At 42.9% G+C, this 72,089-nt stretch overlaps 2 long non-coding RNA genes across 2 annotated transcripts; both read right to left on the reverse strand.

The window, feature by feature from the left end:
• Positions 1-20,074: 20,074 nt before the first annotated feature.
• On the reverse strand, positions 20,075-31,233 carry LOC112546009 (uncharacterized). Its single transcript, XR_012901542.1, has 2 exons — positions 31,097-31,233; positions 20,075-21,146 (listed from the first exon to the last, which is right to left on the reverse strand). It is a non-coding gene; the product is annotated as an uncharacterized LOC112546009 (long non-coding RNA).
• LOC142827114 (uncharacterized) lies at positions 24,992-30,036 on the reverse strand. Its single transcript, XR_012901544.1, has 3 exons — positions 29,936-30,036; positions 27,605-27,812; positions 24,992-25,752 (listed from the first exon to the last, which is right to left on the reverse strand). It is a non-coding gene; the product is annotated as an uncharacterized LOC142827114 (long non-coding RNA).
• Positions 31,234-72,089: the final 40,856 nt, after the last annotated feature.

Genomic DNA, 72,089 nt, shown 5'->3' on the forward strand with positions numbered 1-72,089 from the left:
TAACCATCGTGAGGCGGGCTCTGCCAATTAATGAATCAGAAGCAATCCCTTGTGGCTTATGTCACAATCACCAATTAGTTCTATGTGACCACACCAAACAACCCATCCCAAACTTGGAAAATGAAAAAAAATTCAGTGATATTTTCCCCATCATCTTAACACAACTAACACCACCAAAAATCACACAGAATTTTATTGAGAGTCTTACAAATGTTGACAAACTGCTTTTAATTTTGTAGTTGTGAAAACAGGCAGTTATTTTTGACCACCTCGAATAACGAACTCCCTTTCTGAACTTATTTCAGTGGTTGATAAGGAAACAGAATGAAAGGCACACTTATATTCTATACATTAAAATGATGAGTGTTGTGTTTACCACACAAATTGGTATTTTTAATGAGTGACATCACATAAATACAATGCCAGTGGTTTTTATATTTATGGGATTGAAACTGGTCAGTGTTTTATATTTAGTTCTTGTCAGTTCAGCCCTTTGCAAATTTATGGCGATAATGGGGTGATTCCACTGTCAAGCAGCAGGATGAAACAGAAGAGGTCTTCATATTCTGCATTCATATGGCCCTTGCACAGTTAGAGCATGTAACCTCCATGACTTGCAACTTCAAATAAGAAAAGCCAAAGCTTATTCTTTCAATTTTGAGCTCTCAGCACTTTGAAACAACAATGAAGTCAGTTCTGAACATCTGGTCTTTTTAACCTCCTTATACTCAGAGGTCATTTTATCTTGCAGAGGATCAAGCTTTATTCATTTTTGTATTTGTTAGGACCAGGGGTCAGGTTGTCATATGAGAAATGTACTACGGTGTTTTACAATCACTCCCATACTTACAGTTTTATGTGGATAATGTAAAATAAAAATTATAATTCCAACATTTATGGGATGCCTCTTAAGGCTAGTGGGCAATCTGATAAGTGATACATGACAGTGTATGAGATTGAGCCAGTCTTCTATCTTGTCTTTGTTTTGTTTCAGTTTGCTTTTGGATGTAGGAATCAGTGTTTTGTTTTGGTTGATGCTATAATTATTCTGCGACTCAGTTAGGCTGTAAAGGTAACAGAAATATCACCTTTGTCATGTTGATTTTTGTTTTCTTGTTAAGAATATTAAAATAAGAGACACTAGAAAACATATCACCATTAGACAAATACATTGATTGTAAAACCAGTAATTGATAATTGTGGCATGATCTTGATCCAACTGAAGTCAATGGCAAAGCACTTAAGATCAGATCTTCTGCTGATTTAATGCACTGGATTCATTAAGCTGGTGCTGGCCAGCAAACTAATGTGCTTTAAAAATATATGGCCAAATTTTACTCTCCGTTACATCAATTCTTCTCCCACTTAAGTCTGGGGGAAATGCACTGGTCTATTTGAAATCTGAATCTGGCTAATTGCATGTGACTGTTTCTGAAAACAGCTTTTTTTCTGCAATTGTCATTTACAATATATAAGTAAGTTTAAATCTTTGCTTCTGTATTTATATTTGCATTTGTCATTAGTATGAAATCCTTCCTTTTACCAACTACAACAAAGTGATCCACAAGCGTTTTAATCTGGAGAGCTGCATCCAAAGTCAATTAGGTCACAAGTTCAATGATAAGAATACTCTGGACTTAAATGAATCTTCACCCTATTCCCAAGTGGAAATACGATTGGGACACAAAACTATCTCACCTTTGGCTGCTACTGGTAATCTCTACTCAAAAGAAATAGACCTCGAGGGAAAATCCTGGCCCCATTGATACCAATTGCAAAGCTCTCATTGAGTTAATGGGTCCAGGATTTCACTTTTGGAACCCAGACCTGCTCCCTTTGAAGACAGTGAGCAGTTTTCTTTGATTCTTTGGAATACATTCAATCTTGTCATAGGACACATGTTGCAGCCTCAAGATTTAAGATGTACTGCCAGATGGGTCTAGAGAAACCTACACAGAGCCTGCCTTTATTCTTTCTGCCTCCATTCTAGACTGTTTTATCAGACCTTTGCTTTTATAAACACCAATTATCCACTCCTATTTTTTACATTTTAAACAGAAAAAAAACTCAACTACATGGTGGTGCTGCTCTTAAATATCCTTTAGACTGTACTGGAAAGGATGAACCTTAATTTCAATCTAAACATTATGTTTTTCTGGACCAAACCTCCCCCAGTTTTAAATAGTTAAATACTGTGTATATGAGTGTTCTGTGCAGAGATAAGCACATCTCAAAGTTCAGACCCAGATTCAAATTTCCCAACATTCAGTGGAATCTGGTTCTGTGATTTTGGTTGGCCCTATGCTCATGATAAGGACCAGCTGTAAATTTCCAGTGTCTAAATTTCCCCAAATCCAATATTTCTCTGAGTTGCCACTCTTAACTAGCCTGGAAACAAAAAACCACGTTCTTCCACTTAAATGGTCAACCTGGTCATGAATTAAACTTTACCCTGGTGTCGTTATAATTCAGCTAGACACAAAATAAACCCTCCGTAACACTTAGCATGTACTTAACTAACTCATTGAAAGCCGTGAGACTTCTCACTGTTATAAAGTTAAACACATGTACGTGTGGACAGAGTAAGGCCCCTGGTCATTTAAATTAGCTTGAAATGACATCTTGCCATCAATCTTCCTCTTTGGTTTCCAGTGGGGAGTCCCATGTGAATAAATGTCAGAGTGTGGGTCTAAATAAGCTGACATATGCAAAAACAAGTTCAGGAATGTTACATTATGCATACACACTTGATCTACAATCCACTCTGCCATACTTAGGTACTGTAATTATTCAGCTTTCACCTGTTTTTACAGAAACCAGCTGCAAATTTTTCCTTCATTATACTCCTTTATCAAGAGCCTCAAAAGTTAGGATTAGCTCAACAAGGCACTGAAGGGGAAGTTAATAGAATAAAAATCTTTATTTTGCATGTCCTTGCTTTGATCACATTAAATGGGACCTTGGATAATATTTTACCCTTTTCAGCCATAGCATTTTATTCCTGTTAGTATAACTAACACATGTTTTTATAGCGTAAACATCCGAATGACTTCTTTGGGGATGTTTTAATAGCAATAGGATGCAATTTCCTTACTGTAATATCTTCTCAACAAAAACTGACATTATCAATAATAAAAAAATGTTCTAAAAAGAAAATAGCTTCCAATGAGAAACACCTGTTCCACAAATTAAATACAGACATTTCAGAACTGTTAAAACTGGAAAAAAAAGAAAAAGCACTAAAATATTCAAGGGCTTATGTCCTGAGAAATGGATTTTTATTAAAGTTAATCCCAATTTTAATATTGAAACATACTTGCAACTCTTCAATTTAAACATGTCTGTTACTAATTTAGACCATTTTTTCCAACAGAAATTTGCATCCAGATTTATTATCAAGTTCCAGGCTGATGTGATATGAAATGGCTGCAATAAGATGTTTGACCTCTTTAACTGGAAGTTAGCATGGTACATCTCAAAGATGCCTAGTAGTCTAAACTGTTCAGGTCTACCTCTCTCTGGGATGGTCTAGACCAGGCCTGGGCAAAATAAGGCCTGCAGGCCAGATCCAGACTGCCAAGCCACTGGATCCGGCCCACAGAGGCAGCGGGGGACCCCAGGCAGGCTCTCTTGCTTGCCTCACAGTCCCACGCACTGGACAGAAATGCGGCTGCAGGGCTCCATTTCCGTTTTTAAACTGGAAAGGAGGGGGGAAGTTTTAGGAGCCACCCCGCCCCCAGCACATTCCCATTGGTCAGTTTCTGACAGAAACTGGCCAATGGGAGCTGTTTGTTAAAATAAAAGTCAGCTAAGAAGAACCACACCCCCTCTCCTCTGCTCAGTTATTCATGAAACACAAGGCCAGGCAAGCAGGCAGACTGGGCACCATTTTAAGCTCTGCAGGCAGGTAGGCTAGTTTGGCAGCTGACAAGTAAGTCTCTTGGCCACAGCCTGCTTCTGGCACCTCAGCCCTCTCCTGCCCCAACTCTCTGTGCCCCTCCCACCCCCACTCAACATACCCAAATCCTCTGTCCCCCTCTTACACCTATACCCCCTCCCAGATCTGGCACCCCTATCTCTTGCCCCAGATCACAATCCCCTCCTAACCTAGGTCACATCCCAAACCCCTGCATTCCAGTCCCCTGCCCTAGGTCACAACCACCTGCTTCATCCTAACTCCCTCCCAGACTCCCTTCTGCACCCCAGTCCCTTACCCCAAGCTCCCTTCTGCACCCAATCTCCATTCCAGACCCCACATCTCCTCCATTAATATCATGAAAGAGTGCAGCCCTCGACCACTTTCCAAAATCTTGGAGTGGACCCCAAAAATTATTGCCCACCCCTCGTCTAGACGGGTACTGGGTCCTGCCATGAGGGCAGGGGACTGGACTTGATGATCTCTCAAGGTCCCTTCCAGTTCTAGTGTTCTATGATTCTATGAAAGTTACGACCCACATGCACAATATATTACTACCTGATCCATAACTAATACCAACATTAGGGATGTAAAATCCCATTTAACTGGTTAACTGGTTAAACATATTGTTTAACCGGTTAACCAATTAAAGCAGGGGGCAGGGACCATAGATGTTGCCGGACCAGAGAGTCCCAGATTTTAGAGGTTCAACCTGTAACTTTAATACAATACTAACACACAAGTGATCCAGATTAATTCCATTTATGTGTTTGTCAGTATTCAACTGAGGCATGGATACCTTGGCAGGAGCAGACCCCTGGTCCACAAGTGTCACAGGAGTAATCTGTTTAGTTGCTTCTTGATTGCTATCAATTCAAGAATTAGCATGTCAAGATCAGATTCCTTTGTCCTGGGAAGTACATGAATATTTATCATTTCCATCTGTCATATTGTAGAATTTCAAAGAAATAGATAGTAGTTAGTTAGGTAGATAGGTGATATGAACATAGCTAATTAACCTCTTTGAGTTAAATTTGCATAGTATAGTTAATTTTCTCATAATTTCCAAGAAGTGAGGAATTATTTCAATGAGAGGACACAGAAATAGTCAGTGATGCTGGAAAATGTTTAATAGTGGGGGAGCTGAAAGCCAGTCACATTACCCCTGTCTGCTTCTACCCCCTTCCCCCAGTTTGGAGCTGGGAGCAGGATCAAGTTTCTGGGATGGGGGTGGGACTCAGACGGGGTAAGAGAGCCACGTCTGGGGCCAGAAGCTGGGGTTCCCAACACCACACCAGGAGCTGGGACCTTGGATGTGGTGGCAGATGGGACACTAGGCAAAGGACCAGAAGCCAGGACCCCATGTGTGGGACTAGCAACTGAGCCCAACGTACAGGGCCAGGAACTGACACCACATCTGGGGCTGGGAACAGAGCTCAATGTAAAACCTGGAAGTGCTGCGACATCACCACACTCACAGTTCCTGCACCCATGGAATAATAATAAAAATCATCCTAATCTGTTACGTCTGAAATATGCAACAATTCGTGCAGTTTTGAAAATAGAAGTATATTAACTATAAAAAGCAGAACAGCTGAATCTGACTGAATCACAGCTCATCAGAAAAACTGTGCTGCTTTACAGGGGAGGCACAGAGTCTGCAAGAAAGCTTCTACCCACATCTGTCCTGACGTTTTCAGCCTTGGACCAGAATTTTCCCAAAGAAAGGTTAAATGCTTAATAAATTTTTAAGGCCAGACGGGATCACTATGATCACCTAGTCTGATCTCCTGGGTAACATGGTATATAGAATTTCATCAAGTGATTCCTGCTTCAAGCTCAGTAACTTGTGGATGAACTCCAATGATTCATTTGGGAGAAAGGAAGGAAAGGCAAGCCTTAGAAATATATATATTGTTGTTTAAGATGAGTAACTGCTCACTCACAGGCCCTCAACAATCCACCACAATGGAAAAGCTGGAAATGCTTCTCAAAGTCTCGGACGGGTTTTTTGTGAACTCAAAAATGGTACATTTGTAGTCTCACCCACACATAGGCTATGTCTAGACTTCAGGCTTCTTTCAGAAGAACCTTTTCCAGAAGATATCTTCCAAAAAAGCTTCTTCCAAAAGAGAGCGTCCACACAGATAAAGAACATTTTGAAAAAGTGATCTGCTTTTTCGAGAGATAGCGTCCACACTGAATGGATGCTGTCTCGCATTTAAGCTGTGATTACTATGGACGGAGTGGCCACCAGGGCACCTGTGCTTTTTCCTCTTTCCTCTTCTTTCGAAAGAACTCCCTCTTCCCCGTCCACACATACCTTTTTCCGAAAGACCTCTTTCGGAAAAAGGCTTCTTCCTCATAGAAAGAGGTTTAGTAATGTCAGAAAAACCCCTCTGTTCTTTCAATTGTTTTTCAAAAGAACGCGATTGCAATGTGGATGTAAATGAAGTTTTTTTAAAAAAAAAACAGCTGTTTTCCAAAAAAAACTCTGTAGCATAGACATATCCATATAAAATTAATATCCTGTATTTCACTTTTAAGTATCAGTAGTGTATAAAAGTTTTATTGTTAATATGGCTTCAAGAAAGCTACAAACCTCAGTTTAGGAACCCCCACATAAAACGGTTATGAAAGGCATTTCTCTTAATCACTTTAGCAAACCCTCTCCTGGATATCCCTTCTCCCATTAAAAGACTTAAATATTTTACAGCTGTTGTGTGCAGGCTTCTGTCCAGATTATCCTTCATTAAATGATTTCTATAGTAACTGGGTACAAGCATTTCTATTATTACACCACTGCTAATTATGTCTCCATTGTTTTCATTTCATCCTTTGAAACAAAGCTCTTAGGGACTCAACCACTCTGTAAGAGGTGTTGCCAGACCAAATACATTTCTAGCAAATCCCAGCTGGGCTGCACTAGTGACAAGGCTTAACACGAAGGAGCTCTTCTTTGAAAAAAAAAATAACACACAAGCTGTGCAGTGTATACACAGGGACCCCATTTCACTGCATACCAGTCTAGCAGTGGATCAGCTAGATGTGAAAATGGGATGAATAATCATTTCAGAAGTCACTGATAAGCTCTGTGCATTAACAGACGCATCAGCCTTGCTGTTTTCAGATTACCCTGATAGTGTTTCTAAGGTATATTATTACATTAGTGGCAAGAAGGGAGAGTAATAGAGGTGTAGCTATGTTAGTCTGGTCTTGCTGAAACAAAAAACAGGACTATTCAGCACTTTAAAGACTAACAAGATAGTTTATTAGGTGATGAGCTTTTGTGGGCCAGACCCACTTCCTCAGATCAAATAGTGGAAGAAAATTGGCACGACCATATATACCAAAGGGATACAATCAAAGAAAGTGAATTGCAAATTGCTTCACTCCTGGTGCTGGATTGTTATTAGGATCCTACATTGTGTCAGTTCTTTACATTGCTTAGGAAGCCAAAGGAGCTGACACAGTGAGGTGATTTTCCCAGAGGGAGGGCCAGGGCAAATGATTAGATATGCACCGCCATGCAAAGACTTTGCCAAGAAGTGCAATTTTTCACTTCAGACAAAATCCAGACAAAATTTTATTTCACTCTCAGTTGATCCCATGTAGGACACATTGAAAAATTATTGTTAGTCACTCAGAAGTATGCAAAGCACTTCCCAGACATACAAGATGATTGGGATAGTGAGGAATCCTTTCTCCCAAAGACCGTTACAGTCTGAAGAGTCAACAAGGCAAAGAACAGTTACGAAGGTGAGAGAGAAAGAGAAGGTATCACGTGATAAGATATTCATTTCTTTTCTTTTACTCGGGTACAATTCTTAATCCTTACTTACGAGATGTGAGAAGTTAATATGGGCCTGAGAGGCCAATTAACCCAACCAACTAAACCTGGAGGGTATACTAGGCTTAATGAAAGATGAAGCCCAGATGGGGAAGGAGTTAGGCGGTGACTATAAAGAAAGGAAGCACAGATTTGAAGGAGGCTATAAGGAGAGATGGAAAGAATGCTGCAGTCTTTGCGTTGGTGTTAAAGAGGTGAGTGCCTAGCAGGGCAAAGAGGAAAACTTCTGGAACAGTTGGCCCTGGGATCCTCTCCTGAGTAGCTGCAATGGGCAGGATACCAAAAGAGAAACAGAACCGCCCAGCCAGCAAGGGGGAGCAAGTTGCTGTGGTGAGCCCAGGTGACAGGGCTCTAAAGAGAGTGAGTGAGCTGTGGGAAGGGTTCCGCTGAGGAACAGTGAGGGATGAAAGCTCATTTCTGAGGGAAGATTAGCAGGATTAAGTGTACTTTTAATCTGGGATTTTGGGGAAGGGGGAGACTTCCAAGAGAGAGCCCTCCAAGTCCTGTCCCTGAAAGAAGAGTGGATCTAGAAAAGCTACAGGAAGTAGGGTTGCCAGATGATTTAACCAAAAATGTCAAACATCTTCCTCCCACCCCCACCCCCCGAAAAAAAGCACCCGGAAAAAAATTCTGTTGAGACAAAAAAAAGGGGTGAGAGACCAAAGTTGTTGAGCAAAAAAAAAAAAAGGACTCTGGCAGCAGTTACTAAGTGCAAAAAAAAAAAAAAAACCAGCATGGCCCCTTTAAGAAGAGGCTTTTTTTTGCCAGCGGCATCTTGTTTTTCTGTTCCAGCCACAAGACAAGCCCCTGCGGAACCAGGTAAGCGGAAGGGTAGGGGCATTTGGGGGGGGGGGCTTGGCGGGAGGTTGGGAGGCCTGGCAGGAGATCCGGGGGGGTCCTGGGGCTGGGCCCGGTTGCTGAGTGTGTCGTAAGGTTGCCAGGTGTCTGGTATTTTCACCTCCTGGCAGGGGAAAAAATAGAAAATACTGGACATTTTAGGTGTCCGGTATTTTCTGAATTTTTTTACCAGACAGGAGGCAAAAATACCAGACTGTCCAGGTCAATACTGGACACCTGACAACCCTAACAGAAAGAAGGATTGAAAAATAGACTATGGGAGAAAGAAGCCTGCAAGATGTCTGAGGGACTCATATGCTAATAAGGGACTCATTAGCATAAATTGCACTCTCTTTAGCATATTTTCTGCCCTTTCTTTTTGCACAGGGGGTTTTTGCACAAAAAGGAGCAGTGGAGCCAGGCATAAGGATCTTGCACAAAAGGGTTTTTTGCACAAAACAGAAGCAGCTACACTGCTTCTTTTTGTGCAAAAACCCCTTGTGCAAAAAGAAAGGACAGGAAATATGCTAATGAGATTGACATGCTAATGAGTTTTTGCAGCTATATTTTCTGCTGCAAAAACTTGCAGCATAGATACAGCCTGAGAGAACATATTTTGGCTGCTGGTTATAGGGCCCCTGGATACTGTGTAGTGTAAGGACCTGGGTTCCCCTACCAGCCACTGAGGAGGGCCGCAAAAGGTCCCTGAGAACAGGATAAGGATGACTGGGCATGCCTAAGAGAAGCGTGTGGGGACCTGGAGACCAGAATAGGGGCCAAAGGCCTTTTGTAAAGGTGTTCAGCATTTGCTGTTACCCTGGAAGGTGTGGGATCAGAAAGGGACCTGGCCAAGAACCTATGGGTTGGGGCCCAAATATGGGTCACCATTACATTTCAAAAGGGTCTCCAAGCGTCTCCCCAGGTGGTTCTGCTCCCTCTGTCTCTGAGTTTCCTTGGGTCACCAAGTCCTCCTGAATTGTTAAAATGGGTCCCCATCTGGAAAAGGTTGGAAACCGCTGCCCTAAGGGTAGAGAGCTGCTATACCATGCTCAGCCACAGGAGGTATGTCTGTGGTGAGTCCTCTTCTATGTTTGCTTTTAACCTCTTTAATGATTTAGATGTGCCTTTTGGGTGTTCTTTAACTCTTTATACTTGGTTGTTTAGCTATTTTCCCTTTGTTCAGCATAATGTAAGATAAGTAAACACAAGCCTACTTGGCCCCAGGGTAGGCTCGTCATTCCCTTCCTTGCTGCAGTCCAGGAGCTGGGCACCTGTGGATACCTCTTCCTTTCTTTCCATGCCTACCTTTCCCATAGCCAGAAGCCCTACGGGAGGATAAACCAAGGGCCTGTAAAGTTTTAGGAATGTCTATACACATAAAAAGAGTTACAGGATTTTAAGAAAACATTGTAACCTTTGTGTAGTGATTTGAACCATCCTATAGAATTTAATCAAGAATTTATCAGTTATAGAATTTGAGATGGTTAAAAGGCCTTTAAAATGGCTCTCATTTTTCAATAAATTACATAGGATGGTTCATCTATTAAATTCTATAGGGCTTTTCCTTAGTTATAACCTAATTGCATATGTACTAGAGGAAACAAATTTCTTCTTTATGCTTTTCTGTGGCTGTTCCTAAGGAAGTATGAGATGGCAAAGAGTCCCAGAAAAAATGTTCTTCCTTCAGCCTTTTTAGCCTGAAGGGATGCATATGTTCCATGACCAACTCCTGCAAGAACCTGGTAAGAACTAAACTAATACATACCTCTCCATAAGAAATCACACTGGTAAAAGTTTCTCACTCTGTTCTTCTTCAGACACTGCCACAACATTTAATGCATTAAACTAATTTTAACAAAATCTCAAAAGCTATGTCTACACCACAAGATTTTTGTGCAAAAACCGGCAGAGCGTCCACACCTCAAGCGTGTTTTTGCACACAAAAAATACAGTAAATTGACAGGACAAAGGGCTTTTTCTGGTAGAATTATTCCTCTCCCCACGAGGACTAGCTCCGTTTTGTGCTACAGCTCTTGTGCAAAAAGGCATGTGTGGATGCTCCGCAGGGGTTTCTTGTGCAAAAAGAGCCTATCAGTAAAGCACAAGTGCTCTGGTGGCCATTCTGTTAATGGCAATCAGAGCCTTCTTGCACAAGAGCATCCAGGTAGTGTGGACACTCTCTTGTGCAAAAGCGATGCGCTTTTGCGATGTGCTTTTGAGGTGTGGACGCTCAAAACCCTGCAGTGTAGACAAAACCTAAGGGCAACTAACCAGATGCATATGTAGCAAACACAGCTCATACTCTCCACTGCTAGCTTTCACCTGCCTATTCCATCTCACCAAGCATTTGCTTTCTATCCTAGCTTTGAAGTCCTGACAGGCGATGAGAACTTTCAATACTCAGTGCATCAACTGGGAATCTGATTGGTTTTGTTTAGAATACGTCATACACACATCAGGCAGGCTTAATAAATAATCACCACCCTCATTACCAGGTCTCAGATAGCCTGGCTATGGAATGAAATAGAAGAAGGAAGAAATACACTGTCAGAAGATTGTCCATTAGTTCTGCTAAATTAATCTTTGCAAATATAATTTTATCAAATGTATTCAGACAATATGCTCAGAAAAATAATAAAAGTCCTGTATTTCTGTATGTCTGGTTGCCTGCCTACACATACATTTATTTTTAAGCATTTTTATACTCCTGTATGCTGAGCGAAATCTAGCTAGTTAATTGAATTTTGATAACAGAATCTGCTCTTGCACTTGTACAGCAGGGGTCGCCATAGCTGTTGGAGATTCTGAACTTTTCACACTGCTTTTTCCTCTGATCGTTGTATATTTCCACTCCATATGCAGTATAGATCCTAAAAAAAAAAGGAAAAAACCCATCAAGCAATGCATTTCCTATTATTTGGAAATTAGCAACTTCTGGACTGTTTCTAAAACAAATTGTTTCCATTATCAGGCCGTTAAGATGCTATATGCATCCACAAGTAATCACTGTACAAATATATGGTTGGTTTTAATATGCTGATTGATTCTGCATATGCATGTGTACATAATTTAATAACTTGACTCAGCTTCTCCAAAATTCAGCTTGCAAAAACGAATTCACTGCTTGTATTTATTTTCTCCATCCTAGAGTACAAGCAGAATATTTTGAATTCTTTAATTTTAAAAGAGCATTGTGATTAATTATACTAATAAGAACTGCAGAAAATGAGAAGGAACAGCATTTTAAAGGACTTCTGACTTGCAGAAAATATTTGTTGTTTTAGGGCCTGATCCTGTAAACATGAACACATGCTTATCTTTACTTTCATATTTGATCCTAGTAAATCAATTGGGCTGCTTGTGCTTAAATGTATATTTGCAGAATCAGAGCCTTAGTAAATAGGAGGTTTAAACTTAAGATCTGTCCTCTCAGGGGAGGTGGTTTTCGATGTAAGCCTTAGTTTGTGAAATTGAATGTTAAGGGAGGACAGTATAACCAACCCAGGGACTCCAAGTTGCGGTGTGTGTGTGTCACAAGCATTGGCTCTTGCTTTCCTGCTGAGAAGGTGTGCGTTTTATGGGGCCAGATTGTCCCCTTAGCCAAAAAATACCCGCAAAAAGAAAGAACTCCATAAAAACGCACAAACAGAAAAATGCTTCTTGCAGCTGATTTGCCCCCAACCATGCTTCTTGGATGATATATGGAGGCTGCCATGGGCCTGTCAAAGAACAAGTCTCTGTGGCCTGAAAAGAGTGAAGGCAAGTGTCAGTATTGCCATGTAATCAATTTACAGTGGCTCCCAGGATAACTAGAAGTACCAGTGACGCAAGTTTGGACATTGCAGTGCTGAGGGCTCACCCTTAACAACTACCAACCAGAGCTCCGGCTGCAGGGTCAGCCACAGCATTGATACTGGTCTGGCCAGCCTCCCACTCCTGACAGTGATACTTGTTGCGTACTATGGAGAGTGTTACTGAACAGAAAAATACAGCTTAGGCGCTATCATATTGACTATCCAATCCCTGTGAATCTGTTGTACCTCATGTCTGCCTCTGAAAGTTGACTCATGTCCTGACCGCACAGTCTCATAAGCTGTCTTGCATGTGCCACCACAGCATAATATTTGACTGATGGTTTTGTACTGCGGCTCCTGTTGGCTCACTGTCTGCTGGCTTGGACTGGAAAAGATGCATTTTGCAAAGGCTTGTGCTTGACTAATGGCAATTCTTTATACATCATTGAGGATTTGTCTACATATAGAATGTGTATCAGTTTAACTTGTGATCTTAGTCACTCAGTATTCACACCCTACCCACTACTGCAATGTTATTCGTACAAAATACACCCTGTAAGGCATCATTTGGAAACTAACAACATGCTGGTCAATAATCTCATTGTGAAATGTATGTGGTGATGCTATGTGTGGAACTATGGATTCTCACTGATATGCTTTAAAGTCTGTGACCAAAAAGTGTTTGAACCAGGTACATCATGAGAGGTGGCAAACAAGTTTTCTCAAGACAAAGAGCAGATTTTAAACTAAGAGATGGGGGGAAAAGCCGATTGGTGCAGAGATGCATGTAAATCGGAGGGAGACTTCTCTTAGAGGAGAATCCATTGATAGAGATTCTCTAAGCTGTAGTCAGAAAGAGAGGAGGAAAGAGAACAAACCATGGGCCAGAGCAGACAAACAACCTCATATAAAGGAATCCAATGTATCAGGGAAGGGCAGACAAATAAGTAGTGGCAAATTTTTAAAGTGCTTCTACACAAATGGTAGGAGTCTGACTAATAAGATGGGTAAACTAGAGTACCTCGTATTAAAGGAGGAGATTGACATAATAGGCATCACTGAAACCTGGTGGAATGAGGAAAATCTGTGGGACACAATCATACCAGGATATAAAATATATCGGAAGGATAGAGCAGGCTGTGTGGGTGGTGGAATGGCACTGTATGTGAAAGATAATGTAGAATCAAATGAAATAAAAATATTAAATGAATCAACATGCTCAACAGAATTGCTATGGATAGAAATTCCATGCTCCAATAATAAGAAATTAGCAGTAGGGATATATTACCGATCTCCTGACCAGGACAGCGATACTGACATTGAAATGCTGAGGGAGATTGGAGAGGCTACCAAAATAAAGAACTCTATAATAATGGGGGATTTTAATTACCCCCATATTGACTGGATACATGTCACCTCAGGAAAAGAAGCAGAGATAAAATTTCTCAATGGCTTAAATGACTGCTTCTTGGAGCAGCTGGTGCAGGACCCCACATGGGGAGAGGCAATTCTCGATTTAGTCCTGAGTGGAGTGCAGGATCAGGTCCAGGAGATAACCGTTACAAGACCATTTGGGAATAGCGACCATAATATAATAACATTTAACATTCCTGTGGGAAGAACACCTCACCAGTCCAGCACTCTGGCATTTAATTTCAAAAAGGGGAATTACACAAAAATGAGGAGGTTCGTTAAACAGAAATTAAAGGGCACAATGACTAGAGCCAAATCCCTGCAAGCTGCATGGAAACTTTTTAAAGACATCACAATAGAGGCCCAACTTAAATGTATACCCCAAATTAAAAAACATAGCAAGAGACCTAAAAAAGAGTCACCGTGGCTTAACCACCATGTAAAAGAAGCCATTAGGGACAAAAAGGCATCTTTTAAGAAGTGCAAGTCCAATCCTAGTGAGATAAATAGAAAGGAACATAAACACTGTCAAATCGAGTGTAAAAATGTAATAAGAAAAGCAAAAAAAGATTTTGAGGAACAACTAGCCAAAAACTCAAAAAGAAATAACAAAATCTGTTTTAAATACACTAGAAGCAGAAAGCCTGCTAAAAAACCTGTGGGTTCCCTAGACGATCGAGATATAAAAGGAGCAATCAAGGATGATAAAGCCATTGCGAATAAACTAAATGATTTCTTTGCTTCAGTCTTCACAGCTGAGGACATTAGGGAGATTCCCAAGTCTGCACCATCCTTTGTGGGTGATGAATCTGAGGAACTGTCCCGGATTGAAGTGTCGTTAGAGGAGGTTTTGGAACAAATAGAAAAACTTCATGTTAACAAATCTCCGGGACTGGATGGCATTCATCCAAGGGTTCTAAAGGAACTCAGATGGGAAAATGCTGAACTATTATCTGTGGTTTATAACCTATCCTTTAAATCAGCTTCTGTACCTAATGACTGGAAGGTAGCCAACATGACACCAATATTTTAAAAGGGCTCTAGAGGCAATCCTGGCAATTACAGATTGGTAAATCTAACTTCATTACCGGGCAAATTAGTCAAAACAATAGTAAATAATAAAATTGTGAGGCACGTAGAAGAACATAATTTGTTGAACAAAAATCAACATGGTTTCCGTAAAGGGAAATCATGTCTTACTAATCTATTAGAGTTCTCTGAAGGGGTTAACAAACATGTGGACAAGGGGGATCCAGTAGATATAGTATACTTAGATTTTCAGAAAGCCTTTGACAAGGTCCCTCACCAAAGGCTCTTGTGTAAATTACATTGCCGTGGGATAAGAGGGAAGGTCCTTTCTTGGATCGAGAACTGGTTAAAAGACAGGAAACAAAGGGTAGGAATAAATGGTAAATTTTCAGAATGGAGAGAGTTAACTAGTGGTGTCCCCCAAGGGTCAGTCCTGGGACCAATCCTTTTCAACTTATTCATAAATGATCTGGAGAAAAGGGTAATCAGTGAGGTGGTAAAGTTTGCTGATGATACCAAACTGTTTAGGATAGTCAAGACAGAAGCAGACTGTGAGGGACTCCAAAAAGATCTCACCAAACTTGAGTGATTGGGCAACAAAATGGCAAATGAAATTTAATGTGGATAAGTGTAAAGTAATGCACATCGGGAAAAATAACCCCAACTATACGTACAGTATGATGGGGGCTAATTTGGCTATGACAAATCAGGAAAGAGATCTTGGAGTTATCATGGATAGTTCTCTGAAAACTTCCACACAGTGTGTAGCGGCGGTCAAAAAGGCAAATAGGATGCTAGGAGTTATTAAGAAAGGGATAGAAAATAAGACATAGAATATCTTACTGCTCCTGTATAAAACTATGGTACGCCCACATCTTGAATACTGTGTACAGATGTGGTCTCCTCACCTCAAAAAAGATATTTTGGCCTTGGAAAGAGTTTAGAAAAGGGCAACTAAAATGATTAGGGGTTTGAAATGGGTCCCATATGAAGAAAGGTTAAAGCGACTGGGACTTTTCAGTTTAGAAAAGAGGAGACTGAGGGGGGAATATGATAGAGGTATATAAAATCATGAGTGGTGTGGAGAGGGTGAATAAAGAAAAGTTATGTATTAGTTCCCATAATAGAAGAACTAGGGTATGTCTACACTACCCTCCTAATTCGAAATAGGAGGGTAATGTAGGCATACCGCAATTGCAAATGAAGCCCGGGATTTGAATTTCCCGGGCTTCATTTGCATAAGCGGGGCTCCGCCATTTTTAAATCCCCGCTCGTTCGAACCCCGTGCCGCACGGCTACACGGGGCATGAACTAGGTAGTTCGAACTAGGCTTCCTAGTTCGAACTACCGTTACTCCTTGTTACCCCATTCCATGAGGAGTAGCGGTAGTTCGAACTAGGAAGCCTAGTTCGAACTACCTAGTTTATGCCCCATGTAGCCATGCGGCACGGGGTTCGAACGAGCGGGGATTTAAAAATGGCGGAGCCCCGCTTATGGAAATGAAGCCCGGGAAATTCAAATCCCGGACTTCATTTGCAATTGCGGTATGACTACATTTCCCTCCTATTTCGAATTAGGAGGGTAGTGTACACATACCCCTAGAGGACACCAAATGAAATTAATGGGTAGCAGGTTTAAAACTAATAAAAGAAAGTTCTTCTTCACACAGCATGTAGTCAACCTGTAGAACTCCTTGCCAGAGGAGGCTGTGAAGGCTAGGACTATAACAGAGTTTAAAGATAAGCTAGAGAATTTCATGGAGGTTAGGTTCATAAAAGGCTATTAGCCAGGAGATAGAAATGGTGTCCCCAGCCTCTGTCTGTCAGAGGCTGAAGAAGGATGGCAGGAGACAAATCGCTTGATCATTGTCTTTGGTCCACCCTCTCTGGGGCATCTGGTGCTGGCCACTGTCAGCAGACAGGCTACTGGGCTAGATGGACCTTTGGTCTGACCCAGTACTGCCATTCTTATGTAAAGGAAAAAGGCCAACAAATCAGGTGTGGCCACATTCAATGGGATATTCATTCTGTGGTTGCAGGAATAGAACATGTATATTGTGAAATTAAATTAGGAGACATCACGGTGGAATATGTTGCATAAAAAACTTTCGCGTGAGCTATTACTTGATTTTACACATGCATTTTCTGGAAATACACTAAACTGTAAGGTCCTGCCAACACTTGACTTAGAGACTGACATAAACCTCCTGCTGACTGCATTGCTGGAGGGCAGGGGGGCAATTGTCTTCTAAATCACTTCATTGTTGGTGGTTTGTCTGCATTGCCTTTTTAACTCTGTAATTCATTGTAATCTTTGTAAAATCTTACAACTTTGTAACTCTCAGCAACTTTGCTTTATAAATTCAGAAACTTACTGTAAGCTGCAACTTTGTAACCCTCAGCCACTTTGCTTTATAATTTCAGAAACTTACTGTAAGCTGCAACTTTGTAACCCTCAGCCACTTTGCTTTATAAATTCAGAAACTTACTGTAAGCTGCAACTTTGTAACTCTCAGCCACATTGCTTATAACTTGCTCTAAACTCTGTTCTCCGGAGTGAATGAAAAGTGTGTGTGTGTGTGTGTGTGTGTGTGTGTGTGTGTGTGTGTGTGTGTGTGTGTGTGTGTGTTTAAAGTTGCAAGGTTGGGCACATGGTGATGAGTCATTAGACTGCTGCTCTGCTGGACCAAGGGAAGTCAGGGCATGCTCTCTGGTAACAAAGGAGGATGAGTCACAGGAGCTATACAGAGACAATAAAAGGAGAGAGCACCTGTCAGAAGACTCTTTACCCCCCCCCCCCCTCCGAAGCTCCGCTTTCTACAACCTAGTTTCTTTCCTGACCAGCTCCCCAGGCATGATGAGCAGACACACCCTCCAGAGTACATGCCTTGGCTCCTTCTGCAACACATATTTGCCTGTGTGAGTGCCTGAGGGCAGGAATGAATGTGTGTGAATGAGTGAATGAAGGTGTGTGTGCTTGTTTGTGTGTGAGAGAGAGATAGCTGGTTCCCTCTTTAGTTTAAACTTATGGTGGCAGCTCTATCTTCTTTAGTTTATCAATAAACCCATGCTACTGTAACCCTGGGTGGTCTCAAATTGGAATTTTTGGGGGTAACAGAATACACTAGTGTAGAGTCATCCCCCTGATTTCCAACCAAGAGGAGACAGAATTCAGAAGTTCAATGTCTACCTTGAAATAATGGTTGGTTTTGAGACAGAAAACACACATACTGACTTTGAATGATCCTTCACCAGAAGATACAAGGAAAACCAGTTCCTTGTACTCGAGGGATATCAGCTAAGAGTTAGCCAACTAATGCTGGAAAAGGAAGATTGGTGAACAAATAAAGTATCTGGTTAAGTTAGATTTTATCCATAGAAAGCATATTTATACTTCTGAGTGTTTGCAACCATTTCTATCTTTATTCCTTCTACCTGGTGTCACTTAACCTATGTCCTTTTGTGAATAAACTGGCTTTATTATTATTGTAAAGCACCTAGGGCTGGGTTTGAAGGGAATAGTGTTTACCCCATCGAGTAAAAAAGCTGTGATGTGCTGACTTTTTAAAAAGAGAAGCACAGATAGCATCTCTGCAGAATGTACAGCAGTAAGTGCTGTGCATTGTGAAGAGGCATCTCTGAGCTGCTCCAAGAAGGCAGATCACAGATAAAATCTTGCAGTTTGCTGGTGTCCTCACTCTGCATTTGTAAGCAACAAGTAGCCAGAGGCAGTTTTATTACGAGCTGCAGCAAGGGAAAAACTGGTTCAAACGGGGGGGGGGGGGGGGTAGGGGGGGAAGCCCCCCTCCCCAGGCAGATCTTCAAATACAAGCAGTTATGAAGCAGTTTATATACTGTCCATTAGATATAATAATAATAACAATTAGTCTCCTTCCCATTACAAACATCAATGGCTAACAGTTATTTAGTTCCACCCAGATGCTCCTTATCTCAAGGTCCCTGCCAGAGTCAGCATTCTATCTTTATCTCCATATGGAGGTGAGAGGCAAAGGCAGCGTCTAATTACAGATCTCGTGTTGTCAGGCCACAGACTTAGCCTGACTCTTGCTCTCTTGTTAACAAGACCAAGATGGCTGCACACAAATTCCCTTATTTCCTTTTCTTGCCTCCACACTGGTGAGGAAGTCAGACTGGTATGACCGCGAGCTGACATGCAATCAAACTTCCAGCAAAACTCATTCTTGCTAAATCAGAGGTAATAGAGTGACTCACAGCAGCATGTAACATAACTCAAGTTGGCTTTTAAATTGATTTAGCTCTAAGCCTGGGTGCTGGAACTAGGAGTGCTGGGGGTGGAGGGAGGCAGTCTGCAGCACCCTCTGACTTGCAGTGGTTTCCATCACATCCCCAGAGTTTACAGTTTGGTTTAATGGCTCTCAGCAGTTCGGCTGTACAAACTATTCCAGCACCCCTGATTCTAAGATTGTACAGCCCCCCTGTATGGACACATGAGTTAGTTAACAAGTGGCTTATATCAATATAGCTTCCCTTGATAACTAAATCAATATAAGCCAGTTGTTAATTGATTAAGGGGTGTCTATACAAGGTGTGTCACCAACGTTAACCAAATTAGTTTTAGTTAGACCCGTCCTGAAAGAGCAAAATGCAGGATAGACCATTTCCCCCTGACTATGTGCCTTTCATAACCATGCCCAACTTCCGGAGTAGGCACAACACATCAGTACATGCCATGTATAACAGAGTATTCAACCTTGCTCACAAAGGGAGCATAACACTCCCACTCAGCTTACTTTTTATTGTTTTGCCTAGCATTTGATGCAACTTAAATGCTTTTCCTCTCCAGTGCTCTCTGCAATGGACCTGAAAATCAGGCCCATGACTAATATCAATGGCTATAAGGCTGAATAGGAATTCTAATTATGGACTGGCATGCCGTGAATGGGCTAATTTCACTGCACTCCCTGAAGCATTTCAGTAGAAGGTGAATGAGAGCAAGAGAAGGGAGAAAATGCTCCAATTATTTAGTGCCTCCAAACTGAGAAATCGTGAAATGACTTCTTTTTTGCTTTGTATTCTGCTGCCCTCCACTAAAGGGACAGTGATGGGAGCAAAGGAAATAGGGCAAAAGTGCTTCTATATTTCCTTTTCATTGCAGAGAAAAAAGGGAAAGCATTATATTTTTTCACTTTGCCAAAGACTTTAGGGGTTTCTGATCTGAAGTCAAATCACAACCCCGTCTAGCCACTCCACCAAAATTATTCAGAAATGTCTTTATTTTCTATGTTTGCGATGTTTTTTACCTTTTTGTTCTCAAAGGATGTGGTAAGCAACATGACAAGAACTACAGAAAGGCAGAAATATTCTTGAGCTACAAAACCCATCTAATAAACAAAAGTGTAAATTACTGATGTTAATATGCTACAGTTGGGATCTTAATAAATTAGTCAATGTCAAACAAAAACTCATTGTACAAAGCCAGAACTAGCTATAGAAATAACTAAAGACCAGATCCGGTAAACATTTAACAAGGTGCATAAGTTTTTTCATGTGAGTACAGGAGATCCCAGTATACATCTCCCCCTTATTCATTATTTAAGATGTCCATCACACATCAACAATAAAGAAATATATTTTGTTTCATGTTTCTGAACTGCATTTCCATCATTTGCATGGATTGAGACCAATGTGAATTGGAACATGTTCCCCTGTTGTACAATAGTTACGTTCGCCTGTCACCTCCCAAGCTTATTACCTATGGAGGACATTCTACGTGCTGATTAATGAGATGGCAGGTGAAGGAAAGTCCAGTATAGAGGAGTCTTGGAAGTCCTACAACAGCTTGAATAATGTGGAAAACATTGACCAGTTTGTGGGAAGAAGTCACGTTTCAATGTATGAATGGCCAGATGATGTCCACAGTTTCATGGGATTTGAGGCAATTCCTGCTCTCAAGCAAGAAATTTAAGTTGGTAAAGGATGTTGGCTTTGAGGAGATGGGTGAAGAGGCTGTGCAAGTCATTGGGATCTCACAATGATCAACTGACAAATGAGGGACTGATCGAGTTGAACCAACAATGAATATCCAAAGAAAGCAAAGATGATGATGACACAGGGCAGGAAGCCAGGAGTTTGATATCAACAAATCTCTCCCATTTCTTCAGATTGCTGGATGAGATGATGGGAATCATACAGAGCAGTGATCCAGTTTGTAAACCGTCTGCCAAAGCCTCCAGGGCTCTCCATAATTCAATGGCTTGCTACAGGGAGATCTGTTGTTCAAAGATTCATGCAGGAGAGCCGACGTTGATAAAAATCCTTTAGGATGTCTGAAATCAAAAAGCCAGCCATGAAAAAAGCCAGTCCAAGAAAATCCATCTACCACACTACCTAAACTTAGCATAATTGACACTGCATTACACTGTATTAAACTGGTCTATGTGTTTGCAGGATGTCAGTAGGGTTCTACATTATTTTATTCAAGGTTTTCTATGTAAAATCTGCACTATATAAACTGTCAATGTAAAAAGGAACATTGTGTAGGCAAAAAAGAGCATTGTCATAGGTGACTGTGGAGAAGTTTTAAACTCATATGCCACCTTATTCTATTATTTCTAAAAATTATTCTAAAAATTTCCCACTCCACGTCGCTTTGGTATCCATTGCCATTTTCAATAACTTAGGCTTCAGAAAGAAGGATTAAGATAAAAAAAATGGAGAACCATGGCCCCTGGCCATCTCTTTCTTACCACATCTCTGGACTGGTAAATTCTGGCAGGGGAAATTTTCAACAGAAGGGCTGAGGTTCCCAAAAAGCTATTTGTGCAACCCAGAAAGGCACTTAGAAAACTAGCAGATTTAACATCCCTGCTATCATTTTGGACTGAAAAAATCTAGTTCACCTGAAACATATTTTACCTGCTTTAATTGCTCTCTCATTTCTTCCTCTTATCTAACAAATCATTAGTTAGTTTACCAAGGAAATTTGCTGTCAGCCTTGTCTTTGGCATGAGATCCAGAGTATCCACTCACCTGGGATGCAGCGCCTGACCCTTTGGGACTGACTGGAAGACTCTAATGTGTGGTGATTTTTGGTTTTATTAACTTTTCACCGTAGAAGTCCAAATTGTCTGGGTGGTAGTATCGGCTAGAGTATCTAAGGGCCTGTCTCTGGCTCCACGTAAGTTAGTATAGTGTTCCAGGCAGGGCCATCCTGAGGCATAGGCAGCTGCATAGGGCACAGTAAAAAAAATATGGTTTCCTAGGCAGCTGCATGCTGTACATACCTTGGGCCATCACTGGGACAAGACAGCAAGGGGCGGCTGCAGCAGCCAACCCCATGCCCTGGACTGCCTATGGGTTGTGCCCAGCCACCACTCATTAGCACTTTTCCCTTTCTGCTGGAAGCGGAAACCACATCCAGTCTCCTACTGACTGCTGGCTGCCTCCTGCTCTGCCTCCAACCTACAGCCTGGCATCTCCTCTCTGCTTTCCCATCAACCTCCCTACCCTGCTCCTGACCTCTGTGGCCCTGAAACCTTCTCCCCACAGCTCCTGCCTACACAGCTCCCCTGTGGACTGGCCAGGCCCTCCCCTGTGGACTGGCCAGGCCCTCCCCTGTGGGAGAGGTGGAGGTGCTCGGGCTGGGTAGGTTACCAGCAATCATAAGGACGGCCCTGAAATCTCAGTGAATTTACCAGGAGGATGGGAGTGTCTACCCAGTTTTTCAACAGTCTGCCCTGCCACTGGCCTTCTCAGTTGTGACTCATGCCAGACACAGACATGTCTGTTTTGCTTTTTTCCCCATACATTCAATTAATGTTTTAATCGGATGTATGTAACTGTCACAGATTTTTGCTCACTGTTGTGTCCTGTTCAGTTTGAATATACTTACCATTGAGCCAAATTGACTTCTGAAAGTCCTATGTCAATTTGGAAGTTTATGGCTGAAGGACAGACTGCAACAAAAGAGGTGAACTTTTTGTGCCCATCTAAGGTGGCAGACCTCTTACACATCCCCAGGTTGTGGGAAACTATTGCAAAACAAATCTCTCTCTGCTTTCTGAAAGATGTGGGTTATGGATCAGTGAAAGTAAATTACTAGTGACCTTTCTCAAATTCTGCCCCCCAGTTACATGCATGCAATCTCATTGAAGCAAATGGAATTGCATACATGTAACTCGGAGCAGAAAATACCACTGAGCTCTTGAATCTTTTCAGATCTGTACTCCTTAAGGCCTGTACCAAAAGCCCACCAAAGTGACTAGAAAGCTCCCTACTGACTTCAGCGGCATTCTTCCTGGCTGTGTCTAGACTGGCAAGTTTTTCCGCAAAAGCACTTGCTTTTGCGGAAAAACTTGCCAGCTGTCTATACTGGCCACTTGAATTTCCACAAGAACACTGACTTCCTACTGTCTGAAATCAGTGCTTCTTGCAGAAATACTATGCTGCTCCCTTTCGGGCAAAAGTCCTTTTGCGCAAAGCTTTTGCACAAAAGGGCCAGTGTAGACAGCTCAGATTTGTTTTGCGCAAAAAAACCCTGATAGCAAAAATGGCGATCAGGGCTTTTTTGCGGAAAAGCGTCCGTGCCAATCTAGACGCTCTTTTCCGCAAATGCTCTTTTCCATTAAAAGCATTTGCAGAAAATCATTTCAGTCTAGACGTAGCCCCTTTGAGCAATCTCTCTGGGTCACATCCAAGATGGTGAACTGCATAGCCAAAGATTTGCTCTCGGTACATAAGTCCTAGTTCAGCAAAGGACTTAAGCACAAGCTTAACTGTAAGCACCATAGTAGCCCTATTGAAACTAATACGCTTAATTTTAAACAGTACATAATTCCCAATTATGAGCTTAACTATGCTCATAAGCAAGAACTATGCTTGAGTCCTGAATCATCACTATCTACTGCCAGACAATGAAAATCACTAGTGTTAACAACAACAGAAAGCTGGAATAATGCAGTGGTTCATCAGACCCACCATCCTACAGGAGTTCTTGAACACCTTTCAGCTTATCTGTGAAGGATCTAACACTCAAATCATCCTGCAACACTCCCTGAAGGGCTCTTGGTACCGAAACCAAGGAATAGCTTATACAGAATGGCCCTTACATGTAGTTTTTCATCTGTGACAAATAAAATATTGATAGCAGTCTTCATTTTGCGTTACCCTTCCAAAACATACTGTGTAGTAAGCCATAACAGAATGGAAATTGCTTATAAAAATGTGAGAGTGGATGGCAGAATTTCATAGTGTGAGCAACAGTGATTTTTCACTTCACATGCTATTTACCATGAAATGCGGCAATATGAACTGCAAGATGCAGCAATAAATGTTGGTCAGATTTTTAGTATTGTTGGGCTATATGTAGTTTGCATTTATAACATTTATAATTAGTTCATTATGCTACCATCTATATCTGATTATTCACTTACCTGGCCCACCTACCCCATAATTGTAGCTGAGCATCCCATTAAGATATTATGTATCATTATCTTCATTTTACAGATAGGAAAATGAGGACTAAATACCTTTATAAATCTGGCCCTACGTGACTTAACCAAGGTCTCTAGGAAATCTGAGGCAGAACCTTGAATTGAAGCCAGATTCCTAAGGGTCAGTCCAGTAAGTCCATCCTCATATCTTTTGAGTATAAATAGGCTTCATGAACACTGTTGTGTCCAACAGGCATTGTCTTTTCTCCATACAAACCTAATCACAATCCCTATGCTGTTCTACATTATGTCCACCAAAGAAATAATTAGGAAACTGCTCTGGATTGAATAGCCAGGTCAAGGCAGCAGTTGGATAGAATAACGCTTAAGCACAGACCATATATGGACATTGGAATGGGTTAAACAGGGACATCTGGCAGAGATGGATTTGGACACAACTCCCAGGGTCAGATCCACAACTGTCCTTTCAGGGCAATCATATTATAGCAGCAAGAGGGGTAAGTTCCACTGCCTGGGTCACTAGGAGAAATCTAGTGACATTTGCAAGTTAACAAGGCACATCTTCAAAAGAGCAAAACCTTTTGTTCTGAATGACTGAGTTATTTTACAAAATTACAGCTGTGATTCATTAATCCCTCTTTTAAAGCTGCTCCAGGCTGGAATAGTCATCATGGTTAGGGGCATTAGGATAAAACAATAATGAGGATATAAAACAGATTTTGATTGATAAATTCAATATATTCTTAACCCTAACATGTATAACAAAGTTTCATCAGGGTCTCTGCACACCATAAAAGGAAATGGCAGCCATGCAGGAACATATGTAAATTGGCCAAACAGTGGAAAGGATGTGTGTTCTGAGCTGCTATTATTTTATCTATTTGGATCTTTTTGAATTAGCTTTCCAAATATCTCAGTGGAAGATAGACAAGAAGGCAGCCACCAGGACTGAGAGCAGAGAAATGAGCTTTTTGGGCCCCCTTTTTTACTTGCCTGGGTTTAAACTGAACAGTTTGCAGCACCATATGGCAAAGGTTGAGGTCAGACAGATAAAACGTTTCATTGCGCTGAAGAATGGTTAACAACACGGGAATGTAAATTCTAACACATCGTAAAACTGTTGCAAAGCAGGCTGAAAGGAGACTTTAGTTATGGCAGGAAATCTGTTTCCCAGCTCCACCCTATTTCTTCCAGTTCATTACAGGTATTGTGGGAGGCAAAAGGAGGCTTGAGTCATCCCTTGGCAATCTGTGCCCTGCTCCTACAACAGATTTCTAACGACTTTTCAATGATGATTTAAGAGGGTCTGTGTCTTGCAGTTGTAAAGGATTTCATCTCTGCCCCCTCCTCACATACAGACCCAGGGAGCTGCACACACACAATCTCTCAACAGCAGCATTAGTATTGGCCACTTTTGTCCCATTTTCGCTTCAGCGCTCTCTCTCTGCTGCACAATTCTCCCGAAGGTCACTGGATCAACCTAGTGGAAAGAGAAACCCCCAAAACCTGAATGGGTTACATCGGCATAGGATTCATGGCAATTTGTAGCCGTGTTGGTGGCAGGACCACCCCACCACCCAAATGAAACTCGCAATAACCCTGCAAGGAACTGGAGCTGAAAAATGTGGTGTAGAAATCTGCCCCTCCCCCACACTTTGCCTTATCAGTCATCACTCACTGAGATGTGCACTAAACCTGCCTCAATCTCCTTCATGTCCATTCAGCTCCCCAGGGGAGCACTGCCTTGTGAATTGGAGTGGATGGTGAGGGAACCCCAGGCTGTGTGAGAGGAAATGGAGCCTGAAGAGATGCCTGCAGCTGAGTCCTTGAGCAGGAGCAAAGCAAAGCCAGAGACAGACCGAGAGATGAACTAAGGGAGAAAAACCTTTTCTGGTTTGCATCAATATTTTCCTAGGTGCTAGATTTCCTTTACCTTCCTGCTCACACAATGCAGTGTCTGCTGTGCTCTTCAGAATGTCTCTCTGATCCTTCTGGGGCCTTCTTCCACTGCTGCTTTAGCTGTCCTATCTCTGTTAGGGGATGTCTACACTACCCTCCTAGTTCGAACTAGGAGGGTAATGTAGGCATACCGCACTTGCAAATGAAGCCCAGGAATTGAATTTCCCGGGCTTCATTTGCATAAGCGGGGCGCCGCCATTTTTAAAACCCCGCTAGTTCGAACCCCGTGCAGCGCGGCTACATGGGGCACGAACTAGGTAGTTCGAACTAGGCTTCCTAGTTCAAACTACCGTTACTCCTCATTTCACAAGGAGTAACGGTAGTTCGAACTAGGAAGCCTAGTTCGAATTACCTAGTTCGTGCCCCGTGTAGCCGCGCTGCACGGGGTTCGAACTAGCGGGGTTTTAAAAATGGCGGCGCCCCGCTTATGCAAATGAAGCCCGGGAAATTCAAATCCCGGGCTTCATTTGCAAGTGCGGTATGCCTACATTACCCTCCTAGTTCGAACTAGCGGGGTAGTGTAGACATACCCTACGTGTTCAGGATGAATCTTAATATATGGAGATATACCTATCTATCTTGTAGAATTAGAAAGGACCTTCAGAGGTCATTAAGTCCAGTCCCCTGCCCTCATAGCAGGGACAAATACCATCCCTGATAGATTTGCCCCATATCCCTAAACAGCTCCCACAAGGAGTGAGCTCATAACCCTGGATTTAGCAGGGCAATGCTCAAACCACAGTTATTTCTCTCCCCCCCATATGAAAGTCTTGGTTCAGTCCATTGACTTTAATGCCAGTTTTGTGGGCTCTAGCCCAGAAAGGCCAAGGTAAGCTGCACATAGAAGAAATATAAAATGATCGCTGTCAAAAACAACATCACCATCATTGTTTTCTTGGCTATTCACCTACCATAAATATGTCATCATTGATGTCTTTCAGATCTGCCCCTGTACATGCAGCAGGAAGTGTCTTGCTAACCGTGTGCTCAGAGAAACGTGCATTTGCTTCCCATGTTATTTAGCAGGGAAATGGAGGATTTAGTTTCTGTCACCACCTCAAGACATTGCTCAGTGCTGCTAGAGCTTGCACTGAATGACAGGATTTCACTGGTTTCATGTGGCCCCATTTCTTAAGACACTGTAGTTACACGGACTAATCATGCCATTAGCCGTGAACCATCTAGAAATAACTAATCATCACTGCCCTGGCATTAATAGCCTCTTTCATAATATTTCATTGCTTGTACAAAGAGACCTTCCCTGGGCAAGCCCCACAGGTCCTCAGGTACAGGAATGAATGGAGACCACCCAAAGACACAGCCAGCTGGGCATCACTGTCACTATTCTAGGAGGTCTGCCTAATGTTTAATACTTTGCCAAGATGTCCAAGAACAGGCCCATCTCCTCTCTGGTGCAGGAAGCAAGCCTGAAACACGGGAGTTTTTGGTTGGTGTTGATTTCTTTTCATACAATCATAGACCTGGAAGGAACTTGGAGAGATCATCAAGTCTTCTCCCCTGCACTCATGGCAGGACCAAGCACTGTCTAGACCATCCCTGACAGGTGCTCCACAATGTTCCCTGTAGATTGTAAAAGAAAATAGAAGGAGAGGCAGAATTAATCCAGAGTTTGATCTGTGACCTGCACGTGGGGAGGATCAGAGTGAGGGGCACCTAGCTTCAGCAATTAAAATCTAGGGCAACATGTGACTCCTCATGTCCTCCTCACGTGTCATCTCTGATCTGAAGTCTTTTCCAGCTGGAATTACACTGTTGAATCTTATGCCACAGAGAGGTGTCTGGAAAGGCTAAGTGTACTCCTTTGAGATGACAGCTAGTGGCTGGCATGCTCCAAATCTCCAGACACCTTGGGAAGCTCTGGAAGGAATCCTTTTATATTGGTTGCAATAATCCTAGGTCTCCAGGTTTGGCAGAGCCAGGCTGCTTAATCAAGGGTGGCTGTAGAGAGATGGGGCCAGAGCTGCCTCATGACACAGTATATGGAGAGGCTTGTGCAGTGGCCCTTTTCCATGGCACTCAGGCTAGCTGAGCAGGCGAGGGGAATTGGCTGGCTTCAGAGGGCAGCCCCAGGCCCAGATCCCTGCTGACTGGGGATTTGTCTTCTCTGACCTGGCGTTCTCTGCTTGAGCTCCTGCTGCCATCCCCCCAGCTCCTAAGGGATATCAGGGGATGGGGGGTACTTTGTTTTCAACTTGGAGCTGTGGAGAGGAGCTTTCTCTACAGGGCTCTTCAGAAAGGGCCTTTGTCTCGACCACTGTCACTGGGTTACTGGCTCCTTGTCTTCCAGACCCAGCAAGGGGAAAGGCCTCATGGACGCCTGCTCCTTCCCCACACACACAGCAGGAAAAGGAAACAGGCATGTGGGGGATAGGATTGCCCTTCTCTGCTCCTTGCCAGGATCTGGCTTTCTGCTTCCTTCTTCCCTGTCCCCACTCCTGCCCAAGCAAGGAGAGCAGGCCACGGATAGCCAGGCAGTAGCTGGATTAATTTTGACTCACAATCCTCATGGGCCATCCTAAGGCTTGATGCCACCACTGTCCCCAAGAATGAAATCCAAGGGCCAAGGTCAGCATCCAATATTGCCCTAGGGATAAGGCCTGCCATGCCACTGGGAGCATCTCCCTTCCACCCTGAGTCCCACCCCCATACCAGGGGGTGCTGAAAGGTGAGAGGACCTGCTGTCACATTGGTGTTAATGAGGAAACTGATAAACACCCATCCAGGGTGTCTTGAACCCCTCAACACAGTTGTCTTTAAAATCACACACACAGCCACTCAAAAACCAGCAGCCATTTCTCTCAATGTTGGTGCTTCTTTGGCTGCATTTTTTTCCCATTCTTACATTTTGCCATTGTTACAATAAATACAAAGATTTAGCGCACAATAGCAACTACAAAAATATACGCACATACATAAATACATAAGTAGCAAGGGACATGTTTATGTCACCTATTTGTGCAGCTCTTAGCTGCTTCTTGTGCTTATAATTCATTCCTCGGTGCTGTATCCAAAAATATGGAAGCCTTTCTAGTCAATAAGCAAGACAAGCATGCATAAATAATAAGCCAGCACCCTGCTAAACAGCAGCTGATTTCACGTCTTTAGGGATAAATTGCAAAAGTGTGATAGTCGGAAATGTTCCGCAATCTCTCAGCCTGTTTTAATGAGGCAATGGGAGACTACATACATTTGTGAGATGTTTGAACATTGGTGCCTGTGGGTTATTCCCTCCCCCTTCCTTTCCCTTTCCTAGGCATTTACCGCCTAGTTCAGCTAGGCCTGCTAGGATCTGTGAATTGTGTCCTCTCGCCCCTTTTCAGCACCGCTGTGAGGCGAGGGTGATTAATGTCCTTTTTTTAATCTAGGAAGATGTTAAAAGCGTGGAGAACATCGAGTTCAATTATGAAATATGAAGTGCTGCAAGGTCAAGTCCATTGGAGCCCCACAAAGGAAGAAATGCTCCCAGGAGACTCGGATTGCTCGTCAGATGAGTGATCGTCATGTCCTCGGAAAGAATTAGATTTTATTACCGGCTTTTTGGCAGCATTTATAGTTTAACGTGGCTGGAATTAGAGAGCACTTTCTGAGTCTGATTTCCCCTCCCCCGTCCTCTTTCTTCAAAAGCTGCTCCAATTACTCATTGAGTTGGAGGTGCCCGCCAGAGTATGCAGGTGGTAACGTACCTTTGGAGGGCTGTCTTGCAAGGGTGCTATTCACAGCCTCCGTTTGCATAATCTCTGATTTCTTCTTAAATCCTCTCTCTCTCTCTCTCTCTCTCTTTCTCTCTTTCCTGCTCCCCTCAAGATACCTCAAAAAGTCTTGCCTGTTTTTTCTCTGTGTGCCTTGCTAATGCTGATTGTTTTTATCAAGTGGGTGCAAAGCAGAGATTCGTCACACCTTCCTCCCCTACCAAGACTAATGTGTTTACTTTTCACATCTGCCAAGACTTTTAACATCACAGCACGAGGAAAGCCCCAAAGACAAATCGAGAAATGAGCAAATTAATAATGGCTGGCAACTGGTATCCTGCAGCAACTCAGTCCTTTACCTTTTGGTGCTGTTTGCCCTTCCTTAAAGTTCTCCCATGTCCTACATTACAAAGTGACTTCTTCTGGGCAAAGAAGAAACTAACTGGTGTCATTAGGATCCATTGTAGTAAATCTTAAAACTCCCAGTTTACTCTGCTTGGAAGGTTAATACAAACCAGAGGAGGCATCAGAGCCTTAAGCTATGGATTTGCAGGCAGAATGTACATACAAGTGTGTGTTTTTGGGAAGGGAAGTTAACATTATTTAAATTTGCTTTGGTTTTTCGAATATTCAAAACTAGATCTAGGCACTAGATCGGGTCCTAATAGCATAAACCTGAGACAGGAATAGTTCTAGTAAGCAATGTATAAATTTACCCACACCACTGTGCCAATACACATCAATCTGACCTATAATTTCCATCAGACATTCAAATCCTGGGCATCTCCTATAAAACTGTGGAAAAAAAGACCTAGCTCAATGTACAGCCACCAGAGTCAAAAAACAAACAGCATGCAGAAAAAATGAGACAGAAAATAATGCTGAAACTATGATTATGCCATTATATACATTAACAGTGTGGAATATTCTCAAGGTGCTTAAGTTTGGTACAGAAGCTAGCATGCATTCTTTATTTGGCAGGAAAGATACAATCTGTTTTGTGGTCAAGAATACTGGGGTAATATGCATATTGTATGGCTCGTGTCCTAGCTTCACAAGCAAAAAATAATTATGCATCCTAGTCCCCTTTGGCATACTACCAAAACCCATCTGTATCGTGTAATGATAAACAAACTTATAAATGCATTCACATACTTGAAAGGAAGGATGGTTAAGGCACTGAACTAGGACTCAGTTTACTGGCTCTGCCACAGATTCTCTGGGAAAGTCATCTAATCTCTTTCTGTACCCTTGTCTTTCTTCTGAGAAATGGAGAGAATAGTGTTTCTTAGTCTCACCTTTTGCCTGTGTACATTCTTCAGGGTTCTGATGGCATGATTGTACAGTGCCTGTCACAATGGAGCCTCAGTCTCACTTAGAACCCTAATACAAATAAATGACAGAATAACAGCATACTGAATGCTTAATATATACACAAAGGACCAGAGACATAGAAAAGGCACACAGGGCCAAGTTGAGAATATAAGAATGGCCATACTAGGTCAGATTGAATGTCCATCTTGTCCAGTATCCAGTGGCACTAACACCTCCTTATCCCTACTGGAAATACCTCGCCTAATACATCCCAAGACCGTATTAGCCTTTTTCACGGCCATGTCACAATGGCGGCTCATAGTCATTCTATAATCAACCAGGACTCCGAGGTCTTTCTCCTCCTCCGTTACTTCCAACAGATGTGTCCCCAGCTTATAACTAAAATTCTTGTTATTAATCCCTAAATGCATAACTTTATACTTCTCACTATTACATTTCATCCTATTGCTATCACTCCAATTTACAAGATCATCCAGATCTTCCTGTATGATATCCCGATCCTTTTCTGAATTGGCAATAGCTCCCAACTTTGTGTCATCCACAAATTTTATCAGGACACTTCCACTTTTGGTGCCAAGGTCAGCGATAAAAAGATTAAATAAAATTGGCCCCAAAACTGATCCCTGAGGAACTCCGCTAGTAACCTTCCTCCAACCTGACAGTTCACCTTTCAATATGACCCACTGTAATTTCCCCTTTAACCAGTTGCTTATCCACCTCTCAACTTTCATATTAATCCCTATCTTTTCCAGTTAACCAATAATTCCCCATGTGGTACTGTATCAAATGCCTTACTAAAGTCGAGGTAGATTAGATCCACTGCATTTCCTTTATCTAAAAAATCTGTTACTTTCTCAAAAAAGGAGATCAGGTTGGTTTGGCACGATCTACCTTTTGTAAAACCATGTTGTAATTTGTCCCAATTGCCATTAACCTCAATGTCTCTAACTACTTTCTCCTTCAAAATTTTTTCCAGGATCTTACATACTACAGATGTCAAACTAACAGGCCTATAGTTACCCAGGTCTCTTTTTTTCCCTTTCTTAAAAATAGGAACTATATTAGCAATTCTCCAGTCAAATGGTACAACCCCTGAGTTTAGAGATTTATTAAAGAATTTTGCTAATGGACTTGCAAGTTCATGTGCCAGTTCCTTTAATATTCTTGGATGAAGATTATCTGTGCCCCCCGATTTACTCCCATTAAGCTGTTCAAGTTTGGCTTTTACCTCAGATATGGTAATATCTACCTCCATATCTTTAGTCCCATTTGTTATGTTACCATTATCCCTAAGCTCTTCATTAGCCTCATTAAAGACAGAAGCAAAGTATCTATTTAAATATTGGGCCATTCCTAGGTTATCCTTAACCTCCACTCCATCCTCAGTAATTAGCGGTCCTACTTCTTCTTTTTTTGTTTTTTTCCTATTTATATGGCTATAAAACCTTTTACTATTGGTTTTAATTCCCTTTGCCAGGTCCAACTCTACCTGACTTTTAGCCTTTCTCACTTTGTCCCTACATGCTCTAACCTCAATAAGGAAGCTTTCTTTACTGATCCCTCCTATTTTCCACTCCTTATATGCTTTCTGCTTTTTCTTAATCACCTCTCTGAGATGCTTGCTCATCCAGCTTGGTCTAACATACCTGCCTATAAAATTTTTCCCTTTTCTTGGGATACAGGCTTCTGACAGCTTCTGCAACTTTAACTTAAAATAATTCCAGGCCTCCTCCACTTCAAGATCCATAATTTCTTTAGTCCAATCAACTTCCCTAACTAATTTCCTTAATTTATTAAAGTTAGCCCTTTTGAAATCAAAAACCCTAGTCTCAGATTTATTTTTGTTTATCCTTCCATTTAATTTGAACTGAATTAGCTCATGATCACTCAAGCCAAGGTTGTCCCCTACAACCATTTCATCTATGAGGGCCTCGCTACTCACCAAAACCAAATCTAAAATAGCATCCCCCCCTTGTTGGTTCAGCAACTACTTGATGAAGGAATTCATCAGCTATCACATCTAGGAAAATCTGAGCCCTATTATTATTACTAGCACTTGTTCTCCAGTCTATATCTGGAAAGTTGAAATCTCCCATGATTACGCAGTTTCCATGCGTATTTACTTCTTTAAAAACATTAAAGAGGTCTCTATCCATATCCAGATTGGATCCTGGTGGTCTATAACACATCCCAAGCACTATCCCAGGGGAGGATCTGATAGTTTTCTTTCCTAATGTGATTTTTGCCCAAACAGACTCTGTCTTCTCCATTCCATCACTTTTTATTTCTTTACAATCTATCTCATCTTTGATATACAATGCGACTCCACCACCTTTATCCTTATTTCTATCTTTCCTAAACAGCACATACCCTTCAATACCTGTACTCCAGTCATGCCTAGTATTCCACCATGTTTCTGTTATTCCTATAATATCTGGTTTCACTTCCTGGACCAATAGCTCTAGTTCCTCCTTTTTGTTACCTAGGCTCCTCGCATTGGTGTACAAACATCTTAATTTTTGCTGTTTGGCCTCATTCACATTCTTTACCCAATTTGGCACAGACGTTGTACCTCCAATTAGACTAGTATCCACCCTACCCTTCCTCATGTTCATTCTCCTACCCCCAGCTATTTCCTTTCTTACTTCGTTTTCCTCCCTCACAGTGTTAAAATCCGGCGTAGCGATTACCTGGACATCTCCCAACCGTCTCCCCCAAAAACTATTGACAATGACTCCAAGATCTCTCTCTTGACTGGTAATAGCTACTTTAGTCCCCATCATTTTGTACATAGAGTTGGGATTATGTTTCCAATGGGCATTACTTTGCATGTATCAGCATTAAAATTCATCTGTCATTTTAGAAGAAGAAGATTGTTGGGCAATGCTGATGTCAGTGAGTTGCTCCTGGCTGGAGCTCCTATAGAAGAATAGACACACTGCTAGAATGCTCCCTTGTGGCCGCATGTGGCATAACAGGCCGTCTCCTTTCTCACAGCCCTTACCCAGAGTCACTCCAAGCCTTGGTGGTTTTCCCTCTTCTCATCACTTGTCCCTCCAGGCAGCTCATGTTACATCCCAGGCCTTTCAGCAGAACTGTCCCATCCACAGGATAGTTTAGGATATCTGTCCCGGGCCCCATGCTTTGGGGGATCAATGGGAGGCTGGCACAACACCCTCACACTCACTAGGGGCAGAGAGAACCACGGGAAGCCCAGCTCCAGCCTGCTCCATTCCTCTGAGCGGCACAGCTGGGAAGCTGGGAACCAGGCTCTGGGGAGCCACTGCCACGGTGAGTGCGGAGGGGCCCATCCCCTGCTGCTGGCACTAGGTTCCCTACGAGTCCCCCAGCTTGTGTTGCTCGGGGAAGTGGTGAAGTGGGGACAGGAGGGGGCAGCATGGGGGCCGGAAGAGGCCAGGTGGGGTGAGAACAGGGGGGGTGATTGGGGGAAGGAATGGAGTGGAGGCAGAGCAAGGGCAGGAAGAAGCAGGGTGGGGTCAGGGCCTGGGGAGAAGGGGAGAGTTGGCCCGGGCCTTGTACCCCTCTACGGATGGCCTTGCCTTTCACAGGAACAAAGTCCAACAATTAAAAGTTCAAATGTCCTTCCAAAAAGTCTAATTCTGCACCAATTGATCATCACACTCTTCTCCCAGGGCTCTCTGCCTTCCCAGTCCTCCACACAGGGCCTCACTCCCTATTATCAGAGGCTGGTGGGGAAACTCAGGCCTGCCCACTATTGTGGGTTCCAAGCCACTGAAATCTATTCCTTTAGATTCCTTGCTGCTGCCTCACGGGACTTCTTCCTACTGTAGCCTGTCAGCAGACCTCTTCCACAGCATCTCTGTTTTCACCCTTCTCACAGGGCCAGGACTCACAACTCTCGCCATTCAATTCCCCCCAATAAATCATAAACCAAGACTATGAACTGAAACAAACTTCTGCCCACCTCAGGCTTAATGTTTCCTACCTCTTTGTGTATGTCTACACTGCAAGCTGTGGGCAAGAGCTCTGTCATCACACCAATGCAAGTATGCATACACAAGCTGGGGAATCACGATCCTAGCTTGTATTATAGACTGTGACATTCCCCAGGGTACAATCTGGACTGTTGAACAGACGTTTGCCCTTAATTCTCCAGCCTGCATTGCCTTTTGCACTGCTTTGCTGTCAGAACATCCACTGCTGGCCTGCTCACACAGACTGCAGAGTGCAAATTCACTCCCTGCTACATACATAAGCACTCTGACCAGTCACTCCTGAAGTACATACTGGGCAACATCGACAATTTCTTCCCCAGAAACATGTGTCTTGTACTGCTCAGTACCTCTCTGACCTGTACAGCTGTTAAATGTTCCCCAGAGATGATGATCAGAGTTACTTACCTTAGTAGGAGGGTGTTAATGAAAATGACGGAGCTACACACAGTCATAAATGCTCACCAGTCTGAATAAGGAGTGCACAGCCAGGCATCATGGAGTGCTACCTACCTATCCACCTGAAAATTCAGAACATAAATCTTTTCTTATGTTCTTGGTTGGATTCAACTTGCACCCCTTAGTGACTCATTTATTTCTAAGTAGCTAGATGTACAAATGGACAAACTGATTTATGTTAATGATGGACCAACTCCAGATGGTTTGGGGAACTGAGGTTCAGTTCAGATGTAAAATCCAAACTTCTCCACAAACCATTTGCATAAACCATTTCAAATCTTCACTGGAAATATTGCAAGAGCATTAATAGCATTTTTATTTGTATACAGTAGACCTCAGAGCTCCTGCTCAGGGTCAGGGTTCTGGACAAACACAGAGAAGAGGCAGTCACTGCTCCAATCCAAAATAAGACAAGATGCAACACATTTTTGAAGCAGAGATAGGAGCTGGCACAACAGAAAGAGGTTGCACCTGGTTGCATAGACCAGCTAGATGTACATGCTTCAAGGTTTCAAGAGCAGGCTGTCTCATGGGATGTATAGCTTTTGGTTGGGATGGAAACACCTTGAGAACACCTTTTTTTCCCTTTTTTCCCTTGTGGTCAGCCATTTCCTAGACTGGCCACAAATCAGGAGAGCAGAGGTGCAAGACAAACAAAAGAAAAGGAAATTTGCTGAGCATAGCTGGTTGAGATTATGCTCTGAAAAAGAGCAAAGGAACAGTAGATGAACGGGGTGTCTTTTTTTCTTCCCCAAACTAATTTGCCCATTTCTGCCATTTAAACCTAAACAAAATCAGAACAATAATACTTACACTTACATGGCACTTCATTTCTCCAAGGTAGAGTTTGAAATTTGATTAATCAACCTTCAGAATACCCTTGGTAGATAAGGATTATTATTCCTTGTTTGTTTACCACTCAGGAACATGAAGCAATGAAGTGACTTACCCAAGAGTCTATAGTACATCTGTAATAGGCTGGTTGCTGAGATTAGAACTCATCCTTCAGGGATGAAATCCTAGCCTCTCCTGAAGTCAAGCCAGATTTACACTCAGGAGGCATTGCATAGTATAGCTACGCTACTGTGCTATATCAGCAAAATACTCCTCATGTGGACATAGCTTGCCAGTATAGCTTAATCTAGCTCCTCCACACAAAGTAAGGAATACAAATAGAACCTCTCTAGTTTGGCACCCCGGGGACCTAACCAGTGCCAAACCAGAGAAGTTGTCAAACCACAGGAGATCAATATTGTCTAGCAGCATTGTTAACACTTCTACTGATCACTAGGCTCTTGGAAGACACGTAGGGGTATATTATAGCTAAATAACAGCACAAAACATTGGGAGACAGGACTGGTGTAAACAAACTTTATGGGACCATGGGAAACTTGGCCACACTCATAAGTGGATATCCAGCTAACAACAATCATGCCAGATAATGGACATTGCCAGACTAGAGAGTGCTGGACTGGAGAGGTTCAATCTGTACTGGCTAAAACATAGTTTTGTGAGTATAATTGCATCAACATGAAGGGCTTAGCCAGCACAGTTATGTCAGCCACAAATCACACCTCATCACATGATTGACCAACAAAGCTATACTGGAAACAGTTTGTAGTGTACACCCGGCCTCAGAGGCAAAGTTCCTCTGGGCTGCAGTAGGGTAGGATTTCACCTCATGACTCCCAGTTTGATGCACCACACCACACTCCTTTATAATTAGGGTGACCAGATGTCCTGTTTTTAAAGAGACACTCCTGTATATAAACTCTCCTGCAGGTGTCCCTACTTGTTTTTAAAAATGGCCGAATTGCCCCGTATTTTCTTTCTTCCCTCCCATCAGTTCTGGTGGGTCCTACTGCTGGCCAGATCCTTACTCACCAGCTGCCCACCCACTAGCAGTGAATGGGGAGGACCAGTAGCTGATGATGGGGATGATGTGTGTGATCAGCAAAATTGTAGCATGTGGGGCCAGCCGCTCCCCCTGTTGGTTTTGGCCAGCTGTTTCCCCACACACACCCCATTTTCAGCCAGCACAGGTTGATTGTTGCAGTGGTTGGTGAGCCCAGGCAGGCAGTGGCTGGTTTGGGTGTCACTTCTGATGCCCACTCATAGGCCCTTTGCATGTTTCCCCTCTCACTGTCCTCTTCCTGCTGTGCCTGTTCATTCTCCTCACTCTCCTGTTCTCAGCACTCTATAGAAAATCAGCTTCTGGTCACTTCACTCAGCTCACCAGCAGCCTGGCTGGCAGGATCCTTCCTTCCTCCACTGCTGCTGGCTTGGCTGGCACCCAGAGGAAGCTCAAGACCCTCTGACCCGGGGTGCCGGCCAGGAGGAGCCAAGCCCTGCATGCGCTAAACACAGAGCTGGCATGGGGAAGCTTCTCCATCCCTCAGCTAAGCTCTGGAGTGGTGGGAAGGAAGCTATTTCGAGTCTGTTTGTGCCCTGACCCTGCAGTTCTTCAGGCCCTAGGTCCTGCCTCCAGGGAGTGTGTAGCTCCTCTGTCCCTTTGCTGAGCCACCTCTCTGGCCAGGTTCTCTGAAGCCCTTCCTGCATCCAGGTTCCCTGGGCCCTGTTGCTCAATGCATCATTAGAGCTTAACCCCGTCCTGCCTGAGCTGTAGCCAGGGGACAGGAGGTGGCTGGGTTATGTCCATGGCCAATAGCCGCTTGGCGGTGTTAGCTACCTTTCCACACTTTACAGACAGGAAGAGACAAGCTGCTTCCAACCGTAGGGAAGTGGGTAGAGGTGAAGAGATGACCTCTAGAAAAGCATGGGTGAGATCATCCATACCCCACCCCCTTTCAGCTAAAAGCACCTCCCATCCCTTCCCTGCCACACAGTGCCTAAAGGCTGCTGCTTGCAACATTCTAGTGTGACCTCAACAGAAATCTGGGGGGAGTGGTTGTGACCCTGCGCGCACCCTCACATGTTGCCTTGAGAAGACAAGATGCCAGGTATCAGGAGAGTTGCGTCCTTCCTGGGAGCCCAGCAGGTTGGTCAGTCAGCCCCATCCCCGTGTTAGAGAAGTGTACAGGAATGTGCATGTGTCACTTCTCCCCATGTAAATCTTAAAGATGAGGTGGTAAATAAAAAGACTCCAGCTACACAGGATTTCTTTTTTAAGAGGGGCTCTTCAATTTGATGTTAATTTGACTGTTTGTACTGCATAGTTCAGCACTGAGCTTGCTGGAATATGAGTAATTTTACCAGGTGTCTCGTATTCAGCACAGGAAAATATGGTCACCCTATTCGTAATAAGATAATTTAGAGAGTCCATCCCACTAAAAATTGGTCCGTCTTTCTTAAGTGCCACCTTTCAGGACAGATAATAGATAGTTCAGTAATGGCCTTTGTCAACACATTAGTTCAATCATTTTTCCAAAGGGGTTTAAATCGAATTTTGCAAACATTCACATGCATTCCTAACTGTACACTGAGAATAATGTCCTCCAGTCCCAGGCAGTATTCTCAGGAGTACCCTCCCACCTCAGTTAAATAAAGGTGATATGTCCTCTCCTCCTAGGCCATGTCATATCACTGACTCCACAATGCCAGGGGGCATGGGCCTAGTCCTTCTTGACTTCAAGGCTCATCTAGACCACAGTTAAGATGCGGTTCTTTTGAAAAAAACAACAACCCCTTTTTCGAAAGATCCCATACCTGAAAAAATGAGGAGTACGGGATCTTTCGAAAAAAGGGGGAGGGTTCAAAAGAACCACGTCTAGACTGAGGATTCACTTTTGAAATACCCTTTTTTGAAACAGCGATCAGACGTGAATATGCAAATGAAGCTCAGGATATTTAAATCTGCGCTTCATTTGCACTTTTGATCGGGCTCATTTACACCCCTCTTTCGAAAGAGGGATGTAGTCTAGACATAGCCTCAGTGGAAGCCCAAAGAATACAAGCTCAAGTGCACCCAGATCTCATTAACATTCATAGGTGCAATTTCCTATATACATAAAGAAAGCAAGACCAGCAAGTGAATAAAACTGCGACCATAACAGCAATCCTTTGTGCTTTTATATGTTTGTGATGAACATACTGATGGTCAAAAGTAGAGCTAAAGTCTTTATGAGCTGACATTTAAAGTTTATTTATTAATAGAGCTTTCAATGACTAATTTACAGCTTGATATTTTTAGTCATGTACAGGGTATGTATTTCATTATTTAGGATACTTAATTATGTACTTGTCTAATTAGTATCTGAAGAAAACAGGTTTCTTTGTTACAGTGTATCTTTCACAGTGGCACCAAATATTCTGATTAACCCCTCCATGTGCTTACAATCCTTAGGTTGCAAAGTTTTAGCACATTTGTATGTGATAGAATTCAGGAAGCTCAGTAACTCCAGCAGCTCTATGGTTGCAGAAAGAAATTGCCAATAATAAAAAGGAGGCCAACAGGAACAAAAGAATGACCAGAAATGGAACAGCTTGCTCCCTATATCAGATCCATATCTGAGCTAATTGAAGAAAGATGTACAGTGTTCCCTGTAAGCTGTGTGCTTGGGCAGCTGCTCAGGAGAGATTTAAATCCCACCCAGCTGAGTAGTAGAGTGCCTACACCTAGGTTTTGTGTTGCACACTCAACATGACTTGGTGCACAGAAAAAATATTTATTCTGCACATGGGTGGAAAAAAATCTGCAAATGGATGGAAAAGTTTAGCAGGAACATTAGAATCATAGAATCATAGGGCTGGAAGAGACCTCTGGCCCTCACGTATCCCTGGCGGAGCTCCTTTACCTTACTCCAAACCTGTTGTAAGGTCCAGGGTGGGTGTCCCCATTCTGCCAGGAACTCGGCCATCTGGCCATAAATATATGCATTGCAGCTCTTGGACGAAGATCCTGTAGTGTCTCCTCCTCGCCCCACAGCTCGAGGAGGGACAGGATCTCCGCTCCAGACCACGAGGGTGCTCATTGCTTGGTACCCCTCGGTGGGTCCTGGGAGCCCTGGTCATGCTCCCTATAAGGGCCACGGAGGTATCAGGGGTCTTGTGGCTGTGCCATGGGTCAGCAGGCCTGTGGCAGGGAGAGCCGAGCAGTCAGGGTGCTGCTTCAAGACTGACTTCCTGCCACAAGGCTTGTCCAGGGTGCCTGCAGCTTTAAGAGGAGCCAAGAGACAGGAACTATAGAGTTGTGATTACTTTGGACAGAGTGGCCACAAGGCCACCTGAGTTATTTCCTGGAAGCCTCTTCTTTTGAAAGAAAACCCTCTTCCCCATCCACACATGCCTTTTTCCAAAAGAGCTCTTTCGGAAAAGGCGTTCTTCCTCGTAGAAAGAGAATTACCGCTGTCAGAAAAACCCCTCTGTTCTTTCGATTTTTTTAGAAATAACACAATTGCAGTGTGGATGTAATTGTGGGCAGTCACCTAAGGCTGTGGGCCTGACTGTGGCACAGCTGTACTGCTATAAGCTGTGCAACTGTAAGGTCTCCCATGTAGCCACTCTGCCAGCAGGAAAAAGCTTTCCTGCCGGCATAACTAAACCACCCTCAGGCTATGTCTACACTGCATCATTTTGTTGGCAGAGGAAATGCAAATGAAGTGCTCATTAGCGTTTCTCATGCTGTCATTTGCATAGTCTCTTCCAATTCTTTTTGCGGAGGAGGTTTTTTGCGGAAAAATGCAGTTTAAACAGGGCCATTTTGAGCAAAAAAAACCCTTTTGCATAAGATCCTGTATACTTCCTTTTTTGAGAGATAAAGTATCTTGCGCAAAAGGTTTTTTTGGCGCAAAATGGCCCCTTTTACACTGCGTTTTTTTCCACAAAAACCTCTTCCGCAAAAAGGATCGGAAGAGAATATGCAAACGACAGTGCAAGAAATGCTAATGAGTGCTTCATTTGCATTTCCTCTGCCGACAAAATGATGCCGTGTAGATGTAGTCTCTATGAGCAGCATTAGCTATGTTGGCAGGAGTACCTTTCTGGCCAACTTAATGCTGTCCACACCAGCACTTTTGTCTGTGAAACATATGTCACTCAGGAGGGTGTTCATTCACACCCCAGACCAACAAAACAGAAAAGCTAGTGCAGACAAAGACTTAGTTGCCTAGCGTAGTTTCTGTTCTATAAATGGATATCTGCATTTATATAAACAGGAAGATTATCTGAAAAAAATTGCTGGGGATAGAATGAGAAAAGGAGAGGGAGAGAGAGAAGATGAACAGATCTCAGAAATTTTAAGATGTTTAAGATCTTTTCTTTCCCTTTTTTGGAAGAATGACCACATGATATTTGCTACTTGAGTGAATTCAAAATTTTAAAATAGATGGGCTCCTTTCTGAATAAAGGAAAGACAAACATAAAGGCCAGATTTACTGGCTGTCTATCTATCAGACTTTTCATTCTAACGGCTTTTATCACCTTCAAAAGTAACTGTGCATGGCATGTGTGTGTGATCAACAATGCTGGGGCCAAATCTTTGCCCAGTGTATCTAATTCTCTGAACATCAGGAGTTCTGTAGAAGAGCAACAAGAATGACTAAAGGTCTAGAGAACATGACCTATGAAGGAAGACTGAAAGAATTGGGCTTGTTTAGTTTGGAAAAGAGAAGATTGAGAGGGGACATGATAGCGGTTTTCAGGTATCTAAAAGGAAGAGGGAGAAAAAATGTTCTTCTTGGGCTCTGAGGACAAAACAATAAGCAATGGGTTTAAACTGCAGCAAGGGAGGTTTAGGCTGGACATTAGGAAAAACTTCCTAACTGTCAGGGTGGTTAAACACTGGAATAAATTGCCCAGGGAGGTTGTGGAATCCCCATCTCTGGAGATATTTAAGAGTAGGTTAGATAAATGTCTGTCAGGGATGGTCTAGACAGTACTGGGTCCTGTCGTGAGGGCCGGGGACTGGACTCGACCTCTTGAGGTCCCTTCCAGTCCTAGTATTCTATGATTTCCACCCATCCCATACTCGGTGTACACTATTTCAGCAGTTGCATAGGTAGATTTGGTTTTATGTCACAATATTATTCATCTGCCTTTCCTGTACTCATTGTTTATTTCTGTGTATTCACTGCTGTTTTCTAAGAGCATAATCACCTCGCCTGGTGCCTCTCATTTGATTAATGGGACACGTGAATAAATGCCCAGCTGAGCAAGCTTTGAGAATTGCTGGGTTAAGTGCCCCACCTAGCAATGGTTCACCAAACCCATTTTAGCTTCAGTGACAACTGTGGTTGCTCTGCACCTCCTCAAATCACTGCTCCCACACCCTTACTCTCTGGTTCCCTTTCTCTGTCTATCAAATGGAGATGCTAGTACTTTCCTACCTCGCTGTGATGATTAATTAAGATTTACTAAACACACTATGAATGTTTTGTGTTAAAATGATGAAATATATGAATGAAAATATATGAATGAAATCTCACACAAAAGAAGACAGAGGCCTATTTAATGATCTCCAAGTCCACAAGCTGTTTAAAATACACCACTTAATCAATGATTCTTAATACGTAAATTCACCAAGAGCTAAAACAGCACATCAAACCAGTTGCTCAGCACCAAAATTCGCTCCATTTCAAACCCTACCGAAAATTAGAGACATTGACCGTATGAACAGCCTGTTCCATCAATCTTTGTTAAAGAAGCTGAGATGTTTCTGCATGGTTTGCAGTGGTCTGGCTGTGCATTGCAGTATCATCAGGCAAGCCAGCTGAACTGAACAGGAACTTGAGGTTAAAACATTCCCTAGTGATCAACAATGTCAGACCTGCATGGTTGTAGAGGAAATCTGAGAATTGCACTGGGACATTTAGTTTCTTCAGCCCTCCTCCAGCGACCTCAGTGAGGTTCTTCTCACATACTCCTTCCCCCAGTATTCCTGCCTTGCATAGCCTCCCATGTTTAAAACAAAGAAAACATTTTCCCCTGCTGCATCAGTGCCCAGTGCTTCGTCTTCCACCAGGCAGCCATAGAATCATAGAATCATAGAATCATAGAATAATAGGACTGGAAGGGACCTCGAGAGGTCATCGAGTCCAGCCCCCCGCCCTCAAGGCAGGACCAAGCTCCACCTACACCATCCCTGACAGATGTCTATCTAACCTGTTCTTAAATATCTCCAGAGAGGGAGATTCCACCACCTCCCTTGGCAATTTATTCCAATATTTGACCACCCTAACAGTTAGGAATTTTTTCCTAATGTCCAATCTAAACCTCCCTTGCTGCACTTTAAGCCCATTACTCCTTGTCCTGTCCTCAGAAACCAAAAGGAACAAATTTTCTCCTTCCTCCTTGTGACACCCTTTTAGATATTTGAAAACCGCTATCATGTCCCCCCTTAATCTTCTTTTTTCCAAACTAAACAAGCCCAGTTCATGAAGCCTGGCTTCATAGGTCATGTTCTCTAGACCTTTAATCATTCTTGTCGCTCTTCTCTGTACCCTTTCCAGTGCAGGGCACGCCACGTGTAACAATACAGCTAGGACTGGCTGTGATGATCGCAGTTTATTACAAACACCGTAGGCCTGCCATCTCATAGGGCTGGATCCTGATCCTCCTGAAGTCAGAGGGAGTTTTGCCATTGACTTCAACAGCAGAAGAATTAGACTCTGTCACTATAATCATGTCAACAAGGAGTCCAGTGGCACTTTAAACTCTAAGAAATGCATTTGGGTATAAGCTTTCGTGAGCTGGAGCCCACTTCATCAGATCATCATTTCAGGTTGGCTTCACACTGGTTTTTACTATACAAATCCTTGGGAACACTTCTTTTTATTCCCAATGCTGTCTTCTGGGCTGTCTGAAACACTGGTATTTCAGTTAGCAATAATAAAAATGACTTGATAATTTCCTCCAAATGGCACTTTTCACTTAGAACACATTATTGTCCCCCGGCTGCAACATCGGGCTCAGCAAAAATGCTATTTACAGACATAGGGTATGTCTACACTACAGAGTTTTGTCAGAAAAATAGCCATTTTTCTGACAAAATCTGAGTCATGTTCACACTGCAATCATGTTCTTCCGAAAGTAAATCATAAGAACAGAGGGGTTTTTCCGGCATTGGTAATCCTCTTTCTACGAGGAAGAAGCCTCTTTCCGAAAGAGCTCTTTCGGAAAAAGGCGAGTATGGATGGGGAAGAGGGAGTTCTTTCAAAAGAAGAGGACAAAGGAAAAAGCACAGGTGCCCTGGTGGCCACTCCATCCATAGTAATTACAGCTGAAATGCAAGATAGAGTCCATTCAGTGTGGACGCTCTCTTTCAAAAAAAGCTGATTGCTTTTTCGATGCACTTTTGTGCATGGATGCTCTCTTTTGGAAGAAGTTTTTTTTGGAAGATCTCTTCCAAAAAATGCTTCTTCTGAAAGAAGTCTGCAGATTAGATATAGCCATAATGAACAGAAAGGGCTAGAAATCTATGACCATTTTCTCACCTTTCAGTGGGGACAGCTGTTTCCTAGCCAGGTGGAACACAATTCTTTAAATATTTAGTAGAAAACAATCTGAAGAAGCCTCTGCCCATTCAGACTAGCTCCCAGAACAGTCACTGCTGCTATAGCAAGCTCCAGAACCAGTTTTATATTAGCTGGCATGTGACCTTCACAGACCACTATGGGCTAGAGGAATGTTGAATTTTTCAGCCGTATGGGTGCGTGGGGTTCAATATCAAAGAAAGAAAAGAGGATCACGTGGAACCTTTTTAACTTCCAAAGGCAAGGGGGAGGGGAGCTCCAGCTGCAGTGGTTTAAATCTATATAATGTCCTTAATAAGGTCTTTCAAAGTACATGAAAGACAATAGGCGGGTGCAATTAATAATGATTGGTTTGCCATTACAGTGATAAATAACTTTCAATAGCCCTTTAGAGCACCATTTAGGTCCTTCCTTTCCCTCTTTTTTGTGGCAGATGGTTTGAAATCCCCAGGCTCCCTGTGCTTTGACCTCCTGCAGATGTGGGGATGAGACAAAATGGTCCTCAGGACCAAGGAAAATAAGAAAGAAAAACCTCCTAATGTACCGTAGCAGGGCTCGCAGTGGGGTGGACCACTAACTGCTATTTTATTACTGTCACTTACCAGCTCCAATTCCTCTGTACTTAAAGAGTTATGTCAGTAATTGTGAAGCAGCTGAAAGGGAGACTGGATGCATGTGGTGGTGAAGTATTATTGGAAACCAGGCCAATAGAAGATGAATGAAAGATTATAAGAGGGGCAAACTCCCATAGTTAGCGGTGCTGTAACAAATAGACATTGATATATTGTCCTCTTGGAGATATTCCGACAGGCTATTGTATTCCTTCTAATGAGGTTGTCATGCATTTCTCTTCATTTAGCTATTAAAATCTTGTCTACATCTGCTTCAGGGTGCCTTGGAATGGGCGGAGCAGGGAACCCTCAGTTCTGCAATCTGCCCTCTTTGCATGTCATTTCTGACCTAACAACACAGAGGCATATTTCAGATGGTATAATATGAGCAAGTGCAGTGGATATTCAAAAGGAAATAAGTGGAAGAGACATTTCCATAGTAGCGCTTCACTGTGGTCTAAGGATATAGTGGCTGCTGTTAGGACGAATGGGAAATAGTTTACGCCTTTCTTGATTTGTCTAGGTGGGGAGATAATGTGGTTTATGGGCCTCATTGCATATAAAGAGCCTGCACCTCCTCCTTGAGTTAGAAAGAGACCCCAGGATTTCGCTTGGCTCCCACTTTGTAGTCTGTACTCATGTGTGTGAGAGAGGCCAAGCCTACATGTTTAATTAGGGGTCATCTTGAACAATTAAAGCAAAATCCCGCTTGCCGTACGCCAGCTAAACTTCCGTTGAAGTGCCTGGCCATCTTGCATGAGTAAGGTGAGCAGGATTTGGGAGATGAAACTCTCCTTGCTGAACTTTCAGTGGATGTTTTGGCCTCCTTGGAAACAGCATCTGGTCCTATGTCTTTAGAATGCACCTTCTGAAGATACTGGCCCCGCTCATATCTGTGGCTGAGAAAGGCATCATGAAGCTCAAACAAGGAGGGATCTGCAAACAGGGTTCAAGCTGCATTTCTCTCACATATCGCACATTCCTAGGCTATGCAGTAAGTCAGTTCCCTGATGCAAACTCAGCACCCAATCAGAGGTAGTAGTATAGGAGGCACTCCCACCTATGCTGCGGTGATTTACCTGCAGAATAACAAACCAGATGAATCCTTCAGCAGTGTGGCACAGAGTGGCCACACCACATACTGGCTCTGGGCCTTACTAGTCAACACACAGGACATTTCAAATCCATTTCGAACGCCACGCCTTTGCTCACTGTACATTTATAACTAAAACATGACATGTGTAGGCCTGAAATCACTTGTATCGGGTTAATTTTCCACTATTGCATTTAAACAGCCTGCACCATTCTGACACTTTGTAAAGCCCCCTGGGAAAAATCTTAGTGCAGTTAGTTTGTGCATCATTATATAGCTTAATAAAAAGAAAGCATGTGCATAACTTTTGCAATGGGAAACCAGCATCTAAAATCATTTTGGATTTGATGTTTGAATCAGCCTTAAACTAGGACGTGCAATGGACATGTCAGATGTCTGAGCATTGCTCCACAAGAGGAAAGAAAAGAAGTCCCCTCTGCTCTAATGAGGCAGATCGAAATGGGTGAATACATTTTGATACACAATGCATCAGTGTCTGGTTTGTTTTAGTGTGAAACAGTAACCTCTCTCCCTTTTTCTGGGTAAATGCAGTACAATAGACCAACACCACATGAATCTATTATGTGTGATAGGGCTTTTAGCAGGAGTATGACTGTTTAACCAGGCAGTGACACGAGAAGAATTACTATCCGCCACTCCAGCTGAAAGTAGAGATTTTATTGATTCACCACACCAGCCTGCCATTTTAGCTTTGATTGAGAGGCTTTCATGAATCCAGAAAGGTAGCACTCCTTCATTGAAAACAACAGCAGGCGGTACAGCCGACTGAAACCATCTGCCAGTTTAAAAGAAAGATGAAGGTGTTTCCCAAAGTATCTTTCCAGCCCTGGATCTAGCCACTAGATCTATCGATCCTGCTACTGCATTTCTGTGGCTGAAGTACAAGAAACACTTTTAAAGTCCTTGCCTGAAGGTTTTAAGAAGGTTTCATTATAAAAGAGCATGATGTAATCTGAAAACTAACCCACCCAGTGATGCAGTAGCCAGAGCCTCTCTCATGTAACAGGTTGCTTCTGCACACTCGAAAAATTAAAGGGCTATCCAATTTCTCAAGATCTCTGCAGAGGAACTTTTGAATTTGTGACTCTGTTTACTAACTACCAGGCACGGTGTACAAACATCTTTCAATTAGACATTATCTTTGGAGTACTGCTCTCTATTTCAAATAGCACCAATTTGCATTTGTGGCCAAATTAGAATTCAGAATGCCGTGTGAGCAATGCGCCTGTTTACACTTCAGTAAATATTCATAAAGTACTGATTATCCTTGCGCCATTCCCAGGGAAACTGAACTCACACTATGACTCTATTTGGTAGTGAAGACTAGCCCTAAGCAGACCCCATGCCCCTAAACGTTTAAAACCCATATTTACAAACAATTAAAGGAACAGCTAGAAAATATTATAAAACAGAAACTAGGCATGAGATGTAACAGTGATTCGTAACACAGCATTTGATACTTGTGAGTCCTACTATAATCTATCAACCCAAAGTGGGTTCAAAATAGGAGCCTGATGCTGCAAACCTTACTTCCTCTGAGTAAATTTTATTAAAGGGAATAGGACTTTTGAAGTCAGCAGTGCAATTTGATGAAGGACAACATCATGACAGAGACAGATAAATTATACAGTCCCTGTCCCCCAAAGAGCCTTTTAGTCCAAATGACACATGGCATAATGAAGGGGGCAATAAGATAGGAGGAAGATAGGTGGAAGAAGCCACAACAGTTATACAAAAATTGATGGATCGATGCTTAGTCATCAAAAGTATCAGAAGCAAGAAACTAACAAGGAAGCTTTGGGCCTAAATTTCTTCTTGCACACTTTTACACTGATAATTCATTGACTACACTGATATTACTCCTGTTTATACAGAAGGAGAATCCAGGGTTTGAATGTCAGGGAAAATGAACATTTGGGGGGCCAATTCTGCAAATCTTCATTCAGTTAAAAAAAAACCCTGAAGCTTTGAGAACACAGACCACTGAAGCCATTGAGACCTCTGCTCAGTGTAAGGACCACGAGGTTCAACTCCATGATTATTTTAATAGTTATCTGAAGGACATCCACTCCCATGGTCTCCATACTGCTGAGATCTGCTAACAGCCTAAAAATAGCATAATGTGCTGTGAATGTGCCGTTAACAGGGTGCCATAAATGTGCCTAATTTCTGCCCTGCCTTGCCATCAGCTACACACTGTGTAATGTGAGGAAATGCAGGAAAGTGCAATCTGGGCTCACTGAAGTTTAAGCTAAATGTTCTCCCCTGCCATGCCATGCAGACGGAAGCAAAGGTGTTGCATTTGGAGTGGAAATGAGAGAGAGACACCACCACAGAAAGCTCCTCCCATCTCTATATGGGCTCCTCTCCATCTAGCTTTTCAGATAGTTCTAATGGAGATGAAGTGAAATAGCCTCTTTCCATTTATCTGCTTTTGTGTGAGCCCATCACTCTAGTCATGGAAGTGAAAGGCAGCTGGGGCAGTTCTTCAAAAATTAAGTACACAAATCCCACATTCCATGGGGAGTAGGTGTCTTTGAAAATCTCCCCTTGTGTCACTGTGGCCTAGACTATCTCAAATTTCCCATGATTGTACCACTCCTGCCGTTCCACTGCATGAAGCAACAGTGGGAGCTCTAGAGAAGACATGGCACTCACACCACTACTGTGGTGTCCAACACCCAGGCAGCCCCGGTAGAAGGCAGGATAAGGGACGCACTGAAGGTAAGTGGTGGGGTGGGTTCTGGCGTGGCCTGCGGTGTAGGGCATTCACCTGGGGATGGTGGGTTCTGATCAAGGTTGGGTGAAACAGTGGTTAAAACATAAGCAACTGTTCCACACTGTCTCTCCTGGCATTGCTATAAATGTAGGGGTCTACTGAAGGTATCGCCAATGAGAAATTTAAAGAAAAATAGAGCCTAGTGTGGGCCTAGCTTCTATGTTTCTCACCCAGGTGTGGGCAGTCACAGGTCCCTGCACCTCCATCCACAGTGAGAGGAGACTCTCAGCCAGCAGATAGAACAGAAAGTTTGTTAGTTAACTGGGACACAGCACTGAAAAGACTTGTCAGCACAATAACCAGAAGCAGACAGCACAATCCATCTTCGGGAAGAGGGCTCAGGGCTCAGAGATGGGAAGAGGCTCTCTATACCCCATGCCTAGTAGCCTGGTCCCAAGCCTCTCCTCCAGCCTTGGTCTGCTTCCTAGGCAAAAGGTATCACCTGGCCAGCCCCCTTCCCCGTTCAGCCACTGTGTGCATGCCAGGGCTGGGCTCGCCTCCCTCAGTGAGATTCATACCTGAAATTCCCATCACCATCTAGTTATTGGTGTAGTGTCTCAAGAAACTGAGGCACACAGATGGGGTTACTGTTGAACAGTAGAACTCACGTGCATCATAACAAGGTGAATAAAATCCCCACTTTGTCACACTGTGTCATACAGCTTTTGATATGGAGGATCGCCCGGCCTTCTGCAGGGCTCATGGGAGACAACTGGGCTACGTCTAGACTGGCATGATTTTCCGCAAATGCTTTTAACGGAAAAGTCTTTCCATTAAAAGCATTTGCGGAAAAAAAGCGTCTAGATTGGCACAGACGCTTTTCCGCAAAAGCACTTTTTGCGGAAAAGCGTCCGTGCCAATCTAGACGCACTTTTCCGCAAAAAAGCCCCGATCGCCATTTTTGCTATCAGGGCTTTTTTGCACAAAACAAAACTGAGCTGTCTATACTGGCCCTTTTCCACAAAAGCTTTGCGCAAAAGGACTTTTGCCTGAAAGGGAGCAGCATAGTATTTCCGCAAGAAGCACTGATTTCAGACAGTAGGACGTCAGTGTTGTTGCGGAAATTCAAGCGGCCAGTGTAGACAGCTGGCAAGTTTTTTCGCAAAAGCAATTGCTTTTGCGGAAAAACTTGCCAGTCTAGACACAGCCCTGCTGAATTGTGTTTAATTTCAGATGCAAAATGAGTTCTCCCTCACCCAGCAGTTGGAAATTCACTCTGCCTGTGATAATGTTGTCCACCTGAAATTGAGGTCAGCTGGATAGCAGAGCAAATGGTTTGCCTGTTGTGTAAGGAAAACATAACAGCGGTCAACTTGTCACTGGGCCGGATACAAAGAGAAGCCATTGGGTTGGGTATTTTCTTTCTGATGAACCGGTCTTTTCTTAATAGAGTCATTGAATAGTTGGTGTTGGTAAGATCGTGTGGTGAGTCAGTGACTTCTTCCCCTGCAGCACAGCAGAACGTTCTAGATGACATTCCCCACCAAGGTGGGGTTGTTGGGATGCAAGTCAAATCTGAGTCCGTGAACACTAGGCAGCCCCCTTTTAAATTAAACATTATCACCTTCAGTAGAAGAGGGGACAGTGGAGAAAACACTGTCTGGACTCAATCCTGCAGGGTGCTGAGGGAGTGGACATGTTCATCTCCTATTGAAGACAGTGGGAGTTAAACGCTCTTAAGTCCAGATACACAAAAGGACATAGTTGCCTAATTGCCACTTTAGATACTTAATTCCAACACTGAGTAATTCCTGAGATCCTCAGAACCTCTGCTTACCTGCTGCCTAATCCTCTAAGTCAGGATGGGGAACCTAAGGCCCAGGGGCTAGATGCAGCCCCCAGCTTGCCTGGATCTGGCCCCCAAGGCTCAGGGCTTCCCCTGCACCAGTGGGGAGCCAACGCTGGTGTTCCAGGCCCTCCTCCCCCCACCATCCCTGCCCCACCATCCCCACATGAGGCTGGAGCATATTAATTGTGCCAGTTAATGTCTTTGTTCAAGCCCAGGGTAATGGTGTCAAAACTGTAGATGAATTCCAGTTCTGTAGACTCTTGGTGTACAATGCAAATGCTCAGCTATTGCCTTTCACTATGGGATACAGATGGTATAAGTGAGATTAATGCAAGCAGCAATTTACAAGCATTCCATGAAGTCTAAGCAATAAGCACATTCTTATAAATCCTACACCAGTTGGAACAACATCGGCACACAGGTGAGCCAGACATTCTGTCTGTCCATATTGCAACTATGTATTTGTCAGTATACAAGTGAGACACGAGGACCGTGGCAGCAATTGGCACCCGGTTTGCCTGCCTCACATAAGAACATAAGCACATAAGAACTGCCGTACTGGGTCAGACCAAAAGTCCATCTAGCCCAGTAGCCTGTCTGCCAACAGTGGCCAACACAAGGTGCCCCAGAGAGAGTGGACCGAAGACAATGATCAAGCGATTTGTCTCCTGCCATCCTTCTCCAGCATCTGACAAACAGAGGCCAGGGACACCATTTCTATCCCCTGGCTAATAGCCTTTTATGGACATAACTTCCATGAAATTATCTAGCTTCTCTTTAAACTCTGTTATAGGCCTAGCCTTCACAGCCTCCTCTGGAAAGGAGTTCCACAGGTTGACTAGTGGAAATCTCACACCCTAGTTCTGGAGATTTCTGCTGAAAGACTCAGGAGTATAACATACATCTATTTTCCAAGAAACAATGCACATAATTCAGCAATTAAAAAATGCATTAAAGGTACGATTGTGGCAATCACGACCATGAATTGGCTCTGAGCTGTGTGCCCAGCCAAGCCATGTTAAAGCATCCTGGATGAGTGGAGCTTTACACAAATGAGGGTCTAGCCCCCTATTATTCTTGTATTCCATTGTCTCTCTCCCCGTACCTTCACATTTTTGTATACTTCCAATTAGTATGTCTTGTGGTTTAGATTGTAAACTTTTGGAGCAGGGACTGACATTTATTATATGTTCTACTGTGCCTAACACAATGTGTTGAGATCTCCAGGTGCTACCACAATATAAATGATAAATAACAATAATAACAAAGCTAGTACCATTTCTCCCTTGGTGATTTCAGTATTCTGTGACTGCCTGCAATATAAATATTCCTAAGCAACATGGCATTATAGAAATGGGATTTTCTTATTGCAGCTAAATTTGTTCAAATTCATTTCACTTACAAAAGGTCTTCTTTCAGCAATAGCCTCACTTTCACTAATCACCCTCTCATTCAGACTATATTCTGTACACACGATTAGTCAATTTTGCACTGGTAACAGCTAATGTGCTGTTGCAGAAGGAGAGAAGTAAAATGTTTCAGCGCACTCGTTCCATTTCTAATGGCTTCTCTGTTTATTTATATTATACTATAATAACTACTGATCTTCACACGATTATGGAATCCAGAAAGCATTATAAAATTCATTAATGATGACTATAGAGGCCCTAACCCCTATTTAAAATGTTCTTTACATTCAGGCTGTTGTAAATGAATGACAACATCTATTATGGACAAAAGCACTGTAACCACCCCTAATTTGCAAAGCATATTATCCATGATCAATAGCAGACGATAGAGCACAGCTGACTGAAAAGACTAATTTTGGAATTCAAATGACATATGGTTTAAATCCCACAGTAAGCACCCTTCTCTAACTAAACAATAAGGACATACAATTTCCAGGATTTCTGATGCAGTGCTCCACAATTAACAAAGCCCTTCCCTTGGGAATAATGCCACTATTTACATTTTTGGTTCTCCAGGACTGCATCAGAGTGTCTGGTTCCTCTATAGGATATGATGCAGTGCAATACCTAATGAAGAAACTGTCATAATAGCTCAGTAAAGGCACTTTATTAAATTTACAGAATAAGTAACTTTAAAAAAAGACCCTAAATGAAGATGTAATTCTACATGGAAAATGCCTCAGGTTTTTTACAAAATTCCAAATTCAATTGCTTCACATGGGTTCCCCCAGCAGCACTAGTCTAGCACACATTCATAATCATTTCAAGGAAGTTTGTTTACTTTAGTTCTACCCTACTTTAGATGATGGGTAATATGGGAAACCACAAGTGCATAGCTTATTGCTTCATTTAAATTCCAGCACTGTTGCCATAATTCTTTCTTGAGTTGTGTATTAATGACAACAAGTTCTGATGGGATTTTATCAAACATTAAGTGCTTTGGAAATGTAGGCAAAAGCCTAACCCACTGAAATACACACATATGCAACAGGGAGGAGCCTGATTCACAAACTTCACCATTAGGTATTCTAGGAATAAGCTTACTTTTAATCAAGAGCCACGTTCTTCTGCAAGTCACAGACAAACTGGAGCCACACAATTCACATTTCAATTCCAGTCCAAACTCTCCCATAGAAAGAGACTGTTTGGATATACAGTTTGGTCTAGGCCAGTGGTCTCCAACCTTTGTAAGCATTAGATCACTTTTTGAATTTAAGTGCAATCCAGGATCTAGCTGAAACCCAAACACTCTTGCCCCGCCTCCTTCCCACCACTTCTCCGAGGGCTTGCCCCTGCTCACTCCATCCTCCCTCCTCCATTCTCACTCACTTTTATCAGGCTAGGGTCAGGAGTTTGAGATGCAGGAGGAGTTCAGGCCTGGGGCCGGGGATCGGAATGCAGGCTCCAGCTGGGCACTGCTTACCACAGGTGGCTTCTGGGTGGTGGTGCAGGGGGCTAAAGCAGGCTCACTTATACCCTTACCCTGCTCCACTCCCAAAAGCAGCCAGCAAACTCTCTCCATCCCTGCCCCACTCTGCTCCATGGATATGGGGTACAGGGTGGAGAGAGGGGCACCCTGACATCAGTGCCCCCTCTTCCTCTTCTTCCTGTGCCCTGCACAGCAAGCAGGAGGCTCCCAGGGGTGAGGGGCTCCTCCAAGGCAGAGGGCAGAAGCAGTACGGTAGTGCTGAGAGGGGCAGATGAAGTGTCAGCACTTGATAGCTTCTTGGCCAAACTTCTCAGGATCAAAGGTTCCAAGATCTACCAGTAGACCCCAACCTACAGGTTGGTGACCATGGGTCTACGCACTTCTTTACTTATAATACTATTCAGTACGTTCTCAGTAAGCCTTCTCTCAAGATCAGCTGTATCTGCACTGCTTCTCTCTTCCAAATCTTATAACTGTTACTTACTATATAGCAGTACAGTTCACAGCTGTTTGAGGCCTATAGGTGTAATCAAAATATACATGTTAGTAACCGTTGCTTTACATGTACCACCCCTCATGCAGAAAGCCCTTCTGGTGTAATGGCAAAAGCATGGGGCTAGGAGTCAACAGACCTGAATTCTACTGCCAACTCTTCAGCTGACCTGCTGCTGACCCTGAGTTAGTTACTTGACCTTGCTGTGCCTCAATTTACTCATATGTAGAATGGGGATAAAATGCACTTTTTGCTCTATAAATGCAAGTGGCACGAGGCACTCAAATATGGCAGTGCTGAGCGTTGAATAAATTCCTAGAGAGAAAGATAGATTATTTTATCAATTATGACAAAATACTGTATGAAATAGCTAATTTAAAAACAAATTTGTTAACTTACAGAGAGATAGATAGATAGATATCACACGTTATAATCTTCCATATAGTCCATATATATTTATACACTTATTTTATTTTAATGTCTTTTTTAAGAGCTCAGCATCATGTATTTAGGTGCCTCACAGAGGATAAATACACTAATTATTAAATTAAAAATTTTTCCAAGACACTGCTTTGCCACAGAACTGAGTGAATTGTTATTTATTTCAATGGAGTCAGGATTTCTATGTCAAATCAAAGCAACTCAAATAGCATATTATTTACATCAAATACCTGAAGTGATACTGCTAAAGACAGTTTATGAGTGACCCAAAGACTAAAATGTAGTCTCACTGCACTTTCATCTAATAATTAAAAGCAATTCATAAAAATTCCAATCTATGTGAGGATAAAAAATATGCAATTCCATTGAATAAATTATTCATTACAAATGACTTGGCCAGCTCTACTCCACCAAAAGAAGAGCAAAGGAAAATGAATGTTAGCCAAGAATAGTGAAAAGAGAGGACAAAAATGATCAATTCTGAATTGATCTGAATAGAAGGACCTTTCACCAAAACTTGAAGAGAGATACAAAAGGACAATGAAGGTCATCCTGAGGGAAGAAATTATCTTGATGAGGTCCTTGAATCTCAGAAGCCTTCCTTCCTCTCCAATCTAAATGAAAGTCTGTTCTGAAGACTAAAGACAACCCAACCAACCTCATGAGCCTAGGAGGGAAACAGAAGGGAAGACAAGCATTCAAGAATCTTAATCCAAATGTAATGTTTACCATTCAGTCAATTGTAACTTTCAACTGCCTTGATTTTCATGTTAAAGTCAATAAGAAGAGAAATTCATACACACTACCTCTAATAAGAGGTTATTTTTTCTGTGTGATAATTATGGAAATTATTATAATCTGTTAATAGTACTTTACTAAGGGCACATCTAGACTACATGGCTCCGTCAACGGAGCCATGTAGATTAGGGTTGCAGGCAAAGGGAAATGAAGCGGCGATTTAAATAATCGCCGCTTCATTTAAATTAAAATGGTTGCTGCGCTGTGCCGATCAGCTGTTTGGCGGCACAGCGCTGTAGTCTGGATGCTCCGCGGTTGACATCAAAGGCATTATTCAACCTCCCTGTTATGCCTCGTGGGATGAGGTTTACCAGGGAGGTCGACAAATGCCTTTGATGTCGACCACGGAGCATCCAGACTACAGCGCTGTGCCGCCAAACAGCTGATCAGCACAGCGCAGCAGCCATTTTAATTTAAATGAAGCGGTGATTATTTAAATCGCCACTTCATTTCCCTTTGCTGAGTAAACAAATCTACATGTCTCCGTCGACGGAGCCATATAGTCTAGATGTGCCCCTAGATGTTTCTCAGTGTAAAATCACCCTTTCCTTCTTCTTGGATAGCATGTAAAAGCTGAGATTTTTAAAACCTCTTCTGGTGGCTTTAAAATTAATGAAAATTTCATGGCCTAATTGCCTATATGGCCGTGAAAAATCTCAGCCAAAATGCATAAAACGCATATATAGTGGCCATCTGTAAAACCTTTTCAATTTAGCCTTTCTTTAATTACATTCTTCCTATACCAGTATCAGAGCAGAGGATGGAAACTAGTCATTTCCATTCCTTTCTGTCATTTGCTGCTGCTTCTATCAGCTCTGTGATGCTGAGATTGTCTGTTATGCTAGGAAGTCTCAGTGGAGCAGCTGTATTAGTCTGTAACTTTAAAAACAATGGTAGTCTTGTGGCAACTTGGAGCCTAACAAAAATATATAGGATCATGAGCTTTTGTGGGTAAAACCCACTTCATCAGATGAGTTGGATTTTGTTTCCTCACACTATGTGGTTTTCTGCTGATAGCTTCATGTGGGAGTCTATGTGTTGACATCTGGAGTATCTGTTCCAAATATGTCCAGTGCTTCTGGTGATTCTGGTGAAAATAACCAGTTTGTTGGTAATTTCTTAGATCTCTTAGTTGGTGATGAAGTCTTTCCAAGCAATGGCTAGAATCTTCCAAAGGCACTTATTTTCAAAGGTGTCTAGTTTTCTGTTTAATATTATAGTAGATCTCTCGCTTTCACAGCTGTAGGATGTTAAGGACTAGCCGACTAGTTGACTATCCGATAAGCACATGTTTATTGGATAGTCGAGTTGACTAGTCGATTTCCTCCCCCCTTGCTGCCTCTATCAGAAAGAGGCAGCAAAGGGGGGAAGAGGGAGTACTTCAAAGCAGCAGGCTCCATGCGGCGCTGCCGCTTTGAAACACCAAAGCGACGTTTCAAAGAGGCAGCGCAGCACAGAGTCCGGGATCAGTTGTGCAGCACTACCCCTTTGAAATACCACCTTGGTGTTTCAAAGCAGCAGCACCGTGTGGAGCTCAGGGTCAGTTGGGGACTCCCCAGCTGATCCTGGGCTCCATGCGGCGCTGCTTCTTTGAAATGCTGAGCAGAACCCAGCTGATTCTGAGTTCCTTGGAAATGCTGTGCAGAGCCCAGGTTCTTCTGGGGAGTCCTGAGCTGACCCCAGACTCCACACGGCATTTCCATGGAACCTGGGATGAGCTGGGGACTTCCCCTCTGATCCTGAACTCTGTGCATGGCTTTTCAAGGTGCGCAGAGCCCAGGGTCAGCGGGGGAGTCCCCAGCTGATTTTGGGTTCTGCGGAAATGCCACTCGGAACCTCAGGTCAGCTGGGGAGTCTCGAGCTGACCCCAGCCCATGGCATTTCAAAGCAGCAGCGCCGCATGCAGCCCGGGGTTCACAGGGAACTCTGAGTCCCCTACTGACCCCAGGCTCCATGCGGGCGCTTCTGCTTTGAAATGCACAAGAGCCCTTGGAACATTTCAAGGCAGAAGTACGTGCATGGAGCCTGGAGTCAGTGGGACTTCCCACTGACCCTGGGCTGCATGCAGAGTTCTGCATTTTTCCTTTGAAATTTATAAGAGCCCCTAAATTAACCGGTATTTAACATCCTTAAGCTGTATATTAGCTCTGAAGTTGAATTGAAATTTCTTCTTTTGTTCTGATAATTTGTATTATTGATTTCCATATGTTGCTGAGTTTAGTAATGCTGTGAATGCCTTTCCTTCCCTAGATGTCACTTCATTCTTGCAATCGTCAGTGGCCAATGTGGTGCTTCGAAGTTGGTGAACTGTTATACTTGTGCAATATTATTGCCTTCTAATATGTTTGATGTCTGAGTTTCAAAGATATTTGGTTTTGTATAAAGTGTTTTGAGCTCTGCTTGCCTTCTGTTTTTGCCAAGTTGTCTGTGATTATTCAAGGGTGTTGCACAGTAGTACAATATCATCTGCAAAGTCTAGGTCTTTGAGACATTTTCCATTTCTCCATACTATTCCAGTGTTTGTGCTGAAAATACACAGGTAAAATGTAGCCCTATTTCATATTAATATCTACATTGTCAGGAAAGTCAGCTTAAGGTACTCAACTCCAGCTATGCAAAATGCGTAACTGGAGTCAGCTTACCTTAAACCATGCCATGGTAGCATCCACACTGCAGGAGGATGACAAGAGCAAATGCTCCCATCGGCTTCCCTTACTCCTCACAAAAGAAGGAGTACCAGATTCCAGCAGGAGCTGCTCTCAGGGTTTGATATACAGGTCTGTACTAGACCCACTAAATCAAATGCTAGAAAATAAACCTCCAGAGCATCAATCTTCCAGTAAGTATAGACATGCCCTTACAGAACATTTTATACTTCTCTACTTGGTGTTAATAACATTGATGACTTTGGCTGGGATTCCATAGGGCTGAAGAACATTCTGTGATATATGTCTGTGGAGGCTCTCAAATGCCTTCTGAAAATCAATAACTTTGATAATAAGACGATTTCTATTGAACCAATGTTAAAGTCAAGCTGATTGGGCTTGGATATTTCATCAAAATCTGGTACCGATGTGTGGCTGAGACTATTGTAAACATTTTTCCATTCTTGCTTTTTATTGGCCCATTTTCTGTTTTAACATTTCCATACATAATATAATGCGGTAGCTTGGCCATTTTAAATTTAGTGCCACAGACAGGAACACAAACTTATCCATTTATATGGACCTTTATTTGTATTAAATGTATATGGATGAGGTGCTGGTACAGTTTGTGTAGTGGCTCTTTCTTTCTCTTACATTTCTTACATTCCAGTAACCAGTTATGAAGTCTCAGAGAGGTAGCCATGTTAATTTGCAACTTTAAAAGCAAATGAGGAGTCCAGTGGTACCTGAGAGAATAACAAAAACATCTAAGATCTCACGAGCTTTCATGGGTAAAAACCACTTCATCAGATGAGTTGGAGTGGAAATAACAGAAAACAAGTTACATATAACAGCAAAAGGTCAATTTTAGGACCCATGTTAATGAGGCTAATTAGGTCAATTTTGAATGGTTTTCTTGCTGCCAACATCAAACTTGTCAAGGTCTTGGCTTCCAGAGACTGGCTATAATCAGGAGCTTTGATGGAGTCTGAGGCTGGCTATGTTCTCTACTGAGCAGCCATTGTTACTGGAATGATATCCTGGGTCCATTTCTATCGTTCATGGATTCTAGAATCAGGCTTGGTAGTAAGGCTTGCACTCAACCTGCATCACTTTATCCAGAATTGGGACCAGCATCCACCCCACAGTGCAGCAAGGTGAGCTTTTTTTCTACACTAATTTCCAAGTCTCTAAACTTCATTTCTTTTGTCTCATAGGTCTGTTTATTTTAAGTTTAAGTGAGACAGTTAAGTAAACTAGGTTAGCTTTAATAGCTCTTTGCTTTAGCTTCTTCAAGAGCTGAACCTTGCACTCATGAATTGAGGAACTTGGACTTGAACTGTCTTGGCATACCAGAGACAAAGCTGGTCCTTTGTCTTTTATCACCTGGTTATTAAGAAAAGGTGTGAGTATATTAACAAAACTGTACAGAAATAATACCATAAGTATCTTTAAAGCAATACTGTATTTGAAACCCTTTGTACCATTTGATTGTTATTTGATTACTATCCCATATATCTTAATAAAGTTTTAAATTGTATTTGTGTCAGTGTGAGCATCCTGTCATGCCCCCGGAGGTCCTTTGCAAATTCTGTGTAGCCTGATTTTGGGACAAGAACCTTATTACCATGTGATCAGATTAACTGGGGAGCCTATTACCCATACGATCCAAATTAATATTTCTAAACTCCTAACTCAGGCAACACCTCTGGTCTATAGTAGTCTCCTTACCACCCACTGCCAACTCAGTAACCGAAAGTATTATTCAGAAGAAGTTAGAAGAGGGATGAGCTATGAATAGAGTAGCATTTGGTTCAATATAGCTCTTTCCATACCTCACCACTCTAGATCTTTACCAAGAGCTAGATTGTGACTTAGATTAAATACCCATGCAGGGGCCATTAAGGAAAATAAGATTCCTCTCCCCCGCTCTCGCCCCCGGATTACCTAGGCTTCAGGGCTGATTCCATAGACATAAGTGGGTACTGCACACTCCATTTGCCCCCAAAGCAGGTGAGCAGGGAGTAGAAAAGGAGGGGTGGGGGATAGAAAGAGACTCCGTTCTGGTCCCAAGCACCTTGATCAGCACTGCTGAGATGGAGCAGAGCATGCTATCATTTTCTGCTGCTGACGGTTAACACTAAATTACTGCCCCCAGGAGCAAGTATGAAGCAGGGAAATGTATCTCTGCAGTGCAATGTCTCCTGTGGACATCTTGGTGGGAGGAGGGAGGGAATGCAGCTACTAATACTCCACCCCTTGCTTGGTATGGTACCTACAGCTATGCAGTCGCCCAGAGTAATGAGCAAGGCTCATAAAGTGATTGTGGTAGTAAAATGCAACAGCCATTATGCACTTGGCAATCGTTCTAGCGTTGATATAATAAGCTGCTTAATTGAGCCTGGGAATGTTTTATTTCTTGCTCCAGTTGTGTATTATTTATGAGTCTGATGTGTATTAATAAAAATGACACATCTTGGCAAAAACAATGAGCAAAAGTCATCTGCAAGAACACTCTTCAGTGTGTGGCTATTTTTCTAGGGAGGTACTCATTTCTTTTAAGTCCTGTTTTGCTCCATTACACAATGATATTCTCTCAGACAGCATAATATTGAGAGAGCCTATGTAAACATAGGCAGAGTGCCTTTGACCACCTGGGTTTACAATTATAACCCTGGGCCTATATGCTTGCATCGTGAAGTTCTAATTGCTACATCTTTGTATATTTCTTCCAGACGATACTCCAACACAGATTCCAGATAAGGTAATTGTCACAAGAAAACCAGCTCTGCTCTATGGCTTTAAAGTGTTCATCCCTGTCAGAGTTTGGTCCCTCTCTCCTCCATAAAGAGAGCAGTGAAAATTGTTCCCAATTTATTTTTATGCTTCAATGCACTGAATACAGGCCCAATTTGTATTCTATTGAAAATTATAGAAAAATAGATGTCTACTTCATCAATTTTTAATTGCTAGAGATTGTAAAGTCATTCTTTGGAAAATAAATACTTTACTGCCTTCCTCTTACATTTTAGAGCACCAAAGGATTTGGTTACAAGCTGCTGTTTATTATTTACTTGGTTTTTTTAAGTGTGTTTTCGTTAGGGGGATTAATCACTTTTTAACATTTTTTGTTCCAATATTCTAGGACTGCATTACTAATGGGAAAACTTGAGAAAATGAATCTTGTGTGAGTGCATGTGTGCATACAGAAAAAGAAAGAAAGAGATGCATTGCTTAAATGATGAGTCAAATCTTTTTAAAACTCTGGTTTTTTGAAGGATGAGGTTTTTACACACCAAGCCTGTGTCACAAATATGCTGTTTAACACACTGCATATGATTATAAAAGCTGAAATGTAAGGCGGTGTGTGAAGACATTACCTTAGAACTTGCCTATAACCAACAGATCTTGCATTTGGAAGCGGTACAAAGCTACCTCTATCTACTTCAGTCTGACAACTGACCTAATCTTATTACATGTATTTGGATCTGTGAGCCAAAGCCTGATAGATCTAGATGAAAAATATAAGAATGCTGCATCCATAATTTCATGTTTAATTAGAATAATTGAAGAATTGTGGCCAGAATAAACCATGTTTCTCTGTTAGTGGTTTTGAATTGCACCAAAGATAAATATAAGGCGGCTTACAAATACATCTTGGAGGGTGGCTGCAAGAATAAAATTGATTTATTTAATAATTTAAAAATAGCTTCCAGCCATATCTCCCATTAAAATCTGAAGGCCATTGTATTCTATATTTCTTTGGTCTTTTTTCTTCCTTTTAGTTATGCTCCACCAGCTTTAATAAATAAGTAATATAGAGGGGGAAAAACACTTATCTCAAGTGCTTTGCCACAACCCTGTAGGGCTCTTTCTAACTCTAAATAGATCAAGTCAGAAACAATTCTCTCTCCAAAAACGAATGATGTTTCTGGGTTAGTACTCCTAAATATAATCGACAAAGTCCAGGAATTGAAAGTGTTGTACACATTAATGACTTTATGTGATGTGAGCAAGTAAATAACATATTAAGAGAAATGTTTTCCTCCAAAGGAAAAATGATTAATCACCAGGAGAAATTATTTCCAGGCATATAAACAGATGGCAAGAGGTTACACAATCTTGTATAGAAATTAGTGAAGGTGAATTATAAGAAAAATATTTAGTCCCAAGATAGTGTTTTTCATTGGCTCATTTGTTTGAAGTTTACTTCTAATAAGAGTAATGGTCCTGAAATTCCTTTCCTAAAGGTGTTTTTAAGGTAAATGTTAAAGCCTCTTGTTTTTATACTGTATAATTCAGAAATCAAATACATTGAACTACCTAGGACTATTTATCAATTAAATATTAGGTTCTCAACCTCCCTCTCGTGAAAAAGCAAATGCAGTCCAGCCATATTTCTTCTGCAACTATTTTATGCAAAATTCATAGTGTGAAATCTATAAACTATTCATAAAGTCAAATATAAGTTCGAGATGGGCGCATGCCAGCAATGTAGGCCAGCTTCATTTATACAAGAAAATTAAATGTAAACATTTATAAAAGCCTTTTTGCCCAAACAAGTTTGATAAAAAGGCCAATAGCATTGCCGGGGTAGGAGGAGCGGTTCTTTTGTATTGTATCTACAGTGTGTTGCTTTCACTGAGCAGAACAACAGAGTGGTACAGCGCAATAGCAGACAGCATCCATTAAGTCTTTGCAGCTATGGTTTCCATTTTCCCTTTGTAGTGCTCTTTTTAACCATTCTAAAACTAAATAAGACAACAACAAAAAAGCGCACAGCAAAAACAATTAAAAAAGAGCCCATTGAATGGAAATTTCCCCTGTGACTTAAATGTACTTTGGATTAGGCCCAAAATGAAAAATTAGATCAGTTCTTAAAATATCCTGCTCCAAAAAGATGGAATTTTAAGAGCTTACATAACATTCCTACGTAGTTTCCTTTAGCAGCTCTGCCTCAGGTAGCACTTTACATGTTAACTGTTCCCGTGAAGGCATGTTCACTGTTCCAGAAAAAACTCCCATTTGATTTCAACGGACCCTCAGTCTGCATACAGTCAGTAGAGTCAAACCCAAGCATATTTAGAGGTACGGGAGCATCCATTTAGAGAGAATCCTGCTTATGTATCACATACTTTCTATAATTTATAGCTCTTGATGTTCATTACTGAGGTTATTTGCATGCAAACTGGCGCTTTGTTCTTGTGGAAGGTGGAAACAGGGATCTGATGTTCTACTTATTCCTTACCAGAAGCCATGGGGGCCAATCATTGAAGTCATCAGTAAAACTCCATTACTTCAATGGTAGCTGGATGGGGCCCAGTGGCCTCATTCCCTGACCCATAATCGTTCATTTCCACACAACTAACCGTGCTGTCACAGTGATTCATTTCAAGTGCAGAAGTAGCAGCAAGAGCTTCATCTTAAAACGCTATGGCCAGATCAGATCTACACTAAAAGCGAAGGTAGAATCAACATTAATTACGTAGCTGACATCGACATACCTTGTTTCTGCTCCGTCACCACAGCAGGAAGCTGACGGGAGCAAATACTCCCATTAGCCTCCCTTACTCCTCACAGAAGCTGGAGTACCAGCTGCCAAAGAGGGGCGCCTTCAGAGTTCAATTTAGTGAGTCTTAGCTAGACCCTCTAAATCAAATTCCAGGACATCGATTGTGGCAGCATTGATCCTCTGTTTGGTAAAGACATGGCCCTACATGTCTTTGTTCCCCACACACAAGTAATCCCACAGACCCCTCCAATCCCTTCCCCCATTTGTACGCTTCACTGTGATGCTTACAGAGGGACAGACGGTCCCTACCGCTAGGTTCCAAGGTGTGCCTAATGATTACCTTCCTTACATCCACATGAGGTTTCTACTCACTCTAGCACTGCAGAGCAACAACCTCACACTCCCTGCCAGAGGAAGACTTTCAGATTCAAGACTTTTCATTGGAGGATCTCCAAGTGCTTTATGAAGGCAAATAAGAAAACCACTCAGGTCTGGCTGCAGGTCTTTTATGGGAACCTGTACATTCACCTAAAAAAAAAAAGACCCATGCTTTGCACCCAGCTATGTGAACTTTTGAAGTCTTTCTTCCATTAATGCACCCCTGAGAATATGATGCCAACAGCGAGCCCGATAGACCTGTAAGCAAACACTGAAACCAATCTTTCTCTTTTTTATTTTCGAGCCCCGTTCGGGAATATAGAGAATTTGGCCTTGAGGAGAGGAATAAAAAGCAGAGCTGTGTGTGGCTAGAAGGACTGCTTCACCTGTCCTCTTCTACTCAAGTGCCCCGCTCACTTCTCTGGCCTGCTACCAGTGAGTGGTATGGGGCTGCTGGCAGGCACCGCCAGCCTGACATATTTCAGCACCAAGCCTTTCCTCTAATCCCGATTATCCTCAGAGCTGCAAAAAGAGGCGGTGGGCTATTGTGTTGTGTATCTGTGCAAGTCTGTTTCTTCGCCCCAGGTTCCTCAGGGGCCAGCTCACTGCTCCAGTGTGTGACCTGCAGGAGCTCTGAAAGAGGGAGGAGGAGGCGTTGCTGAAGCGAGCAGGGGACAAAAGTGGCTCTACTGCTGTGAGAGCTGCTAGAACTAAGAGTCACAAAGCCGCTTCCCCCCCCCCCCCCAACATTACCATTGAAAAGCCATTAGGAATCTGGCTGGCACGTCCCCGGCACAGATTGCAGCCCCCCCCTTCCTACACAGACACACAACTGCATGGTAGGGGGGGGGCTTCCGTCCCACATAATGATGGAAATGAACTGGCAAGGGGTGGATGGAGCACAAGGCCAGCAGGACGGTGGCGGAGGGGGAGGGCGAGGGGGACGGAGAGGCTAGGAAAGGGGAGATTGGTGACAAAGTTTGCCCCTTCCTTTGGGGTGGTTTTTTTTTTGTAGGTTTTATTCATGAGTTGTTAACCATTTTGTTTAGCAAATCGGTTTATTCCAATGACCTTTCCCTGCTTTAATTTTCGCGATGGCAGATGGCACTAAAGAAAAACCCCTAAATGCAGACCCAGACCCAGCCTGTTTGCTCACACACTGGACAGGCATCAACATGCCAGGCACAGCTCTGCAGAGGACAAAATAGTCAAGCAGGAAGGGGAAGAAAAGACGAGGCAAACTCCAGGTTTGGCTTTTTCTTAATTATTTTCAAGAGTTACAGCCTTTTCTCTGCTGCTGTCAGAGAGATGCCCCCCTTTTCCTCCCCTCTCCCCCTCTAGCTATTTGCACACAGCCAGCTCTCCAGGAAAGAAGCCCTTTCACAGTCATGCCCTCAGGTCTCCATTTCAACACGCAACATGATCAACATAGGAGAAAGGCAAACCAGCACCAAGTGGCAGGGAATGAGCGAGGCAACCGCAGAAATGGAGTGGGAGAATCACAGATTACAATAACCAGGCTGATTGGGTGCACCTGTATGAAAATACAAATGGGGCCAGCATGTGGAAGGGAGAAAAGCTGTATAACTTTTAACCTGGCTTGTCAATATGCCTCTTGTGTCATCTAACACCATCTGGTTCACATACTGCATAGCAAGAAGAGCTACACTTTCCAAAGCTGCCCTAGGGCAGACCCCTGTAAAAAGTTCTGAACGTGAGAACATAGTAAGATGACACATTACCTTAGAGAGTGATCCCCTTTTCCTCCCTTTGCAGTTAGTGTCTGAGATCTATTCCCTGAAGTTCAGGCAAATGACCGCTTTGGTGAATACATGAAATATTATTTCACTCTCTTATTTACCAACAGGTACTACATTATTTGGTAATGGTCAGAAGGAAGTGTGAAGCTATGTGTTTCACATCTTTTATCATGGCTATGTAATAATATTTAGACATCCCTTGTTCCAAAATGCCAATTTAACTCATTTTATTCCACTCTAATTTGGCTTTGATTGAAAATGGCCTACACATTTTTTCCTGAAAGGGAAAAAAATGTTTGAAAAAATTTGAAGTGATGGAAGTGTAAGAATTCCCTGGCTCTCATAATCATGTGCTAGCTTATACCGGAGAAATGGGGCACCCTGAGTAGAACGCACATATTGTGATGATAGCTATATTCTTCAATCAGTTATCTTTGGTGGCTTTAGGGAGATTGTATGATCTCCCCTTCTGCAGAGTTTTTAAGCACATGCTTAACTTTAAGCACATAAATGACCTCATTGACTTCAGTGGGACTATGTGTGCTTATACAGGAGACCCTCAAAATGTGTAGAATTACTATTTGCAGTGCTGCGTATTTGAGGGTGCCCTCTGGTCTGGGGGGGAGTGTGGGGGCTGTGGGGGCTATGGAGAACTCACTCTGACTCCCAGCCCCTGTAGTGAGTTCCCCTTGACTGCCGACCCCGTGGTGATTACCCCATGACTCCCAGCCCATCAGTGTTTGTGAATTTCACCATTTATGGTGGCGCCAGGGACACATGCACCACGAATGGCAAGGATTTCCTGTAGTTAAGCATGTGCTTTTGTGCTTTGCTGAATTTGGGCCTATATAAACAAGCTGGCCACTTTGGTCTGTGGCTAGATTTTAGTCAATGAATTATACTTTATGGCACTAATTTACACGTTAGATAGAAGATGGATAGGGCTCGGCGGGGAGAATCTCCTGACTGGTGCTGAGCAGCCTCAATCCCTTTGAAAGTCGATAGATGTGTGCTTGCACAGGAGGACTGTCCCATTGCAAATTGATCCTGTGCGACTGTGAGACTGGAGCAGTGCATTTTTGCAATGATGTAGAATACCCACCCTGGGCATTCTAGTCTGGGTGCCCACAGTGCACAGAGTCCCCCCACAGCACTCACAGCAAGTGTAGTAGACCACGTGCATTTTTGCACCTCCCTCAGCACGGCACCCTGAAGCAGTTACAGGGTATCTATGGCATCTCCTGGCTATTTACACCTATGAACTTCTTTTGGTCTGCTTGACTGCCTGCCCCACTTGCTTCTGTCCTTCCCCAGGAGCTGTGAATGTCACGTGGAGATGGAAGCACACCCTGCTGTGTCCTAACACAGACTCTCAACATACATATGCTATGGTGGGGAAACAACAGGCTCACTCAACATCTAGCACCAGACCAACTCTATTGCTGGCAGCCTGGAATCCACTGATATTGGCAAACTGAAGGGACTCAGAAGATATTTCCCAAGCTGCTTCATCCTCTCATCCCATTCTGCTCCACCATCTCCACCCCTGCTTTCTCTTCCTGCCTTCTGAACTACTGCTGCTGATTTCCAATGCCTCTAAAGTACCCAACTCCTCCTCCGGAGTAACATGTCTTTGCAGTAACACCGACTGGCAGAACCAAACCTGGGACCTCTGGAGCTTTGTGCATGAGACTCAACCACATGAGCTAAAAGCCAGCTGGCTCGCAGCTAAGACTGTAGAGCAGACTCATTATTCACTCTGGCTACATCTCAACTGCAGCACTTTTCCAAGATACCAGAGATATCCCAGAAAAGCAATACCGAGTCTAAGGAACATGTCGACTTTTTCAGAAAAATTTCCAAATAAGCAGATATGTTTTTTCACCATCCCTGTAAACCTCATTTTGCGAAGAAGAAGGGAGGCTCAAAAGAGCAGGTTTTTCCAAATTTTGGTGCTGTGTAGATGTAGAAAATTTAGGAAAAGCCTCTTTTGAAAGAAAAGCAGAAAAAGATACGCAAATTGTGGTTCTCAATTTGCATATCTTCTTCTGACTTTTCCTTGTAATCTAGACGTAGCCTCTGTAAGGGTATGTCTACAATAGCCCCCTAGTTTGAACTAGGGAAGCTAATGTAGGCATTCGAAGTTGCAAATGAAGCCCAGGATTTAAATATCCCGGGCTTTATTTGCATGTTCTCGTCCGGTCGCCATTTTTAAATTCCAGTAGTCCGAAGTAATTGCCCACAGCTACATGCGGCAGTGAAACTGTAATTCGAACTAACTCCTTAGTTCAAATTAACTGTTACTCCTCATTCCAGTTAGCCACAAGCAGTTACTTTGGACTACTGGAATTTAAAAATGGAGACTGCACGGGAACATGCAAATAAAGCCCGGGATATTTAAATCCCGGGCTTCATTTGCAACTTTGAATGCCTACATTAGCCTCCCTAGTTCCAACTAGGGGGCTAGTGTAGACATATCCAATGGCTACGTCTAGACTGGCATGATTTTCCGGAAATGCTTTTAATGGAAAAGTTTTCTGTTAAAAGCATTTTCGGAAAAGAGCATCTAGATTGGCATGGACGCTTTTCTGCAAAAGCACTTTTTGCGGAAAAGCATCTATGGCCAATCTAGACATGCTTTTCTGCAAAAAAGCCCTGATCACCATTTTCATGATCGGGGCTTTTTTGCGCAAAACAAATCTCAGCTGTCTACACTGGCCCTTTTGCGCAAAACTTTTGTGCAAAAGGGACTTTTGCCCAAACGGGAGCAGCATAGTATTTCCGCAATAAGCACTGATTTCTTACAGTAGGAAGTCAGTGCTTTTGCGGAAAATCAAACGGCCAGTGTAGACAGCTGGCAAGTTTTTCCAGAAAAGCGGCTGATTTTCCGGAAAAACTGGCCAGTCTAGACACAGCCCCAATGTGTTCTCGCACTGGATGGGACAATGAACCACACCCATAAGGTGTGAAGGTTATACCTATGTCCCAGTTTATTTGCCCTTTGGGCTGAAATCTTCAAATCTATCCCCTGCAAATGCTACTAAGCATAAGGTCGGATTATCAAAAGGGGTGAGCCTCCATGTAAACACCAATAGAAGGGACAGATTTTCAAGAAAGTGCATCACCCAATGTGCTGAATTCTTCTGACTATCCAGCTCCTATTGTGGATGCTGAGCGTTTTTGAATTTTCTAGCCCTGGTGCTTATTGCAGTAAACAGGAGTCACTCATTGTAGCAGTGTTGACAGGCTCACACTCCAAGTGGTGCTCCTTGTCATCAAGCAATGCAAGAAGACAACAGCATGGATTACTTTTAGGAGGCGTACTGGTTGCAGTTATGTCATGTGACAAAGCAGCTACCTGAGAAAGTCCTCCTTGGTGTGTGGTTGCAGTAAGGTGCTGCTCAAGGGAAAGGCTGCTATAAGGCTTTGTGATGGGATTATGAACTGGGAGACCTCAGCCACCTGTGGCGACCACTCCAGTGCAGAAGTAAAAAAAAGAGGTTTTATTGTAGGGGGAGATTCCAGGAGGCCTTCATTTCATGTCATGCATCCTGAAAACATTATTCTGATCATTCCATTTGCCACACTCCAGCAGATACATTCTAAACGATGACTCCAGTCAAAATAATGAATTAAAAATCTTCCAATAAGCACAATATTGGTCAAACTCCCTGGAGACTGACATATAGATTTGTCAGCTTGCCCCAAGCCTCGACCAAATTTCAATCTCTGTGCGTGGCCTCAAGTCAACTCCATTTGCTAATGCTAAGGCAAATCTGAAAAATCATTTTGTCTTGTCTCTTAGATGGAAAGTTGCTTCCATCGCTCAGGATTAAGTTTGTTTTTAAAACGCTGGATAGAAAAATCTTGCCATTTTCTGTTTGGTCACACTTTCCAAACATCTCGAAGCCTAAACCACATTTTTGTAATATTAGGATCCTTGACATATGGTTTCTGCTCTACGGGTATCAAGGTTCTCTTTGTTGCTTTTTAATATAAATAGGCTAAGGCATCTGTAGAACTTATATTAAACATATATATTTAATACAACTGCATCTTGTCAGACTCAGCCCGCTGAACTGGGGCAGCATTCTTAACCAATGTATACTAGCCTAGTTCCAGTAAGGCACATTTAACATTAACATTTTTTTGCACTGTATCATGGGGAGTTTCAGCCCCTCACAGAAACAGCAAGGGTTACCTGCCTCTCCTAGCTGAGGAGCTCCCCTCTTCTCCTCCCTCTCCCCCCACTTTTCTGTGCATGCTCCAGCTGGAGGCCAGGTATAAAGACCTGCAGAGCAGCTTCATCTAGGCTGGCCACTGACAGGGAAGGAAGTGCCTCACCAGCTCCTGAGGAAGGACTGCCTGCACACCCAGATGTGGATGCCAGCAAGTGGGAGACTGATGCCAACACACTGGCTCAGGACATCACCCAGGATGGAGAAACAGAAAACCCCACATACGGAGAAACCCTGAGAGTCGGGTAGGAAGTAACCCAGGGGAGTTTTACGGTGAATGTTTGCAATACCTCACTAAGGCTCAGCATATTTCGGTAGGAGCCCCACCAAGCGGGTGGCAGACAAGGTATTGGGGTCAAGTGCATAGGATGGGCCTGGGTCCCCCTATCCCAACCATCCCCTCACCCCAAAGTGATGACCCTGTACCTCGTGCTAGTGCCTCTGGCCACTAGACTGCACTGCCCTGAGAAGGAAAGATTTGCTATTGACTCCAGCCACTAGGCCACACTGCCTCAATAAGAAGGGCCAGGCTATTGACTCTGGTCACTAAGCCATACTGCCCCAAGAAGAAGGCCTGGGCCACTGACTCACTCTGCTAGGCCACACTGCTTCAGCAACTAGGCTCATAGTAATGAACTCTCGCTGCTGGACCATGCAGCCTTGAGCCCAATTTCAGGGCCATAGGGCCCTCCACCCGCAACCTGAAGGGTAATGGGCGTACCTACCCCACGATGCACTCTGCTTTCAGCAACTGTCAACAAGCTGGAAACTGGTCGAGACAGGATCATCTTTATAGTAGTAGTAGCATTTGTATTGTCATAGCACCTAGAAGCCTGGTTATGGATAAGGACCCCTTTGTGCTAGGGACCGTACAAACAGTGGGATGGACTAACCACCAGAGTGCCTGCCCAGTGTCTCCGATGAGGTCATACCCCGTGTGGCGAGGCCCTCCCTTGGCTCACACTTCCATGGTTAAACTCTATTTTTAGTGCACTAACTCAGCGATAGTTGGTGCTGCTCTGTCTACTGAGCTGAAATTTCCACTTCCAGCTGGTAGTATAGACCTGCTCTTTGTTAGAATTCTCTTTTGATTCACCCTCAGACTTGGGTACAGCAAAGCTGCCGGAGGAAGGGGGGTTGGAGATCTTTCTTCCTTTGGGGATCCTTATCAGTCAGTGTGAGATGTGCCCTGCCCACAGCGGTGGCGTACTTACATGTTAGTTCTTATTTTATGCTCTCTGGGGCAGGGACTACTTCTATTATGCATGTTCTGTGTCTGGTACAATGGGCCTGGTTGTAGCTGTAGGCACTACCACAATACAAATGTTTATTAAATAATAATAATAATAATCCCAGCTCTACCTGGCTAGGCTGACTAGACTTCTTGAGCAGAGGGCATCTAAGTGGGTTATATACTTGCCAAGGAAATTACACACCACTTTCTATATCTAAAAAGCTGCCTCCACACAACAAAGCCATCCACCTTCCTAGGTTTA

Source organism: Pelodiscus sinensis, chromosome 1, assembly GCF_049634645.1.
Source record: "Pelodiscus sinensis isolate JC-2024 chromosome 1, ASM4963464v1, whole genome shotgun sequence".
In the NCBI taxonomy this organism is placed as follows: Eukaryota; Metazoa; Chordata; order Testudines; family Trionychidae; genus Pelodiscus; species Pelodiscus sinensis.